The 52,622-nt window shown below is 32.6% G+C and overlaps 3 protein-coding genes across 9 annotated transcripts; 1 reads left to right on the top strand and 2 right to left on the bottom strand.

Annotated features, from left to right (window-relative positions):
- The first annotated feature begins 8,641 nt into the window (after positions 1–8,641).
- Positions 8,642–11,611, top strand: LOC110809178 (Ribosomal protein S16 family protein). Of its 4 annotated transcripts, none has more exons than XM_022034925.2 (5): positions 8,642–8,799; positions 8,985–9,126; positions 9,239–9,284; positions 10,394–10,618; positions 10,954–11,611. In XM_022034925.2, the coding sequence occupies exons 2-5, from the start codon at positions 8,994–8,996 to the stop codon at positions 11,018–11,020; spliced, it is 471 nt and encodes a 156-aa protein (XP_021890617.1). In that variant the 5' UTR covers positions 8,642–8,799; positions 8,985–8,993; the 3' UTR covers positions 11,021–11,611. The 4 variants fall into 4 exon arrangements, with proteins under 4 accessions (XP_021890617.1, XP_021890619.1, XP_021890614.1 ...); XM_022034927.2 differs by having other exon boundaries at positions 8,918–9,126; positions 10,959–11,611; XM_022034922.2 differs by having other exon boundaries at positions 8,918–9,126.
- A 334-nt stretch (positions 11,612–11,945) lies between these two features.
- LOC110809179 (uncharacterized) lies at positions 11,946–15,187 on the bottom strand. Of its 2 annotated transcripts, none has more exons than XM_088212594.1 (8): positions 14,958–15,187; positions 14,659–14,756; positions 14,486–14,521; positions 14,232–14,369; positions 13,675–13,761; positions 12,613–12,660; positions 12,461–12,537; positions 11,946–12,307 (listed from the first exon to the last, which is right to left on the bottom strand). In XM_088212594.1, the coding sequence occupies exons 2-8, from the start codon at positions 14,731–14,733 to the stop codon at positions 12,166–12,168; spliced, it is 603 nt and encodes a 200-aa protein (XP_088068720.1). In that variant the 5' UTR covers positions 14,734–14,756; positions 14,958–15,187; the 3' UTR covers positions 11,946–12,165. The 2 variants fall into 2 exon arrangements, with proteins under 2 accessions (XP_088068720.1, XP_088068721.1); XM_088212595.1 differs by having other exon boundaries at positions 14,924–15,184.
- A 991-nt stretch (positions 15,188–16,178) lies between these two features.
- On the bottom strand, positions 16,179–51,422 carry LOC148268658 (uncharacterized). Of its 3 annotated transcripts, none has more exons than XM_088212596.1 (8): positions 50,574–51,422; positions 50,399–50,486; positions 46,106–46,237; positions 45,506–45,592; positions 18,727–18,794; positions 17,941–18,061; positions 17,718–17,777; positions 16,179–17,549 (listed from the first exon to the last, which is right to left on the bottom strand). In XM_088212596.1, exons 2-6 carry the CDS (start codon positions 50,468–50,470, stop codon positions 18,055–18,057), a joined length of 366 nt encoding a protein of 121 aa, XP_088068722.1. In that variant the 5' UTR covers positions 50,471–50,486; positions 50,574–51,422; the 3' UTR covers positions 16,179–17,549; positions 17,718–17,777; positions 17,941–18,054. The 3 variants fall into 3 exon arrangements, with proteins under 3 accessions (XP_088068722.1, XP_088068723.1, XP_088068724.1); XM_088212597.1 differs by having other exon boundaries at positions 18,727–18,791; XM_088212598.1 differs by lacking the exon at positions 18,727–18,794 and having other exon boundaries at positions 50,574–51,421.
- Between the last annotated feature and the right edge of the window lie 1,200 nt (positions 51,423–52,622).

The raw sequence follows: 52,622 nt of genomic DNA, 5'->3' as shown, positions 1-52,622 counted from the left end.
CACAATTTAAGAAAAATGTGCCAATAGGACCGCTCGATCAGCAATCCCAACGAAGCGGACGCCTCGCGTGGCAAAACACGCTGACTCGGTGCCACGTGGGAAGCCATGCTGACAATCCGTGTGCCCACAATCAAACGGTCCGGATTTGTTCTCGCGCACGTGGACGGTCCAGATTCATTCCCTCTTCAGATGCAATCGGACGATTGCGATTAAACGCGATGAACGATATAGATTTATTTCCTATTTAAACATGATCATACGATTTAGGTCATATCGCGATGAACGGTTTACATTCATTTCTTCTTTAAACGCGATCAGACGGTTGAAATCAAACGCGATGAATGACCCAGATTAAAGAGAGACGAGTGTAAATATTTCACTTCACACCGAACCCTAGCCCTAATTACCATCCCCCCACTGGAGAAGAAAAAGCAGTCCCCGAAGTAGGAAGCCGACCGTCACCCGCCGCCGTGTCGAAGCCACATTCGACCGCTAAAAAAAATTTTATTTGCTCGAAATTTAATTTTGAACACCCCCATGGCCAAATTAGAGTAAAAAGACCGACGAACGAGTCGGAAACTGCTGGTAAAGCCCAACACCGTTGCCGAGGGACAAATTAAATATCGTCTCTGATGAGCCCCTTCCCGATTCCCGTTTCGTACGATTTTCCTACCATTATATTCATCATTTTATTTTCTATAGGTTGACCAAAGAAAAATGCTCAACCGCGAAGGTGAGTCGGCGGAACCGTCGCATCAGAAAATTCCGCCGCAGATGAGTTTTTATTTTTTGACTTTTTTGGGCCAACTGAAGTCTCTTAAAATATTTTCTCGCATAGATAAATATAAAACCAACTGAAATTAGCCAAAATTGGTCGAAAACAGCCAATATGAGGCAAATTACCATCGCCGGAGTACGACGATGCCGCCATGCCGGAATTTCAAAATTGACTAGAAAAAATTTTTAACACCGATTTTAGATTTTTGGAGGTATTTCTAGATACCTGAAGCGTGTTTTAATTTCTGAAAAAAAATTCAAGGAACCCGGGGATTACCAGTAGGTGCAGCTGAAAGTTTAGTATTTCGGACATCGATTCAGGTAAGAATCTCTCACCTTATTTTTTGTTATGGAATTGAAATTTAATTATAAATAATACAATATTTTGCGTAATTTAAAAAAGTTCGACAATTAATTATAAGCTACTAATAGAAGGAACATGTTATTTATTATTGTTGTCCTGTTTTAATTGATTGATTGATTTTACAGTTTTAAATGCATAATAATACAGTAGAGTTGGTAAGATAATTTAGTTGTATTTTCTTGATGCATGTATTGCTTGTTTTGCGTGATTTATAGTTAAATTATGAAATTAAAAATTAAATATAAATGAAAAATTGTTTGATTAAGTGAATGAATGAATGGTAGCCTTATTATATATCTTGAGAGATAGTGGACGGATCGGGTACATAGGGAACCCTATCGTGAACATTGCCTCATATTGGACGGTGTATCGAGAATTGATATTTTGGCGCTCATACCAGACAGGGTATGAGGATGACCCGTTTCATCCTCATACCGGACGGGGTATTGAAGGATGATATTTTTTACACTTATACCGGATGAAATATGGCGATGACCAGTTAGTTGATAATGTTGAATAAAGGTTCACAGGTAGTGGGGACATCCTTGTGGACTCTCATGGATACCAGTAGGCAGATAATAAGGAAAAATTATTGTTCTAGCTAATTGAAAATGAGATTATGATATTATTTGTGTTATTGCTTCTATATGTCATTTTGAAAATCTCATTATAATAAGTATGTAATAAATGATTTTATTTATAATAAATGAATTTACTTAAGTTAAGAGCTCAATTAGTTGTTTTTATGATTTTTACCAACCTTCATTTATATATCGGTGAGTAGTGTGACATTCTTACTGGGGTAGTGTAACTCATTCTTTCATTAACTATTTCAGATCAAGAGGAGTAAGATCCAGATCATGATCTATAAGAGGGTTGCGAATAGGATGCCTAAAATACAATAAGTTCTCCTCCTTCTCAATTTGAGAAAATCCATTATACTTCCATATTATTTAGCTCATCGTCTTATTCTAAATGTTTCATTTTATATTTACAATTTTTTTTTGTTCAAATTCATTCTTAATTCTTATTCTAAAAAAAAAGGGTAGGTTGCATCAACAAAGAAAGAGAAAAAAAAAAAAGGAGAGTGGAACAAAAGAAGAAAACTTAAAGAAAGATAACAAAAGCTATAACAAAGGACGAATAGTTACTTTCAAATAAGATATATAATTCAATAAATTATCAAAAGTTTATAGTTTAGATATGCATTCGGAGTTCTTCTAATCAATTCAGTTTAGAATTAAAACAAAATTTTTTAAGCAAATCGAACTATCTGAACCTAATTTTAAACATAAAAGAGAAAATGAACAACACTTATAATTAAATTTACATTTACAAAAATTAATCTTAGTGGTTGATACCCAAATTATAAAAAAAAAAATTGAATGAATGCATCATCCAATAAGATAGAAATAGTCTTTAGCCATTTATGTTGTGAAAATTGAAAGAAGAAAAGGAGGAATGACAGTTTGGCATGCAGAAGAAGCAGTAAACAAAAGAGAGAAAAAGAAATTTGTCAGGCTGCAACTCTTTTTAAAGCTGATAAACCACCACTCTCCGTACACTCTAACTTATAACCTAATCATTTACAGTGTGCATATTGGTGATAGTTTTCTCCCCTTCACACACACACGCACTATACATATATATATATATATATATAATATTTTCATAGCTAATTAGTGAAATAAATTAACCAATTATATATATATATATATATGATACATAATATCTGAGAAAAAAGATATATATATTTTTTAATTATGTTATTTTTTTTACCTTTGATCGTAATGGGCAGTTCATATTTCGCTGTATGAACTTAATTGACTTTGATCCATCTATTCTCAGCATATCAAATCTATATATGTATGTGTGTATATATATATATATATATATATGTGTGTCGGCAGTCTATACAAAACTAATCCATTCAATTAAAAAATCTCAAGATTTCAAAATGTTTAATTTACTTCTTCAGAACTTCTTGTTATAATAATATTGTAATGAATCCGCCTGAATAAATAAAAATTTTAACCCCAAGTATATTTTCATGCGAACATAAACTTTTCCATGCACGTGGGTGTGTGTGTATATATATATATATATATATATATTTCGAGCAAAGGCATGGTGAATTATATACGTAGTAAAATTAGAATTAGAATAGTTGTTAATGTGGGGATGAATTTAGATGCATATTATATATATATATATATATATATATATATATGTTAAGAAGGAGCCAAAAGATTGACGATCTTTTTGTTTGATTTCGTTATCTTGAATAATGAGGAGAGAATTGAAACATTGGACAAACAGAAAATGGTAGTGGAGGCAGTGATGGAGACTTTGCACACAAAATTAGCCAGGCCTTTATCCACCCCAACGCCCTATCACATGCCTACAATAAATCTCTCTCTCATATCTATATATATATATATACATGTATATATGTATATAACAAGAGGTTAATATTAAAGAGCAATCAAATTCAAAAACAATAATTAATGTGTAGAAAATCAAAATATAACACAAGATTATACTTACATAGTAAAATCTTTAACCAAGTATGTGTTTAACAATCAAAAACCAAAAAAATTGACGACTATTATGGAGGTGACATTGATTATTGTTTTTAATACGTCTATCAGCTTTTACCTGTGATTCTATAAGTTCTTCAATTTCTTAGCACAAAAATCTCACAAACTTCATTCTCTCTACTCTTCTCTTTCTTTATATATATATTTTTTTGTTGGACTCGATCTCGCACTAACTTTCTTTTCAACTTTCTCTTTACTAAGACTAGAAACTTCACCCCATGCTCACTTAAATCTTGAATTTACTTACCCAACTTGAAAAATAATTTTCTCCCATCTCCCTTTTCATCCTCTATTTACCCTAAATTTCTCTTCCTTTCTTTAGCTTAGTCGTATTCTGTTTGTTCTCTCTCACTAAAGTTCTATTTTTTATTTCTAAAGACTAAAAGAAAGAATCATCCATAACCCACTTTTTCCTCTCCTTCAAAGCCTCAATCTCTTCACTCTTTGTCTTTACCTCCGATTTTTTTTTTTTTTTTATTGTTTCTCTTTTTTCTCGTAAGTGTCAAACATTTTATTGTTCATTATCAATCAATCACCACAAAATCAATTCAGCAAATACCTACTCTTCATTCTATTTTCTTTGTGTTTGGAAGAGAACCCTTACAGAGACTCATATTCATCATTATTCATCTACTCATTAAGGATCAAGATTAATGACACCTATAATACATTGCCATTTGGTGCCTTTATTGGGCGTGGGCTAGATTTTTCAATTTGAGCCAAGACAATTCAAGTTGTAGTACTTTTTTTTTTTTTTTATATCAAAGTTAGATGTTGGCTATATTGGGGAGTCAATTTTGAGTTTGGTTGATTTCGAGGGGTTCATAAGATTCTGGTGAATAAAAATTGGGCATAAGACATTAATGTTGGTGTCAAAATGAGTTTTATTTATATCATCCATAATAATTAATTTTAAGAATAAATGATTGTTCTCAAAATTTGTATAAGGTAAAGGCAAAAATTGAGTCAGAAAAAAACTAAGGTAATAAAGATGGTGATATAATAGGGACATATAGTTGTGACAATAGTGAGTAAGAGTGATTCTGGCAAAAAGTGAAGTGACAACATGAGTGGTGAAGGTATAAATTATGATGTTATTGTTACGGGATAAAGAAGGAGGGAAAAAAAATAAATATGATATTTTAGTCCATTTAAAATATTATCCAAGTGAATGTATTGTTTATTTATTTCTCATATAAGAAAAAACATTATTTATAATAGTATGAGTACTATTTTATATTACCCTTAAGAAATTTCTCTCCCAAACATTAACAAGATAAGAATAAGGAACTTTTCTCACTTTTTACCCTACTCTACATATTGTACCAAATGTATGATTATGTTTAGCATCTAAATATAGTTGTGAGTTGGGTAAGATGAGTGTTATTAGGAACGATAGGCAAATTATCTATCGGTAAAGTTCTTTTCCTACAATTTGTTTGGGATTATTTAGTAAGAAAATGAACATAATAGTATAGAAGACCATATTATTATTTTTTTAAAAAAATTAAATTATCAATGATAGCAATAGTGGCAGTTATGGGATAAGAATCAATGACATGATGTTAGTGATAATGATAACATATAGTAACGGTAGTGACAACAATAACAATAGTGATAATAATAATGATAAGAGTAAAGAGATAACAATGATAATGCTGGTAAAAATGACAACAATAACAGTAATGAAGTAGTGGTGGTAGAAATACGATAAGATTTAATAATTGAGGCAACAATAATGATGATGATAGTGGTGACAGTAGCAATGAAGATGATGGTAGCGAGCAGAGACAATAAAGACAAAGAGAGGGATGATGATTTCACCAATAATGTGGTGTTAGAGACAATGATGTAAGTGATAAAGACTTCAAATATGATTATAATGACAATAATAACAATAACAACGATAATAATAACCGATATAAGTAATAAGAGTGACAATGGTAAAAAAAGTATGAGTTATAGTAGTATATCTTGGTAGTAATGCTAGAAATGACAGTAACAATGATAGTAATGATAGTTGTAGTATTTTTTTTTTTCAAGAGATGATGGTCTTAGACTTTTAAAACCACATCCAAATAATATAATATTTTACCTATTTTATTCATACTACAGAAAAGTACACTTACTTTTTGATACCAATGTTTTTTTTAATAATTTAATAATACTATGAATCAATTTATATAAATTTCAACAAATCAAGAAATAGATTATAGAAAAATAATTCTCATAACTATTCTAGTCCAGTATACAGTTTACTTTCTTTTTACTATTAAATTTTGGATTAGATATTTTTGTTTAGTAGATTTTAGTCTTTAGTAGTAAATGTTTTTGGATTCTAATCATCCGTACCAAAACAAGTCATGTCGTGTCTTGTTAATATGCTATTAAGCAAAGTAAATCAATATAAACTATGAAACATCATTTATATATATAAATATAAATTTAGGGTTAGGGATGGAAGATTAAGAAACATGATTTTGTCTTCTAATAGAATACTAATTCAAATTAAACATTATAAAAAAGTATAATTAAATTGTGGGGTAATGTAAAGTCAGTTTTCATGATCATAATTACTAAGATTGCCCACAAAAATTTCAACATTATTATTAGTTGGCATCATATATGTGAAAACATATACTTAATTACACAAAATGGACCCCTCACCATCCTTAATTTCAAAGTAGATGCTTGTCACGTGATTGACTATTCAATTATTTCTGTGGGGTCTTTTTAAACTTGGGTCTGTACTTATTACAAACAAATATTATCACTTCCAAAAATTATTCAAATAGTATTACAGTAATTTAAGTATAAATATATGTAAATAAAATTTTTTGGAATCCGAATCAATTTAGCGTACCCATTAGGTGGTTGGTCCATTCGACTAAATAGTTTGCACAAATCTTGTCCTTTTAGTGAATGGAAGAAATCTTCGAATATCTCAACACAATTGAAAATGACTTAAATTTAAGTTTTAATAAGTTAGTACGATAAGTCTAAATTATGGAAAAATAAAAAAAGTTCTTTATTTATGATTTACATGGTACTTTTTAGTTCTTATCAAAGACAAAATTTGATCAGTAAATCAAATTATACTATCTTTTATTATTAAAAATAGAACTTAAAAGAGAGTAAAAAAATAAATAAATACTAATATATATATATTTTATATGAATTTGTAGTTAACTGACTGACTCATCTTTAAATGAACAAATTATAGTAAAAAAAAAAATAAGTATAATCTCCATAAATAACCTTCGAACATTTATCGTCTTTTTATATAATAGGTAAAATCTTTATAGATGAAATTTATCACTCATCAACTTCGTAAGTATACTATATAATATTCAAATAATATACCTAACATATGGTACAGAATTTAGTACAAGGATGATTGAAGAATCAAATTGGATTAGTTGAATGTAATTTTCAAAGCCTGACATTTGTATTAGAAATCCACATGATTGAAGAAATACCACTTTGCCAATCTAAATTACACAATTAATGCCACATTCTATTCTTGACACAAACATAAAATCATTGATTTGAGATGTCCCTTTTTTTCTTTTCTTTTTTTATTTTTAAAATTTTTAATTTTAATTTTTTTCAACCCATAAAATGAATTAATAAAATTAAACAATTGGGTTTTTTTTTTTTTTTGGGGTAAAAAATCCATATATGTAATGAATTTGTTAATAATTTGTATAGGGTTAATTAGTTTGTTGGTTAAGTAAAAGCTGGCTGGGTGGGTGGGTGGGTGGGTTCAGCTTTTAAGGGGCATTACAAGCCAAAAGCTGAAATGGGACATGCATGATGCTTACACAAAAGAAACACATGTGTGTATAAAGATGGCACTTGGGCCACCATATAATATGTGAAATATCTGATACATTCAGCCTTCTCCAAGGAATCATTATGTCCTTTCAATTCCTTTCATTTTAACCCTCCAACACTGGATTTTGCATACATATATACATACACACACATATACATATACATACATATATATAATATTAAAATCACTAGGATGTTAACCATGATAGTGGAGTTTATAATATTTCAACATAAAATCTTGGTGTTCTTCAAATATTATTATCTTTTTTTTAAGTTAAATATTTAATTATTAGATTGAATTATATTTTAAGACTTTGTTTATAATAAATTTAAAAATTTTGTAGTAAATTTCTTTTTTTTTTTTCAAAAAAACCAATATGAGAATAAAAACAAAGTTATTACTATCTTAATTGAAGTATAAAACCCTAGCTAAAAAATAAAATTTTTCGCTCGATTAAATTCTCACTCGACTACCTCAATCAGACATATATGTCGTTCAAATAAATATATTTGACACTTTATTCGTGTACCATAGTTATAATTATTTCATACTAATGCCCACACGTAGCATCAATGAACATTTTTTTTTTCAAAGTTTAAATAAATAACTTCATCAATATGATCAATATTGATTAAGTTATAAAATACAAAGGTACTAAATTTATTTTAAAAGTTATATATATATATAATTTAATATCATAATTTTTGAATAAATTTATTTTATAAAAATAAAATACATCATAATCATATAAAAAATTAAAGAAAAAAATAAAAATACGTTAACATATCATCGAAAACCTTGATAATAATAATTAATGTTCCGTGATTGTTTCTTTATCGCCCAACGATAATGAGATTTGATATTAGTATTAAAATTACATGATTTTTTAAAATATGTTTATGGTAAAAATTATTTTTTAAATAAATAAAATTTAATAAAAAATTACTTCCAAGTTTCTTTTTTTTTTTGAATGAAATTAATTTAAAACTTTTGTAACCTCTTTAGTTCATTATATGTGGGGTTAAAATACCGAAAATACCCCTAAAGAATTTACATTGGTAAATAATCAAAATCCCGATACAAACTTCCATTATTCCCCAAATCGTCTTCTGCCTCAGCTCTGCTTCTCACTCTGCCTCCGCAGCCAGCCACCAACGGCCTCCTTAGTCTCTCTCGTCAGCAATTTCTATTGGCCTTCAGCTTGAGCTTGAAATCTCCAGGTTATTTCTTTAATCTCGATTTCTCTTACAGCTTAGAGTTCGCAAATATGCTGTATGTAAATTAGGGATTTATTCTAAGAGATTATGGTTTGCTTTTGCTTTCCTTTGGTATGCATAGTTGCTCAGATAACTGACTCGGTAGAATTTCCGGCTGTTCTGTTGGGTTCACCTGAAAAAAACCATAGTTGAGAAAAATGGTAGTGAGGATCCGATTGTCGCGATTTGGATGCAAAAACAAACCGTTTTATCGTGTCATGGCTGCCGATAGCAGAAGTCCCAGAGACGGAAAACATCTCGAGGTGTTAGGTTATTATAATCCATTGCCAGGTATTACTCTCTCTTCCCCTCATTTAATACACAAGAGCACATACATTATCTGCTTACGCAAATGGTTATTGACTTGCAAGTTATCAATTCATCTTAATATCTGTTTTTACAGGTCAAGATGGAGGTAAACGAATGGGTCTTAACTTTGATAGAGTGAAGTAAGCTGTTATTTCCGGCTAAATTTGACTGCATATCCTCAAATTATTAGTCGCTTGTGCCATATTAGGGTATTCTGATTTAATTGTTGGGATAACTCAAAGGTGCCAATTTTAGTTTTCTCAAGGAACAAAGAAACATGTTTATCTGATCCCAGGATTCTGACCATGTTGTATAGCTAGTTGTTTATTTTTCTCGCATTTAATGGTGGAGGGATAGTCCTTCATTCTTCCTCTCTTCTTTGTAAACGTGGGAAGATTTTGGAATGATCCGAAGACAATGACCTCATTGCTTCTGGGTTTTTTTTTTTTTTTTTCGTTTATGTTTTGATGTGTCTGTTTATTCCTGAAAGTCAATCTGCACTGAAATGAACATGAAATATGTTCATGGCATTATCATTATATGTGAGAGAATGATAAATCATCTTTTCCACATCTTCTACGGAGCAACAAGTATCCCAAGGCCATGGATTTTATAGTTTACTGCTTTATTCTTTGTTATGTTTTGGAGTCTCAGTAACAATGTCCTTTATTACTAGTCCACCACCTGATTGGAGCAGCTCGAGAGCTTTAAGTTTCTGAGCCTTCTTGCAGGAATATTCATTATATGCTTTCATCTAATTGAGCAGCTTCAAAGCTTTATTATTGTTGACTTGATTTATGTCTTTGGCAGTACATAAAGGATCTTCCTCATAGTCTTTTCTTCTTCTTTGGCGTGCCCTTTTCCCTGCAAATTAGTTATTTACCTGAGACGACTTTCTAATATCCTTGTAGAAGGGGGCTAGGTTCCCCCTTCTGCTTTCTTGTTCCAATTTTTAGCTCTCTGGCTGCATTAGGAGTAGTTTTGATGCAGAAATTTGAACTCAGTTTTTCTAGACATAGCACCATATATTTTTAACAAGTGGATGTGAAGACTGCCAGTCCATACAGGTGTATTTGAATAGGACCCCAGCTGCTAATTCATCACTTTAACAAGATGTTGAATTACGAAGCCTTAGTTCGTAGGCTTTCTAATAACTGCCATAGTTAAGTTTTCTGAGTTTCTAGAACCAAAACAACTTATTGCTTTGCTTTATCCCAATAAAGTTTTCATTTTCCATTGCTTCGTGCAGGTACTGGTTGTCAGTTGGTGCTCAGCCTTCGGAGCCTGTCCAACGCCTTCTTTTTAGATCTGGATTACTGCCGCCTCCGCCAATGGTGGCAATGGGACGTAAAGGTGGACCACGGGACACTCGTCCTGTTCACCCTATGACAGGGTGTATCTTGGACACAGCGATTCCAGCTAACCATAAGGAGCCGGAAGGTCAGGCAGATGATGATGCAAACACAGGAACAAGGTGAACCTGATGATTCCCCTTGTTTTAAGATCTTTTTAAGGTTTCTCTTTGTCCTACTTTTGAAAGCGAAAAGATCTGGATGTATGGGATGGCATTCACGATGTCTGATCCTTTTGAGAGGCTATTTGGTGTTGTTTTTTCATAAATAACCATTTTTTTGGTAGACAATGGCAACTCTAGTGGAAAAATTAGTTATCACCTAGTATGGGATACTGGAAAAGAGTTTTGTTTCTGGAACGACTCCAGGTATTGTATGTGTTTATAGTCACATGCTGGGAGCTCAAATCAGGTGACAGTTATGCTGATAGTTGTGTTGTGTTCTCTTCCTTTCTTAGCTCAGAACCAAATTCACAGAAGGCATGGCCTAGAATTAATCTTGGAGCAAGTTTGACACAAAAGTAAACATCCACCGTCAGACTAAAACTTTGAGTTGTAGCTGATCTTATGGGCCTTCCAAAAAATAGCTTGACTTATAACAATAGACATCTCTTTCTGAGGCCGAGTTGATCGAATCGGGTTGAATTGAAGATCAGATGATTGAAGATTGGACTGAAATGGACTATTCTGTTTTAATTTATCAATTCGAAATTAAGAAAAAAGAAGATAAAATCAAGATTAAAAATTATTTTTTGTTGTATTTTTGGTCCAAATTGGTCTGAAATGGACTGATTTTTTTAGTCCGGTCCTTGATCGAATGCAGTCCAGTCCGGTATTTTTTTTGTCTGGAACGAGAAATGCGCACTCCTGTTCATCGGCTGACTCCATCATCACTCTCATGCTGCATCCATCCCTCTTTCAGTGTTGTTTCTTCCAAAACTGCGCATAATTCCGGGTCATTGTTTTTGCTATAAGTGTGATCTTCAGATTGTTGAAGTTTCCTAATTAAGCAGAAGTTATCACCTATAAGTTCAACTAGTGAACTATTATACTGCTGTAAACCTACATTTCATATCCTGGAAGTAAGAATTCCTAAAACCATAAGGATGCTGTAAATGCTTCCAAACCAACTTATATACCAAAATATTTTAAGAACACAAATAATCTAAAACATGAAATTAGCTACAGAAGTCTGCTGACCAGTTGTTTCTTTTTTTTTTTTTTTTCATGTATATAAATATTTTTTCTCTTTTCGTATTAGAGAAAAAAAAAAGCAATTTTTAGTTTGGAACGTAATAAATTTATTAACGATTTAAATTATTTATATTTTAAAAGTTTTACAGTAATCAAAATCCTACACTGAAACTAAAAGAAAACACTCCAAAAGAGGCTCAGCAACACAAACTCCACAGCAGCAAAAGGTTGCATTAAGTTAATAAATACTAAACGATTGATATAATTTTGAATAAATTCTATTATTTCTTCCTATTTCAATGTTTGTATAATGTTAATTAAATTCATAATAATTTTATATGTATACAAAACATTAGTACGCATAAATATAGGAAGTGAAGATTAAGGAAGATGAGCTTATGGCGAAGATGATGAAGATAGCAGTCTGTGCGAGCTTCACAAAGTGATATATAATCCATAATTCTTATCGACACAGCTCAAGCACCGAAAAGACTCCAGTCATTAACTTTGAAGCTAGAGACTGCAAGTTTGAATACCTCTCCCATTGCCATACATCCAGATTGTGCCGCAGGCACAGCTAGACCAGCGCCAACTGCTGTAGCACTTTCACTCAAAGGGCTGCAGCAAACCAGAGTGAAGCAAATGCGAACGTGTCAGACTCGAAGAAACATTCAAATTCTATAATAATTTGGCCATTGTTGGAGCTAAAGAATTTTTAGGATGGATTGTATGTAACATAATGCCACGAAGCAACTTCCGAGTACCACTTACTTTATCAAGATTGGCTCATGAGCAACTATTAAAACATCTGTACCAACTGCTTTAAGTCGTAAATTTGCCAAATAAACCTGCAATATAGTTAATAAGCTTCCTTTAATATTTCAAAACCACTTGGTGATGAAGAAGAAGACATAAACAGATACCGTTAAAAGATTTTGTGCTTCTCTGCCTTGCCTTCCTTTGGAAATTGCCTGTTAAAATAATTGATAAGAAACAATCAACAAAAGAAGAGAGAAAAAGATAATCCTTGAGGAAAGTAAGAGAAAAAGGAGGGGGAGAGAAGTTATGAAACTTGAAATTTTCAGCAAAATTACCCTATATGTGTATCAGTCAAAGAGATCGAGAAAGAGAGACGATGGAAGGGGAGCAAGGAGACTTGATAAAGTTAATCACGAATATAAAAATATGAGAACCATTAAGGGTAAAAAGAGAGAAAAATAATCAGATATTCTCATTACTTTCTTGCAAAAATCATTCCTAAAAAAATGCTTGACGGTGCTCTCCTACTTAGTAAAATTGCTAGCAGTCAATTGCTACTCTACTAAACTAATACGGAAGAAAATTAACCAAGCATCAGCACAGATAGAGAGAGATTCTGCCACCTTGACAAAGAAGAAAACTATATGAGAAGAGAAATTGGAGAACAATTTAACCTGAGATTCATACACATCTAAGGATCCTGCCGTAACACAAACTTGAACCAGACGTCAAAATACAGAAAAGTAAAGACTTCAATCTATAACTAAAGTTGTCGGAGAAAAGAAATTTGAGAATGTATCTACTGGCTATAACCAAATATTTATAGTATATCCACAACATTGGTCATAAACACATATACCAAAAGGCCTGCCTTACAAACAGCAAGAAACAAACTATTCAGCCACACCAAATGTCTAAGCTAAGCTACAAAGTCCGGCAAGAAAAAAATCTTGAGTTATACTTGAAGCAACCAAAAATTTGCAAATTTCAGAGGCTCATAATAAGCACATAGTTGTGGATGATTTGCGCAGGAGGGATAATAAACCGTAGACCAAGAAATTTTCCACGAACAAGAATGGAAATACTATTAGTGATAAATATTTTTTAAAAAAAGAAAAGTGACCATTAATAATAAATATATAGCTGATATAAAGCACAACAGAATGCCCAGTGTCAAATTCTAGTAACGTAAAGGAAACTTTTGCTACAGGGAATAATGTTGATACCATTTGGCCAACAGCAGTTGTAATAACAGCAGGGACATCTCTGTAACATAGTCCAGGGACCTCAATTACACCAGTCTGCTCAATCAACTAAAATACAGCAAACAGTCAATTACAACCCATTCAATTTACAAAACAACTAAAGCAAATATCAGAACAACACATCTAATCATTCTCTCCTTTCTTCGTGCATGCATAGAGCATATGTGAGAAAGAGAAGAAGACTCAAAAGACTTGAATTAGTAATAACCAACGCCGGAAAATAATAAATTCTAACCGTGTGACCTAGTACTAAAAGATAAGGTAAGTCACACTGGTCTACATTATAAAACATGATGTCCCCATTTCTTAGTATAGCCCAAATGCTAAAAACTGTTGCTAATAAGCGAAACACACAATATAGGGGCAAGAACGGATGAATGGGAAAAGAAAAAAAATGCAAGACAAGCATACAAGCCAGTCTATTAAGAATGTGAAATTTAACACAAAAGAGAAATGTAAGAAGCTAAGAATCAAGCCTAATCAATAATCAGAACGACAAAAGGCATTTAAAGGATTACCGTGCATCCTTCAGCATCTTGCTCAGTGGCAAGGTCTTGAAGAAACCAGGTGGCACTTCCATTATCCCCAACATCATGCTTGAGATCTAATAGCTCAAAGATCAAGCTCTCATCACGTGCAGGATCCACGAATACCTCCTAAAGCCCATAAACACAAAATCAATCATTCAACAATTGTTGACAAATACTTAAAAAGAAAGTTTCTTCTTAAGGGGCAGAAAATAGAATAAAAGAGAGCATAAACCAGGAGTAACCTGATGATCAGGAACTTGCCGAATGTCACTCACATCCTACAATCAAGAAGCCACGAACCAATCAACGGAATTAACCATATCGATCAACACCGATGACAAAAAAGAAAAAGAAAAAGAAAGAAGCACACCATCTAAACTATGAAAACATTTTGCAAGCAAAAACTTAATCTAACCTGAAACCGAAGAGGGAAGGTACTGGAAATTGCACCACCAAACAGAGGCCTCTCTGAATAGAAATCTCCAGACATTTTTGCAATTAATAACAATTTCCCTTCACAAATTAAACATTCGAAAATGTCAAAAAAACAGTAATCTTAACACAAATAAAACGAGAAACTGAATTAGCTGGATATGAAAAAACTGAACATGAAAAAACAACTTGAAATGCCCAGCATTCATATGAACAAACCCAATTAGGATATGGAAAATGAAATTAACTTCGACATTCACGGAATTAACGGAAGAAGAGTACCCAGATCATCCGGAAGCAGAGAGTGAGAGAGAAGTGCGGGTTTAGCTGTAGACGTTTCTAAAAGTTTCACCGTTTTATAGGTGAACTGAGATGCGTCTATTTGACGCCACCCCCGCTTGATAAGTACGCGAAACAGGAGGGGAAGAAAACGAAAACCAGAGACGGTGCCGGTGGAGATGAGGAACGGCGAAAGAAGAGAAAACTCAGTACTGAAATTTCCGGTAAAATAATTATTAATTAAAGGTATTTTCAGTTAAAAATTATTTAATATTTGTGAATCATATTTTATTTTAAAAATATAAAAAATTTTAATTTGACGAAATTCGTTTTCAACAGTAAATATTTAATAAGAATTAAATATTTTTTTAAATTTTATTTTTGTTTGTTGTAAAAAAAACATTTTATATTTTACTTATTTAATAATAATAGTAAAAAAAAAATGGGGCTTCGATTACAATATTATTTTTTTAATAATTTTTATTTTTTGAAAAATTTATTTATAATTTTTCAATTGTTAACTCTCTTCCTTTATATGTTAAAAGAAAATAAATTTTCGACACATAATCACCACATTAAATCATATTATTAAAAATTGATTAAAATATGCGTAGATATATATCCATCAAATGTACAAAAGAATTTTGAATGAAACTATATATTAAATTCTCAAACTCTATTATAATTTTTATAAGGAGAAACAAGTGATGGGCCGAAGTTGGGCCTTTTTCGGGTTAATAGAAATGGACTCGGGCTTGGGCCAAGAAATGTTAATTTTGGGCTTATGCATTTCTCTCTTTCTTTTTGGGTTTAGCGACTATGGGTTTTGTATATGGCTTCAATAGATTGTATTTTGGATTTGTGTAATGCAAAGGGGGGGTAGATTTTGGATAAAACTAAAGGGGTTAAAATGGAATGAGATTTAGGAAATGGGTTTGATAGAATGGTTAAATAAATTACATATAAGTCTTTGGAAAAATGAAAATTAATCAAAGATTTAAATTAATGGACTAGATCCTTACATATATAACTATATTTTCTTTCTTAATGATTTTCATTTTTGTGATTTATTTAAAGTTACGTAAAACTTAAAACTAACAAAATTAAAGTATGATATGATTGAGTTCGATGAATACATAGAGAAAACCTTCTTTAAGAACTAAATATTTACAAAAAAAATTTAACATTAATCACCGCACTTGACAAAATCAACTCGCGTTAAAATTATTATAAAAACACCGTAAAAGATAGAACTTAGTTATTTTTAATGTTTAAGTTTAGAGAAACTAATTGAATTATTACTTTCTCTAACTCAGCCATGAAAATCATTACAATAATACCGATACACTATTATATACTAACTAATAGTTTGGGAAATCTTTCGCCCATAAATGAATGATGTCTTGACCGATGGTACAGCCAACGAAATAACTTAGCATAAGCATACTCAAATGTATGCAAGTACAATTCTTGAAGTAAAAAAATTAAGTCATCATATTGATTTATATCTTTAAAACGAGATACCACATGATGTTTTGGGTATTAACCTCAAATTAATCTTCTCTCAAATGTTCTCTCACAGGACATTGAATAATCTAAAGATCAGAGCTAACCATTTTTAAAAATGTTGACATCCACAAACATCATACATATTATGCAACATATACGAGACAAACATTTGAAAGAAAATAGTATTATAATTCAAAACAAATTTCATCATGTCATGCAACATCTTAATTCCCTTATTTACATGCAGGAACAAAAATTATTATTGTAAAATTAAAAACATGAATTATATAAAATCTAAAAATTATGATTAAATATTATATATAAAAAAATTAGTGTTTAAAAATAAAATATGAATAGAATGACTACAAAAAAAAATTGTTTATATTTATATTTTCAACAATATTATAATTTTTTTTAAAATGACCGAATAATAATTTTTTAAAAAACTAAGACATCAATAATAAAAATTAAATATTATTTGAAAATTTATAATACCCATTAATAAAAAAATAAAAAATTAAAAAAAAAAACAAGGAAGGAAGCTTTTAAAAATAAGTACCATGTACTATATCACCTATTGAACACCATTCCAAAACCACCAGAGGGGGGCCAACTTGGGTGGCATTTGCTTCTTTGATTACCTGTTCCTTTCTTTTCCATCAAAAAATCCAATTCCCTATTTTTAATTTTAGTGTATCTTTCTGTTTTCCCAATCTCTACTTTCCTTTTTGATTTTCTCTAACAAGACTCATTCGATTTCGAACCCTAGCCCGGCTTACCGGTTTCTGGTTTTCAATATCATTGTCAAATGAGTAATCAAAAGAAGAGGAATTTCCAGATAGAGGCGTTCAAGCACCAGGTCGTGATCCAAAATATGCCAACAAGACATGGAACTATCTGGAGCATGCAATCCATGAGATTTATGATTATAATGCTACAGCCCTCTTTTTCTTCAACATATTCTTGAAATAAGCCCCTTTTCAAGACTCCCACAGAACCTGCTGTCTCACCGTTTTGCCAAACTACCAGTAGAGTATCTACTAAAGATGCTTTCTGCACCACGTTCTAAAGATTATTTCAAGGTTCCTGAGAAACTACTTACTTTATCAAGATTGGCTTATGTGGAATCATTAAAACATCTGTACCAACTTCTTTCAGTTGTAGATTTGCCAAATAAATGTGCAGTATTAGTTAATAAGTTTCCTTTAACAATTCAAAACAACATTTAGATAAGAAAAAAGCATAAACATATACCTTCAAAAGATTTTCTGCTTCTCTGACTCACCTTCCCTTAGAAATAGCCTGTTAAAATAACTGAGGAAAAGAGAGAGAAGGGTGAGGAGAGAAGTAGGAATCTTGAAATTTTCAGAAAAATTACCCACTTCAGGTATCAGTCAAGATGAGGTAGAAAGAGAAAGAATGGGAGCGGAGCAAGGAGATTTGATAAATTTAATCACAAATAGAAGAATATACGAACCATGAAGGGGAAAAGAGACGAAATAATCAGAGATATATTCTCATTACTTTCTTTCAAATGTCATTGCTTGAAAATGCTTGATGCTGCTCTCCTACTCGGTAAAATTGCTAGCAATCAATCGCTTCAAAGTAGAACAGAAAGACAAAATTCAGAAGCTAAACTAATATAGCAGCAAATTAATCAAGTATCGGCACAGAAAGAGAGAAATTCTGCCACCTTGACAAAGAAGAAAACTGTCAGAGAAGGGAAATTGGAGAACAACTGACTTGAACCAACTTGAACAAACTTGAACCAAACATCAAAATACAGAAAAGTAAATACCCCAATTAAGTAGAGTTGTCCAAGAAAGAAATTTGAGAGCATATCTACTAGCTATAACCAAAATATTTACAGTATGCCCACAACATTTTTCATAAGCATATACACCAAAAGACTACCTCACAATCGGCAACAAGCAAACTTTTCAGCCACACCAAATGCATAACTTATGCTACAGAGTCTGGAAGGACAAAAATCTTGATTCATATCGAAGGCAAACAAAAAGTTCCAAATCTCAAAGACGGATAATAAGCACATAGTTGGAGATGACTTGCACAGAAGGGATAATAAACCATCACTCAAAAAGTTACTTGAGAACAAGAATGCAAATACCATTAATAATATTTTTCTAAAAAAGAAAAGTGACCATTAATAATAAAAATATAACTGATATAAAACACAGCAGAATATCAAGTGCCGAATTCCAGCAACATAAAGGAAGCTTTTGGTACAGGGAAAAAGAGATACCATTTGGCCAACAGCAGTTGTACTAACAGAAGGGACATCTCTGCAGCAGACTGGCTATACTCAGTCTGCTAAATCAAATGAAATGCAGCAGACGGTCAATTATAACCCATTCAAGTTATAAAACAACTAAGCAAATAGCAGAACAACACATCTAACCATTCTCCCACTTTTTAGTGCATGCATAGAGCATACTTGAGAAAGAGAAAGAGAATCCAAAGATTCGAATTATCATAGGAAAAATAACAAATTCTAAACGTGTCGCTTAGTACTAGAAGATAAGGTAAGTCACACTAGTCTACGTTATAAAACATGATGTCCCCCTTCTTGGTATAGCCAAATGCTAAAAACTGTTGCTAGTAAGGGAAACACACCATGTAGTGGCAAGAACAAATGAATCAGAAAAGAAAAGAAATTGCAAGACAGGCATATAAGGCAATCTATTAAGAGTGTGAAATTTAACACAAAAGAGACATGTAAGAAGCTAATCACGACTTGCATCATGAAGCTTTGCATAAGGAATCAAAAACCATACAACTCATAAATATTGTACAACTGATATAAAATACTAGACTTTAAAATTTTTCATTTTCTAACACCACAAATCATAACAGTATGGTAATCTCAATTATTGAGACTAACTTCACAATTCCTCTTCTGTATCACTTACTACTCTGTAGTGAAACCCTCACTATCTCAAAAATAATAGGGGAGTGAGATTCACAATCTTAGCATGCAGATATCATGACATACCAAGAAGGGGGAGTGAGATTCACAATTCTAGTCACCCGTCTTTTTTTTTCATCTCTCTTTCTCTTTCTTCTTTCTCTCTCTACTCTTGCTTTCTCTCAAATTCCAGAATGTTTTTCCCTTCTTCCCACACCCCTATTTATAGAGGAGGGACGTCCATGCAAGTGGATAGGCAAGGGAGAGGCAAGAAATGTTTTGACTCTTGGCCTATTTAAGGTTTACCTAAGGCTCCAAAGGTCCAAACCGCAAGAAAAGTTGAGTCCATGCCTATGCCCTTACTTCAAAACTCCATAACTTGCTCAATTCTTAATCTTCTTGGGCAAACTTGTGCTTCACGTGTTTCTCAAACAGACAGCCATCACATGGTTTTGGGCTTCATCTAGGTCCCCTTGACCCACTTATGGCCCAAACAAGCTTAAAAAGGTCAAAACTGTCCTTCATGTGCATGCCTCTCAGGTCAAGCCTCATTTTTTCCAAAATTTTCTTCTACGTATATTTTTCTTTCTCCACAAAATTTCTTGACTAGTCATCAGCCAAATTTGAGACTTAAATTTCAAATATTTTAGTCTCGGGACACTAAATCAAGCTAAAAGGGTTAAATTAGAGTTTTCGCGGAAACTATCGCGCTAAGGCTTCGGTTTCTTCCATTTTTCTCTCAAATTTTCTTCTATGCAAGTCTTTCTTTTCTTACAGCTTTCTTTCCCCATATGTTATCTAATGTCTCTTCAAATATTTTAGTCTCGAGACACTAAATCAAGCTAAAAGGGTTAAATTAGAGTTTTCTCGGAAACTATTGCGCTAAGGATTCGGTTCCTTCCATTTTTCTCTCAAATTTTCTTCTATGCAAGTCTTTCTTTTCTTACAGCTTTCTTTCCCCACATGTTATCGAATGTCTCTTCAAATCTCATCTCCAAATCCCATTAATCTTGGGCTCAAGAAGTGTTTCAACCACTAAAGGCCACTTTATGTTACTTAGGGGATTTTTCTCCCTCTCCCAGAGGATTTCTCTCTTGATTCTTAATCTAATTACTCCCTCATGTTCCCTATGCATCTTCATACCTTCTAGGATGTTGTTATAGTCTCGAAAAACGTTCCTACCTCTAGAAAACACAATTTTCTCCTTGAGAGAAAATTCTCTTTTTTGTGGGGTTCCGTTTACCCTAATTTCACCGTTTTCGCTCTGTTTTACTCAAAACTTGATTCTTAACTTTACTATATCCCCTTTAAACATATACACACTTAACCATAATAAACATGAGAAATCCAACCGGTGAATTCTAGGTTATTACATCCTCCTCTCCCCCCCCCCCCCCCCCCCTCTCCCAGAAAAGGAAAAGGAATTTGGTCTTCCAAATTCGACATACAAAGAATCTATTATTTTGACTTACCATGAGGGACCTCTTTTCTTCATATCGTATGGTTATGGCAAAAAAAACATCACATCCTTTAGTTTACCTCAAGCAATTCATTCATCTCCACGGATTAAAATCATGACTTTTTGTATGTCTTTGTGACTTCAAGTCACTTCAAATCTAAGGGTCGTAAGTACTCCATAGTTGGTTATTTCTTTTCTAACTCCCAAAGGTAAAGTGCATTCATGAGGAATGAATTTGTCTCTAAATCTCATCGAATTATTTCACCTTACATAACTTTTCTTAAGAGTCTATACTACTATCCTCAAATTTAGTTATATCCAAGTGGTCTCTAAATAACAACTCGATAATTGATCAAGTACTCATAGAGTCTTTAACTTTTAAATAATCAATTACGGAACTCCTTAAAACGAAGTTGTAGACTTTACAGCGTCTTATTTGCTTCTACGTGGCCTCAACATCATGACTATCTTTGTATTCTTCTAAAACAATTCAACACTAAAAATCAAGTGTAGGTGTTTTTAGATTCTCAAGAATCAATTTAGTGTAAAATGTTTCAGGCAAATGACATACAAAGAAGATTTTCTACTTGTTATGTTCTTTGGCGAATTTAGGCAATTGTCCTTCCGTAGAGTTATTCGGTATTTCAAGGACTTCCACTAGGGTTTTGCTTAGCCTTTACGCCATTCTTTAGTCTTGCTATAGTGGAGACTATGCGTTCCATTCATCATCCTTGCTTGGCTTCGAAGTGAAGCTATACCTTCCTTGACTCTAGTTTGTCACAGGCTTGTCCATTGTAAGTTCTTTCTTTGTGACTTTGGGCTGTTTAGGTCCTTCCTTCTATTGTTATCCTTCCCTTTATCTCCATAGACGTTTTAGATGAAGTTTTAAAACGCCTCCTAAATTCTATATATTCCCATGGTAGGGCAATTACACCTCACAATTATCTTTCATCTTTCTATTATCCAAACATGTTTACAAGGATTTATCTTTCTTACGGGGTTAGCATAATGACTAAAGATATCTTCTTCTGGTTTTAAGACTGCCACCATATTCAACTCAATTCTCAATTGGCATACACTTCCTTCTGTTGGGTCAGTGCATGACATATTTGGTTATGTTCTCCAATAATACTTGTCTATTCTTATCTTGAAGGTTCAAGGGTATCATTTCACTTTATTGGGAAAACTATTTTAGGAATATGGTTTGCTTATAATTCTCAAATGGGTGATAATATGTCTCATCTTGGGTTCTCGACTTATTCCCTACTTGAATGGGAGGACAATCCTTAAAGTGGTATTACACATTTTCGTAGTTTGAACTAGTCCTTAATAAAGGATAACAACTTCCTTTCTTAATATTATTGTATTCATGTATGCGAATTTCTCTCCAAATCTCATCAAACTACGTCACTTTACATAATTTCTCATAAGGCTATATATTACTATCCTCAAATGTTGTTACGTTCAGGTAGTCTTTAAATAATAACTCATTAATTGATCAAGTGCTCAGAGAGTTTTTAACTTTTAAATAATAAAATACGGAACTTCTCATAATGATATATAGGAGATTTTATGGCGCTTAATTGCTTCTATGTGGTCTCAACATCATGTCTACATTTATATTCTTCTAAAACAATTGAACACCAAAAATCAAAGGTATGTATTTTTTGACTCCCGAGAATCAATCTTGTGTAAAATGGTTTAGATCTTCTTGAATCTAAGACATTTTCTCCTTATTAAGCAATTTACTCTATCTAGCTAAACCATTTGGATCCTCAACTTATCAAGGTCTCTTATTGCAATATAAGTCCCTTAAGATTTCATCATGACTCTTTGATCTCTTTTGAAACCTCATACTCAGGTTTACCGTTTTCTAAGGCTCCTACAAACTTAAAAAATGGTGTATCTCTTTTCTAACTTCCAACACTAAAGACGGATTTATTTGGAATTCATCCAATTAGTTATCACAATATATATTAACCTTAAAGATAACAATCACTTATCTCCAAAATAGAATCATGACCCCTCGAACGTTCCATTTTATGCTAATATTTTCCTGTGCTTCATAAGTACTCCCAAGTTGGTTTCTTTTCTTCCAAATACTACCAAAAAAAGCTTTATTTGAACTTGTCTTCCAATCTCGTATATGAAAAACTTAAATGGTCTGATTATAACAAAATCCGAAACTCTTTATTTCACTTTACATAGATCTTCAACAAGATATACTACTAATTAGAAAACTTATCGATGTATGGATGTCTCCCAAAATTACAATAATTGATCTGGTTCTTCTAAGTCTTGAAGTATGAAATTTCTTTATTTCCTTCTATTGTTATCCTTTCATTTATTTTTATAGATGTTCCAGAGAAAGTTCTAAAATGTCTCCTGAATTCTATATATTCCCATAGTAGGGCAGTTACACCTGACAATTATCTTTTATTATTCTATTATCCAAACATATTTCCAAGAGTTTATCTTTCTTACGGGGTTAACATAATGGTTAAAGATTTCTTCTTCCAGTTATAAGGGTGTCATCTTATTCAACTCAATTCTCAATTGGCATATACTTTTTTCTGTTGGGTCATTGCATGACGTTTGGTCATGTTCTTTATTAATACTTGTCCATTCTTATCCTGAAAGTTCAAGAATATTATTTCACTTTATTTGGGAAACTCTTATAATCCTCTAACAGGTGATAACATACCACCTCTTGGGTTCTTGATTTATTCCCTACTTGAATCGGGGGCAATCCTTACAGTGGGGTTGTACACTTTCGTAGTTTGAACTAGTCTTTAGTAAGGGGTAACAACCTTCTTTCCTAATATTATTGTACTCTCATATAGGAATTTGTCTTCAAATCTCACTGAATTACCTCACTGTACATAACTTCTCATAAGGATCTATACTACTATCCTCAAACATAGTGATATCCAAATGGTCTCAAGATAATAACTCGATAATTGATCAAGTGCTCATAGAGTCTTTAACTTTTGAATAATAAAAAAAGGAACTCCTTACAACGATTACTCTCCATTTCACTTTACATAACTCTTCAACAAGGTGTACTATTAATCTCAAACTTATTAATGTTTGGGTAACTTACAAAATCTAAATAATTGATTGGGTTCTTCTAAGGTCTTTAAGTATAAAATTCCATATTATAGAGACTTATTAGGATCTTTCAGTAATGGGGTACACTAGTGGCTTATTTAGATCGATCTTATTTACAAAACTTCTCATAAGGGTTTATACAATTATCCTCAAATGAAGTGACATCCAAGTGGTCTCTAAATAATAACTCGATAATTTATCAAGTGTTCAGAGAATCCTAACTTTTAAATAATCAAATACAGGATTCCTCACAACGATATAGGGGACTTTATGGCACTTAATTGCCTCTATATGACCTTAACATCATTTATGGTTGTATTATTCTAAAACAATTGTATGTGTTTTCTAACTCCCGAGAATTAATCTTGTGGAAAATGGTTTAGATCTTCTTGAATCAAGACATTTTCTCCTTATTTAGCAATTTACTCTTTCTAGCTAAGTCATTTAGATCATCAACTTATCAAGGTCTATCATCTCAATCTAAGTCTCTTAAGATTTCATCATGACTCCTTGATCTCTTCTGAAACATCATCCTCAGCCTTACAATTTTCTAAGGCTTCTACATACTTTAGAAATGGTACATCACTTTTTTAACTTCCAACACTAAAGATTAATTTATTTGGAATTCGTCCGATTCGTTATCACCACATACTATTAACCTCAAAAATAAAAATCACTTATCTCCAAAAAAAAATCTTGACTTCTTGAAAGTCTCATTTCATGCTTATATTCTCCTGTGCTTCATAAGTACTCACAAGCTGATTACTTCTCTTCCAATTACTACCAAAATAAGCTTTATTTGTTAATAACTTGTCTTCCAATCTCACATATGCAAAGCTTAAATGGTCTACAAGTAACAAAATCCTGAACCCTCTATTTCACTTCACATTGTTCTTTAGTAAGGTGTCAAATTAATCTCGAACTTATCAATGTATGGGTAACTCCCAAAATCGCAATAATTGATAAGGTTCTCCCGAGGTCTTTGGGTACACAATTTCTTATCATAGAGACTTATTAGGATCTTTTGGTAATTGGGTCCACTAATGGTCTTATTTACATTGGTTTGTCACAATCTTGTTCATGGTAGGTTCTTTCTTTATGACTTTGAAATGCTTGAGGCCTTCCTTCTATTGTTATCCTTTCCTTTATTTTTATAGATGTTTTAGAGGAAGGTCTAAAACGTCTCCTAAATTCTATATATTTCCCTACTAGGGGGATTAAACCTGACAGTTATCCTTTATCTATCTATTATCCAAACATGTGTCCCAAGGTTTATCTTCCTTATCAGGTTGACATAATGGCTAAAGATTTGTGTTTTTCGATTTTGAGGGTGCCATCTTATTCAATGCAATTCTCAATTAGCATACACATCCTTCTGTTGGGTTACGAGATGACATCATTGGTCATATTCTTCAATAATACTTGTGTATTCCTATCCTAAAGGTTCAAGAGTATCATTTCACTTTATTTGGGAAACTATTTTACGAATATGATTTGTTTATAATCCTCAAATAGGTGATAGTATACCTCGAGTTCTTGATTTATTCCCTACTTGAAAGGGTGGCCAATCCTTATAGTAGTGTTGTACGCTTTTGTAATTTCAACAGTATATGTTACTTTCTTCCCTAATATTATTTAACTCTCACATAGGAAGTTGTCTCCAGATCCCATCGAATTACATCACTTTACATAGCTTCTCATAAGGGTATATACTACCATCCACAAATGTAGTGACGTCCAAGTGGTCTCTAAATAATAACTCGATAATTTATTAAGTGTTCAAAGAGTCTTTAAATTTTAAGTAATCTGTTGATTTTTAAAGAAAAAATACATAATTCTATTTCTCATCCTATAAGTTGTTACACTTAAAGTATTTTTAAAATCTCTAAACTAATAATAAGAAAATTCTTATTCTACTAGAATTCTAATAATATGAGATTATTATTCTCATAAAATTCTAATTACACAATATTGAATAATTAAATAATAAAATTTGGTATTCAACACCCCCCCCTCAAGTTGGTGCAGAGATATCGCACATACTCAACTTACAAACCAAGTTCTGAAGAGCCATCATGTCATCTACCAAAGGCGTAAGCGCACTTGACTCGGTTCAAACAGCTTGACCCGGCTCAAAACAACTCGACCCAACTCAAAAGAGCTCAACTCGGCTCAAAACAACTCGTCTCGGCTCAAAACAACTCGTCTCAGCTCGACTCTACTCTAAAGCGGCCCGAGTTTGGCTCTAAAACGGCTTGGGTTTTGCTGTAAAACGGCTCAAACTCGATTCTAAAACGGCTCAAAGTCAGCTCAAAAAAATAGCTCGAAGTCGGCTTGACTCGTATTCTTCTGACAGATCTCTGAACATGCGCAGAAAAACAGAATGGCGTGGCCTTTTTTATCGACACCTGCTTGTGTGGCTGTAACTTTTTACTAGTACTTATGGATGTGCAACTACAGTTTTTTACTGACGCCTACAAACAACTTTTTACCAGCGCTTGCGAATGTACAACTACACTTTTTTACCGACACCTGTAAATTTGCTGTTGTAGCTTTTTACCGACATCTCCAAAGTACTGTTGCACCTTTTTACCAACGTTTGTGGTTGTGCGGCTGCACCTTTTTACCGACGCTTGTGGATGTGCGGCTGCACTTTTTTACCGGCGCCTGTAGAATGCGGCTGCAATTTTTACCAGCACCTCCACTGCCATTGAAAATTGCCGTAAACACCATAGAACATATTAATGGGTTCAAATATGTTTTAAGTAGTGATAAGAGTAGATCTGGATAAAAGGACACCAACCCAGCATATTGTACTATTTTAGGGTTTGGAAAGAACCCTAAAATTAGAACACTAAAATAATTATATTTGGCTTTGATACCATATTGATTTTTGAAAAATAAATAAATAATTTTATTTCTCACCCTTTAAATTGTTACACTTAGAGTATTTATAAAATCTCTAACCTATTAAGAAAAAAATTCTTATTCTACTAGAATTCTAATATTATGAGATTATTATTTTCATAAAATTCTAATTACATAATATTAAATAATAAAATATGGTATTCAACATAATCAAATACAGGATTCCTCACAACGACATAGGGGACTTTATGGCACTTAATTGCCTCTACGTGACCTCAACATCATTATGGTTGCATTTTTCTAAAACAATGGAGCACCAAAAATCAATTGTATGTGTTTTATGACTCTAGAGAATCAATCTTGTGGAAAATGGTTTAGATCTTCTTGAATCAAGACATTTTCTCCATATTCAACAATTTATCTTTCTAGTTAAGTTATTTAGATCCTTAATTTATCAAGATCTATCATCTCAATCTAAGTCTCTTAAGATTTCATCACAACTCCTTGATATCTTCTGAAACCTCGTACTCAGTCTTACAAGTTTCTAAGGCTCCGAAATACTTCATAAATGGTACACCCCTTTTCTAACTTCCAACACTAAAGACAAATTTATTTGGAATTTGTCCAACTCGTTATCACAATATACTATTAACCTCAAAAATAATAATTACTTATCGCCAAAATAGAATCACAACGCTTTGAAAGTCCCATTTCGTGCGTATATTCTCCTGTGCTTCATAAGTACTCCCAAGTTGGTTACTTCTCTTCCAATCATAATCAAAATAAGCTTTATTCGTTAAGAACATCTCTTCCAATCTCATAGATGCAAAACATAAGTGGTTTGCTAGTAACAAAATCTAAAACCCTCTATTTCACTCTACATAGCTCTTCGACAAACTGTACATTTAATCTCAAACTTATCACTGTCTGAGTGACTTCAAAAATCTCAATAATTGATCGGGCTCTCCTGAGGTCTTTTAGTTTGCAATTTCTTATCATAGAGACTACTTAGGATCTTTCAATAATGGGGTCCACTAATGGTCTTATTTACATTGGTTTGTCAAAGTCTTGTTCATATTAGGTTCTTTCTTTATGACTTTGAAATGCTTGGGGCCTCTCTTCTATTGTTATCATTTCCTTTATTTTTATAGATGTTTTAGAGGAAGATTTAAAACGTCTCATAAATTCTATATATTCCCATGCAAGGGTAATTACACTTGACAATTATCCTTTATCTATCTATTATCCAAACATGTTTCCCAAGGTTCATCTTTTCTATTAGATTGACATAATAGCTAAAGATCTGTTATTTCAGTTTTAAGATTGCCATCTTCTTCAACGCAATTCTCAACTGGCATACACATTCTTTTGTCGGGTCAGTGCATGACATCTTTAGTCATATTCTCCAATAATACTTGTCTATTTCTATCATGAAGGTTCAAGGGTACCATTTCACTTTATTTTGAAAACTATTTTAGGAATATGGTTTACTTATAATCCTCACATGGGTGATAATATACCTCCTCTTGAATTCTTGATTTATTCCCTACTTGAATGGGTGGGCAATCCTTATAGTGGTGTTGTACACTTTCGTAATTTAAATTTGTCCTAAGGGGTAACAACCTTCTTTCCTAATATTATTTTACTCTCATATAGGAACTTGTCTCCAAATCTCATCGAATTACTTCACTTTACATAGCTTCTCACAAGGGTATATACTACTATTCTCAAATGTAGTGACGTCAAGATGGTCTGTAAATAATAACTCGATAATTGATCAAGGGCACATAGAGTCTTTAACTTTTAAATAATCAAAAACATGACTCCTCACAACGATAGAGGGGAGTTTATGACGCTTAATTGCTTCTACGTGACCTCGACATCATTTATGTTCGCATTCTTTTAAAACAATGGAGCACCAAAAATTAATTGTATGTGTTTTCTTACTCCTATCATCTCAATCTAAGTCTCTTAAGATTTCATCATGACTCCTTTATCTCTTCTAGAACCTCGTTCTCAGCTTTACAATTTTCTAAAACTCTTACATACTTCATAAATGGTACAACTCTTTTCTAACTTCCAACACTAAAGATGGATTTATTTGGAATTCACCCAACTCGTTATCACAGTATATTATTAATCTAAAAAATAACAATCACTTATCTCCAAAATAGAATCATGAATTCTTGAAAGTCTTAGTTCATTCTTATATTTTCCTGTGCGTCATAAGTACTCCCAAGTTGGTTACTTCTCTTCTAGATACTACCAAAATAAGGTTTATTCGTTAAGAACTTCGTCTTCCAATCTCATAGATGCAAAACTTAAGTTGGCTGTCAGTAACAAAATCCAGAACCCTCTATTTCACTTTACATAGCTCTTCGGCATGGTATCCTATTAATATCATACTTATCAATGTCTGAGTGACTCCCAAAATCTCAATAATTGATTGGATTCTCCTGAGATCATTGAGTACGCAATTTCTTATCATAGAGACTTATTAGGATCTTTCGGTAATGGGCTCCATTAATGGTTTTATTTACAGTGGTTTGTCACAGTATTGTTCTTTTTAGGTTCTTTCTTTATGACTTTGAAATGCTTGGGGCCTTCCTTCTATTGTTATCATTTCCTTTGTTTTTATAGACATTTCAAACAAAGATCTAAAACATCTCATAAATTTTATATATTTCCATGCTAGGACAATTATACCTAACAGTTATCCTTTATCTATCTATTATCCAAACATGTTTCCCAAGATTTATCTATTCTTATAAGGTTGACATAATAGCTAAAGATCTGTTATTTCGGTTTTAAGGGTACCATCTTATTCAACGTAATTCTCAATTGGCATACATATCCTTCAGTTGGGTCAGTGCATGACACTTTGGTCATATTCTACAATAATACTTGTCTATTCTTATCATGAAGGTTCAAGAGTATCATTTCACTTTATTTGGAAAACTATTTTAGAAATATGGTTTGCTTATAATCCTCAAATGGGTGATAATATACCTCCTCTTGAGTTCTTGATTTATTCCCTACTTGAATGGGTGGGCAATCCTTATAATGGTGTTGTACACTTTTGTAATTTCAATTAGTCCTTAGTAAGGGGTAATAACCTTCTTTCTTAATATTATTTTACTCTCATATAGTAACTTGTCTCCAAATCTCATCGAATTACTTCACTTTATATAGCTTCTCACAAGGGTATATACTACTATTCTCAAATGTAGTGACGTCTAAGCAGTCTCTAAATAATAACTCAATAATTGATCAAGTACTCATAGAGTCTTTAACTTTAAATAATCAAATACAAGACTCCTCACAACGATATAGGGGACTTTATGGCGCTTAATTGCTTCAATGAGACCTCAACATCATTTATGTTTGTATTCTTCTAAAACAATGGAGCACCAAAAATTAATAGTATGTGTTTTTTTATTCCCGAGAATTAATCTTGTGGAAAATGGTTTAGATCTTCTTGAATCAAGACCTTTTTCCCTTATTCAGCAATTTATCTTTCTAATTAAGTCATTTGAATCCTCAACTTATCAAGATCTCTCATCTCAATCTAAGTCTCTTAAGATTTCATCATGACTCCTTGATCTCTTTTGAAACCTCACACTCAGCCTTACAGTTTTCTAAGGCTCCTACATACTTCATAAATGGTACACCTCTTTTCTAACTTACAACACTAAAGATGGATTTATTTGAAATTCGACCAACTTGTTATCCCAGTATACTATTAAACTCAAAAATAACAATTACTTATCTCCAAAATAGAATCGTGACTGCTTGAAAGTCCCATTTCATGCTTATATTCTCCTGTGCTTCATAAGTACTCTCAAGTTGGTTACATCTCTTCCAATTACTCTCCAAATAACTTTTATTCGGTAAAAACTTGTCTTCCAATCTCATAGATGCAAAACTTAAGTGGTCTGCCAGTAACAAAATTCAGAACCCTTTATTTCACTTTATATAACTCTTTGACAAGGTGTCCATTTAATCTTAAACTTATCAATGTCTGGGTGACTCCCAAAATCTCAATAATTGATCTGGTTCTCCTGAGATCTTTGAGTATGCAATTTCTTCTCATAAAGACTTATTAGGATCTTTTGGTAATGGAGTCCACTAATGGTCTTATTTACATTGGTTTGTCACAATCTGGTTCATTGTAGGTTCTTTCTTTATAAGTTTGAAATGCTTGGGGCCTTACTTCTATTGTTATCATTTCCTTTATTTTTAATGACGTTTCAAAGGAAGATCTAAATCGTCTCCTAAATTCAATATATTCCCATACTACGAAAATTACACCTAACAGTTATCTTTTATCTATCTATTATCCAAACATGTTTCCCAGAGTTTATCTTTCTTATCAGGTTGACATAATGGCTAAAGATTTGTTCTTTCGGTTTTGACGGTGCCATCTTATTCAATGAAATTCTCAATTGGCATACACATCCTTCTATTGGGTCAGTGCAAGACATCTTTGGTCATATTCTCCAATAATACTTGTCTATTCCTATCCTGATGGTTCAAGGGCATCATTTCACTTTATTTGGGAAACTATTTTAGGAATATGGAAATCAAGAAATTAGGAGTTAAATGATATAACTAAGTTAATAGTAAAAATAAATAATTACTTTTTTTATTAAGCAAGATTTTTAGAAAGATATGATAAAATCCAATTAGAATTACTTATTACAATAATTTATATATATATCAAGAATAGACTAAAGATTTACACTACAAAAAAGTACTTGATATGACTCATAATTATAGGATAGACAAAGACGTTACCCAAGAAAATCAAAACTAGTTATTTTGTTTATTCAGAATCATTAACTAGTTCATTGTGGTTTGCTTATAATCCTCAAATGGGTGATAATATACCTTCTCTTGAGTTCATGATTTATTCCTACTTGAATGGGTGGGCAATCCTTATAGTGGTGTTGTACATTTTTGTAATTTCAGTAAGACCGTAATAAAGGGTAACAACCTTCTTTTCTAATATTATTTTACTCTCATACAAGTAGATGTCTATAAATCTCATCGAATTACTTCACTTTACATAGCTTCTCATAAGGGTATATACTACTATACTAAACTGTAGTGACGTCCAGGTGATCTCTAAATAATAACTCGATAATAGATCAAGCGCTTAAAGAATCTTTAACTTTTAAATAATCAAATATACGACTCCTCACAACGATATAGGGGACTTAATGGCGGGCGCTTAATTGCTTCTACGTGACCTCGACATCATTTATGTTTATATTCTTCTAAAACAATGGAGCACCAAAAAGCAATAGTATAAGTTTTTTGACTTCCGAGAATCAATGTTGGGAAAATGGTTTAGATCTTCTTGAATCAAGATCATCTCTCCTTATTTAGCAATTTACTCTTTTTAACTAAGTCATTTGGATCCTCAACTTATCAAGATCGATCACCTCAATCTAAATCTCTTAAGATTTCATCATGACTCCTTTATCTCCTCTGAAATCTTAAACTCAGCTCTACAGTTTTCTAAGATTCCTACATACTTCATAAACGGTACACCTCTTTTCTAACTTCCAACTTTGAAGATAGATTTATTTAGAATTTGTCCAACTCATTATCACAGTATACTATTAACCTCAAAAATAATAATCACTTATCTCCAAAATAGAATCATGACTCTTTGAAAATTTCATTTCATTCTTATATTCTCGTGTACTTCATAAGTACTCCAGAGTTAGTTACTTCTCTTCCAATTACTATCAAAATAAGTTATATTCGTTAACAACTTGTCTTTCTATCTAATAGATGCAAAACTTAAGCGGTTTGACAGTAACAAAATCTAGAACCCTCTATTTCATGATACATAGCTCTTCAGCAAGGTGTCCTATAAATCTAAAACTTATCAATGTCTGAATGCCTTCCAAAATCTTAATAATTGATCGGTTCTCCTGAGGTCTTTTAGTTTGCAATTTCTTATCATAGAGACTTTTAGGATCTTTCGATAATGGGGTCCACTAATTGTCTTATTTACATTGGTTTGTCACAGTCTTGTTCATGGTAGGTTCTTTCTCTATGACTTTGAAATGCTTGGGACCTTCCTTCTATTGTTATCATTTCCTTTATTTTTATAGATGTTTCAGAGGAAGATCTAAAACGTCTACTAAATTCTATATATTGCCATGCTACGGCAATTACACCTAATAGTTATCCTTTATCTATCTGTTATCCAAACATTTGTCCCAGGGTTTACCTTTCTTATCAGGTTGACATAATGGCTAATGATTTGTTCTTTCAGTTTTGAGGGTGTCATCTTATTTAACGCAATTCTCAACTGGCATACACATCCTTTTATTGGGTCAGTGCATGACATCTTTGGTCATATTTTCCAATAATACTTGTCTATTTCTATCATGAAGGTTCAAGGGTACCATTTCACTTTATTTTAGAAACTATTTTAGGAATATGGTTTGCTTATAATCCTCAAATGGGTGATAATATACCTCCTCTTGAGTTCTTAATTTATTCCCTACTTGAATGGGTGAGCAATCCTTATAGTGGTGTTGTACACTTTCGTAATTTCAATTAGTCCTTAATAAGGCGTAACAACCTTCTTTCCTAATATTATTTTACCCTCATATGGGAAGTTGTCTCCAAATCTCATCGAATTACTTCACTTTATATACCTTTCCACAAGGGTATATACTACTATTCTCAAATGTAGTGACGTCTAAATAGTCTCTAAATAATAACTCAATAATTGATCAAGTACTCATAGAGTCTTTAACTTTCAAATAATCAAATACAAGACTCCTCACAACGATATAGGGGACTTTATGGCGCTTAATTGCTTTAACGAGACCTTGACATCATTTATGTTTGTATTCTTCTAAAACAATGGAGCACCAAAAATTAAGAGTATGTGTTTTTTTATTCTGAGAATTAGTCTTGTGAAAAATGGTTTAGATCTTCTTGAATCAAAGACCTTTTTCCCTTATTCAGCAATTTATCTTTCTAGTTAACTCATTTGGATCCTCAACTTATCAAGATCTATCATCTCAATCGAAGTCTCTTAAGATTTCATCGTGACTCCTTAATCTCTTTTGAAACCTCACACGCAGCCTTCCAGTTTTCTAAGGCTCCTACATACTTCATAAATGGTACACCTCTTTTCTAACTTCCAACACTAGAAATAGATTTATCCGGAATTCGACCAACTCATTATCCCAGTATACTATTAAACTCAAAAATAACAATTACTTATCTCCAAAATAGAATCGAGACTGCTTGAAAGTCCCATTTCATGCTTATATTCTCCTGTGCTTCATAAGTACTCTCAAGTTGGTTACATCTCTTCCAATTACTCTCCAAATAACCTTTATTCGATAAAAACTTGTCTTCCAATATCATAGATGCAAAACTTAAGTGGTCTGCCAGTAACAAAATCTAGAACCTTTTATTTCACTTTACATAACTCTTCGACAAGGTGTCCATTTAATCTCAAACTTATCAATGTCTGGGTGACTCCCAAAATCTCAATAATTGATCTGGTTCTCCTGAGATTTTTGAGTTTACAATTTTTTATCATAGAGACTTATTAGGATCCTTCGGTAATGAGTCCACTAATGGTTTTATTTACATCGGTTTGTCATAGTTTTGTTCATGGTAGGTTCTTTCTTTATGACTTTTAAATGCTTGGGGCCTTTCTTCTATTGTTATCCTTTCCTTTATTTTTATAGATGTTTCTTAGGAAGATCTAAAACGTCTCCTAAATTATGTATATTCCCATGTTAGGGCAATTACACCTGACAATTATCCTTTATCTATCTATTATCCAAACATGTGTCCCAGAGTTTATCTTTCCTATTAGGTTGACATAATGGCTAAAGAATTGTTCTTTTGGTTTTAAGGGTGCCATCTAATTCAACGCAATTATCAATTGGCATACACATCCTTCAGTTAGATCAATGCATGACATCTTTGGTCATATTCTTCAATAATACTTGTCTATTCCTACACTGAAGATTCAAGGATATCATTTCACTTTATTTGGGAAACTATTTTAGGAATATAGTTTACTTATAATCCTCAAATGGTTGACCTCTTGAGTTCTTGACATATTCCCTACTTGAATGAGTGGACAATCCTTATAATGGTGTTATACACTTCGTATTTTCAATTAGCCATTAGTAAGGGGCAACAATCTTCATTCCTAATATTATTTTACTCTCACACAGAAAGTTGTCTCCAAATCTCATCGAATTACTTCACTTTACATAACTTCTCATAAGAATATATACTACTATCCTCAAATGTAGTGATGTCCAGGTGGTCTCTAAATAATAATTCGATAATTGATCAAGTGCTTATAAAGTGTTTAACTTTTAAATAATCAAATACAGGACACCTCACAACGATATAGAGGACATTATGGCGCTTAATTGCTTCTACGTGACCTCGACATCATTTATGTTTGTATTCTTCTGATACAATGAAGCTAGAAAAATCAATTATATGTGTTTTCTGACTCCCGAAAATCAATCTTGTGGAAAATGGTTTAGATCTTCTTGAATCCAAACATTGTCTCCTTACTCAACAATTTATCTTTCTAACTAAATCATTTGGATCGTCAACTTATCAAGATCTATCATCTCAATCTAATTCTCTTAAGATTTTATCATCACTATTCGATCTCTTCTGAAACCTTGTACTCAGACTTACAGTTTTCTGAGGCTCCTACATACTTCAAAAGTAGTAAATTTCTTTTCTAACTTCCAACACTAAAAATGGATTTATTTGGAATTCATCCAACTCGTATATTATTAACCTCAAAAATAACAATCACATATCTCTAAAATAGAATCATGACTCCTTCAAAGTCCCGTTTCATGCTTATATTATCTTGTGATTCATAAGTACTCCCAAGTTGATTACTTCTCTTTCAAGTACTCCCAAAATAAGGTTTATTCGTTAAAAAATTGGCTTCTAATCTCATAGATGCAAAACTTAAGTGTTCTACTGTAATATAATCCAGAACTCTCTTTTCACTTTACATAGCTCTTCGGCAAGGTGTACTATCAATCTCAAACTTATCAATGTTTGGGTGACTTCCAAAATCTCAATAATTGATTGGGTTCTTATAAGGTCTTTACATATGGAATTTGTTATTATCAAGACTTATTAGGAACTTTGAGTAATGGGATCCACTAATGGTCTTACTTAGATTGATTATACTCTATAATTTTTTTCCATCACTCCAAGGTTAAGTAGTATGAACTCCCAAGGATTTCAAATGATCCCTACAATTTTTTTCCGCCTCTCCAACGTTAACGTTAAGTAGTATGAACTCCCAAGGATTTCAAATGATCACTCTTAGAAAAACCTCGCACTTTTAATGGACAACAATAACAGAAAAGGTAGAAAGAAAAACCTAATCAAGCATTAATGCTTGATGCTGCTCTCCTACACAGTAAAATTGCTAGCAATCAATTGCTTTAAAGTAGAACAGAAAGACAAAGTTCAGAAGCTAAACTAATATGGCAGAAAAATAACAAAAGCATCAGCATAGAAAGAGATAAATTTGGCCACCTTGACAAAGAATAAAACTGTTAGAGAAGGGAAATTGGAGAACAACTGCACTCGAGATTTATACAAATCTAAGGATCCCGCTATAGTACAAACTTGAACCAAACATCAAAATACAGAAAAGAGAAAACTAAAATCTTTCACTAGAGTTGTCAAAGAAAGAAATTTGAAACCTTATCTACTTGCTATAACCAAATTACGATATACCAACAACATTTTTCATAAACATATACACCAAAAGGCTACCTTACATACCGCAACAAACAAACTTTTCAGCCACACCAAATGCATAACCCTAAGGTACAAAGTCTCAGAGGACAAAAATCTCAAGTTATACCTACGGCAACCAAAAATATTTGTCTATTCTTATCCCAAAAGTTCAAGGGTATCATTTCACTTTATTGGGAAAACTATTTTAGGAATATGGTTTGCTTATAATTCTCAAATGGGTGATAATATGCCTCTTCTTGGGTTCTTGACTTATTCCCTACTTGAATGGGAGGCTAATCCCTAAAGTGGTATTACGCATTTTCGCAGTTTGAACTAGTCCTTAATAAGGGATAACAACTTTTTTTCCTAATATTATTGTATTCATGCATGCGAATTTCTCTCCAAATCTTATCGAATTACTTCACTTTACATAACTTCTCATAAGGCTATATACTACTATCCTCAAATGTAGTTATGTTCAGGTGGTCTTTAAATAATAACTCATTAATTGATCAAGTGTTCATAGAGTTTTTAACTTTTAAATAATTAAATATGAAACTTCTCATAATGATATAGGAGATTTTATGGTGCTTAATTGCTTCTATGTGGCCTCAACGTCATGTCTATGTTGTTTATATTCTTCTAAAACAATTGAGCACCAAAAATCAAATGTATGTTTTTTGACTCTCGAGAATCAATCTTGTGTAAAATGGTTTAGATCTTCTTGAATCAAGACCTTTTCTCCTTATTAAGCAATTTACTCTTTCTAGCTAAGCCATTTGGATCCTCAACTTATCAAAGATCTTTCATTGCAATCTAAGTCCCTTAAGATTTCGTCATGACTCCTTGATCTCTTCTGAAACCTCATACTCAGCCTTACAGTTTTCTAAGGCTCTTACAAACTTCAAAAAATGGAGTATCTCTTTTCTAACTTCCAACACTAAAGACGGACTTATTTGGAATTCTCCAACTAGTTATCACAATGTATATTAACCTTAAAGATAACAATTATTTATCCCCAAAATAGAACCATGACCCCTCGAACATTCCATTTTACACTTATATTTTCCTGTGCATCATAAGTACTCCTAAGTTGGTTACTTCTCTTCCAAATACTACCAAAATAAACTTTATTTGAACTTGCCTTCCACTATCATAGATGCAAAACTTAAGTGGTTTGACTGTAACAAAATCCAGAACTCTTTATTTCAATTTACAAAGATCTTCAACAAAGTGTACTACTAATCAGAAAACTTATCAATGTATAGATGACTCCCCAAATCTCAATAATTGGTCTAGTTCTTCTAAGTCTTTAAGTATGAAATTTCTTATTATAGAGACTTATTAGGATCTTGCAATAATAGGGACCACTAATGGTCTTATTTAGACCGGTTTGTCATAATCTTTTTCATTATAGGTTCTTCCTTTATGACTTTGGGATGCTTCAATCCTTCCTTCTATTGATATCCTTTCATTTATTTTTATAGACGTTCCAGCGGAAGTTCTAAAATGTATCCTAAATTCTATATATTCCCATGATAGGGCAGTTACACCTGACAGTTATCTATTATCTTTCTATCATCCAAACATATTCCCAAGGGTTTATCTTTCCTACAGGGTTAACATAATGGCTAAAGATTTCTCCTTCCGATTATAAAGGTGCCGTCTTGTTCAACTCAATTCTCATTTGGCATATAGTGTTTTCTATTGGGTCAGTGCATGACGTTTGGTCATGTTCTCTAATAATACTGGTCTATTCTTATCCTGAAAGTTCAAGAGTATTATTTCACTTTATTCGGTAAACTCTTATAATCCTCTAATAGGTGATAACATACTTCCTCTTGGGTTCTTGATTTATTCCCTACTTGAATGGGGGGCAATCCTTAAAGTGGTGTTGTACACTTTCTTAGTTTGAACTAGTCCTTAGTAAGGGGTAACAACCTTCTTTCCTAATATTATTGTACTCTTATATAGGAATTTCTCTTCAAATCTCACTGAATTACCTCACCATACATAACTTCTCATAAGGATCTATACCACTATCCACAAACATAGTGATATCCAAGTGGTCTCAAGATAATAACTCGATAATTGATCAAGTGCTCATAGAGTCTTTAACTTTTTCAAATCAAAAAAGGAACTCGTTACAACGATTACTCTCTATTTCACTTTACATAACTCTTCAACAAGGTGTACTATTAATCTCAAAGTTATTAATGTCTAGGTAACTCACAAAATCTAAATAATTGATCGGGTTCTTCTAAAGTCTTTAAATATAAAATTCCTTATTATTGAGACTTATTAAGATCTTTCAGTAATGGGGTACACTGGTGGCTCATTTAGATTGGTCTTATTTACAAAACTTCTCATAAGGGTTTATACAATTATCCTCAAATGAAATGACGTCCAGGTGGCCTCTAAATAATAACTCGATAATTGATCAAGTGCTCAAAGAGTGTCTAACTTTTAAATAACCAAATACAGGATTCCTCATAATGATATAGGGGACTTTATGGCGCTTAATTGCCTCTACGTGACCTCAACATCATTTATGGTTATATTCTTCAATACAAATGGGGCACCAAAAATCAATTGTATGTATTTTCTGACTCCCTAGAATTAATCTGGTGGAAAATAGTTTAGATCTTCTTGAATCAAGACCTTCTCTCCGTATTTAACAATTTACTCTTTCTACCTAAGTTATTTGGATCCTCAACTTATTAAAGTCTATTATCTCAATCTAAGTCTCTTAAGAATTCATAATGACTCCTTGATCTCTTCTGAAACATCATACTCAGCCTTACAATTTTCTAAGGCTCCTATACATACTTCAGAAATGGTACATCACTTTTCTAACTTCCAACACTAAAGATAGATTTATTTGGAATTCATCCAACTCGTTATCACTGAATACTATTAACCTCAAAAATAACAATCACTTATCTCCAATAAAGAATCTTGACTCCTTGAAAGTCTCATTTCATCCTTATATTCTCTTGTGCTTCATAAGTACTCCCAAGTTAATTAGTTCTCTTCCAATAACTTTTCTTCCAATCTCATAGATGCAAAGCTTAAGTGGTCTACAAGTAACAAAATCCAAAACCCTGTATTTCACTTCACATAATTCTTCGGTAAGGTGTTCAATTAATCTCGAACTTATCAATGTCTGGGTGACTCCAAAAATCTCAATATTGATCATATTCTTCCGAGATCTTTGAGTGCGCAATTTATTATCATAGAGACTTATTAGGATCTATCGGTAATAGGGTCCACTAATGGTCTTATTTACATTGGTTCATGATAGGTTTTTTCTTTATGACTTTGAAATGCTTAGAGCCTTCCTCTATTGTTATCCTTTCTTTTATTTTTATAGATGTTTCAGAGGAAAATCTAAAACGTATCCCAAATTATATATATTCCCATGCTAGGGGAATTAAACCTGACAGTTATCTTTTATCTATCTATTATCCAAACATGAGTCCGAGGGTTTATCTTTCTTATCAGGTTGACATAATGGCTAAAGATTTGTTCTTTCGGTTTTGAGGGTGCCATCTTATTCAACGTAATTCTCAATTGGTATACACATCCTTTTGTTGGGTCAGTGCATGACATCATTGGTCATATTCTCCAATAATACTTGTCTATTCCAATCCTGAATGTTCAAAGGTATCATTTCACTTTATTTGGGAAACTATTTTAGAAACATGATTTGTTTATAATCCTTAAATGGATGATAATATACCTCTTGAGTTCTTGATTTATTTCCTCCTTGAAAGGGTGGGCAATCATTATAGTGGTGTTGTACACTTTCATAATTTAAATTAGTTCTTGATAAGGGGTAACAACTTTCTTTCCTAATATTATTTTACTCTCATATAGGAAGTTGTCTCCAAATCCCATCGAATTACATCACTTTTCACAGCTTCTCATAAGGGTATATACTACTATCCACAAACGTAGCGACGTCCAAGTGATCTCTAAATAATAACTCGATAATTGATCAAGTGCTCAAAGAGTCTTTAATTTTTAAATAATCAAATACAAGATTCCTCACAACGATATAGGGGACTTTATAGCGCTTAATTGCCTCTACGTGACCTCAACATCATTTATGATTGTATTCTTCTAAAACAATGGAGCACCAAAAATCAATTGTATATGTTTTATGACTCTCGAGAATAAAACTTGTGGAAAATGGTTTAGATCTTCTTGAATCAAGACCTTTTCTCCATATTTAATAATTTATCTTTCTAGTTAAGTCATTTGGATCTTCAACTTATCAAGATCTATCATCTCAATCAAAGTCTCTTAAGATTTCATCATGACTCCTTGATCTCTTCTAAATCCTCACACTCAGCCTTACAGTTTTCTAAGGCTCCTACATACTTCATAAATGGTACACCTCTTTTCTAACTTCCAACACTAAAGATGGATTTATTTGGAATTCGTCCAACTTGTTATCATAGTAAACTATTAACCTCAAAAATAACAATTACTTATCTCCAAAATAGAATCATGATTCCTTGAAAGTCCCATTTAATGCTTACATTCTTCTGTGCTTCATAAGTACTCCCAAGTTGGTTACTTCTTTTCCAATTACTATCAAAATAAGCTTTATTCGTTAAGAACTTCTCTTCAAATCTCACAGATGCAAAACTTAAGTGGTCTGCCAATAACAAAAACCAGAACCCTCTATTTCACTTTACATAGCTCTTTGACAAGGTGTCCATTTAATCTCAACCTTATCAATGTCTGGGTGACTACCAAAATCTCAGTAATTGATCGGGTTCTCCTGAGGTCTTTGAGTATACAATTTCTTATCATAGAGACTTATTAGGATCTTTCGGTAATGGAGTCTGTTAATGGTCTTATTTACATTGGTTTATCACAGTCTTCTTCATTGTAGGTTCTTTCTTTATGACTTTGAAAAGTTCAGGGCCTTCCTTCTATTATTCCTTTATTTTCATAGACGTTTCAGAGGAAGATCTAAAACGTCTCCTAAATTCTATATATTCCCATGCTACGGCAATTACACCTAATAGTTATCATTTATCTATCTATTATCCAAACATGTTTCCCAAGATTTATCTTTCGTATCAAGTTGGCATAATGGCTAAAGATTTGTTCTTTTGATTTTGAGGGTGCTATCTTATTCAACGCAATTCTCAATTGGCATATACATCCTTCTGTTGGGTCATTGCATGATATCTTTGGTCATATTTTTCAATAACACTTGTCTATTCCTATCCTAAAGGTTCAAGGGTATCATTTCACTTTATTTGGGAAACTATTTTAGGAAAATGGTTTGCTTATAATCCTCAAATGGGTGATAATATACCTCCTCTTGAGTTCTCGATTTATTCCCTACTTGAATGGGTGGGTAATCCTTATAGTGGTGTTGCACACTTTCGTAATTTCCGTTAGTCCTTAGTAAGGGGTAATAACCTTCTTTCCTAATATTATTTTACTCTCATATAGGAAGTTGTCTCCAAAACTCATCGAATTACTTCACTTTACATAGCTTCTCACAAGGGTATATACTACTATCCTCAAATATAGTGACATCTACGTGGTCTCTAAATAATAACTCGATAATTGATCAAGTACTCATAGAGTTTTTAACTTTTAAATAATCAAATCTAGAACTCTTCACAACGATATAGGGGACTTTATGGCGCTTAATTGCTTCTATGTGACATCGACATCATTTATGTTTGTATTCTTCTAAAACAATAGAGCACCAAAAATCAATTGTATATGTTTTCTGACTCCCGAGAATCAATCTTATTGAAAATGGTTTAGATCTACTTGAATTGAGACCTTCTCTCCTTATTCAACAATTTATCTTTCTAGTTAAGTCATTTTGATCCTCAACTTATCAAGATCTATCATCTCAATCTAAGTCTCTTAAGATTTCATCATGGCTCCTTGATCTCTTTTGGAACCTCGTACTCAGTCTTACAGTTTTCTAAGACTCCTACATACTTCATAAATGGTATATCACTTTTCTAACTTCCAACATTAAAGATGGATTTATTTGGAATTCATCTAACTTATTATCACAATATACCATTAATCTCAAAAATAACAATCATTTATCTCCAAAATAGAATCATGACTCCTTGAAAGTCCCATTTCATACTTATATTCTCCTGTGCTTCATAAGTACTCCCAAGTTGGTTACTTCTCTTCCAATTACTACCAAAATAAGCTTTATTTGTTAACAACTTGTCTTCCAATCTCATAGATGCAAAACTTAAGTGGTCTGTCAGTAACAAAATCCAAAACCCTCTATTTCACTTTACATAACTCTTCAGCTGCGTCCTATTAATCTCAAACTTATCAATGTTTAAGTGACTTTCAAAATCTCATTAATTGATCGGGTTCTCCTGAGGTCTTTGAGTATGCAATTTCTTATCATAAAGACTTATTAAGATCTTTTTGTAATGGGATCCACTAATGGTCTTATTTACAGACAAAAGATTCCCTTTTTATGTGGAAAAGACCCGTATCAATAATTATGATTTTACGTATGGACAATTCCTCAATATCTTGTTCATTCGCAACAAAATATTTTCTTTGTGCGGTGGTAAAAAAAAAACATGCTTTAACCGATGACCATCGCATTACAAATGCGATACTCTGACAAGCCAAGGTCCCGAAAGGATCACTAATGAAATACCGCATCTAGAAGGCCATTTACTGCGCAATTTAGACAAAAATGGAATTGTGGTTTGTCACAGTCTTATTCATTGTAGGTTCTTTCTTTATGACTTTGAAATGCTTGGGGCTTTCCTTTTATTGTTATCTATTACTTTATTTTTATATACGTTTCAGAGGAAGTTCTAAAATGTCTCTTGAATTCTATATATTCCCATGCTAGGGCAATAACGCCTAACAGTTATCTTTTATCTATCTATTATCCAAACATGTTTCTCAGAGTCTATCTTTCTTATCAAGTTGACATAATGGCTAAAGATTTGTTCTTTCGGTTTTAAGTGTGTCATCTTATTCAACGCAATTCTCAATTGGCATACACATTCTTCTGTTGGGTCAGTGCATGACATCTTTGGTTATATTCTCCAATAACACTTGTCTATTCTTATCCTGAAAGTTCAAGGATATCATTTGACTTTATTTGGGAAACTATTTTAGGAATATGGTTTGCTTATAATCGTCAAATGGGTCTTTATGACGCTTAATTGCTTCTATATAGCCTTAATATCATGTCTATGTTTATATTCTTCTAAAATAATTGAGCACCAAACATTTAGTGTACGTGTTTTCTGACTTTCGAGAATCAATCATGTGGAAAATGGTTTAGATCTTCTTGAATCAAGACCTTTTCTCCTTATTCAACAATTTATCTTTCTAGTTAAGTCATTTGGATCCTCAACTTATGAAGGTCTATCATCTCAATCTAAATCTCTAAAGATTTTATCATGACTCCTCGATCTCTTCTAATACCTCATACTCAGGCTTATAGTTTTCTAAGACTCCTACATACTTCAGAAGTAGTGTATTTCATTTCTAACTTCCAACACTAAAAATGGATTTATTTGGAAATCGTCCAATTTATTATCACAACATACCATTAACCTCAAGAATAGCAATCACTTATCTCCAAAATAGAATTATGACTCCTTGAAAGTCCTATTTCATGCTTGTATTCTCTTGTGATTCATAAGTACTCCCAAGTTAGTTACTTCTCTTCCAAGTACTCCCAAAATAAGGTTTATTCGTTAAGAACTTGGCTTTCGATCTCACAGATGCAAAACTTAAGTGGTCTGACTATAACATAATTCAAAACTCCCTTTTTCACTTTACATAGATAGCTCTTTGGCAAGGTGTACTATTAATCTCAAACTTATCAATGATTGGATGACACCCAAAATCTCAATAATTGATCGGGTTCTTATAAGATCTTTACATATGGAATCTATTATTATCAAGACTTATTATGATCTTTCAGTAATGGAATCCACTAGTGATCTTACTTAGATTGGTTATACTCTATAATTTTTCCATCTCTCCAAGGTTAAGAAGTATGAACTCCCAAGGATTTCAAATGATCACTCTTAGAAAAACCTCGCACTTTTAATGGACAACAATAACATAAGGGATAGAAAGAAAAACCTGATCAGGCATTAATGCTTGATGCTGCTCTCCTACTTCGTAAAATTGCTAGCAATCAATTGTTTTAAAGTAGAACAGAAAGACAAAGTTAAAAAGCTAAATTAATATGGCAGAAAAATAACCAAGCATCAGCATAAAGAGAGATAAATTCTGCCACCTTGACAAACAAGAAAACTGTTAGAGAAGGGGAATCGGCGAACAACTGCACCCGAGATTTATACAAATCTAAGGATCCTGCTTTAACACAAACTTGAACCAAACATCAAAATACAGAAAAGTAAAAACTAAAATCAATAACTATAGTTGTCAGAGAAAGAAAATTGAAACCATATCTACTGGCCATAACCAAATATTTACGGTATAGCCACAACATTTTTCATAAACATATACACCAAAAGGCTACCTTATAGACCGCAACAAACAAACTTTTCAGCCACACCAAATGCATAACCTAAGCTACAAAGTCTGGGAAGACAAAAATCTCGAGTTATACCTAAGGAAACCAAAAAGTTCCGAATCTCAAAGACTGATAATAAGCACATACTTGGGGATGACTTGCACAGAAGGGATAATAAACCATCACTCAAAAAGCTTTGCAAGAACAAGAATGAAAATACCATTAATAATAATTTTTAAAAAAAAGAAAAATGACCATTAATAATAAAAATATAATTGATATAAAGCACAGCAGAACACCAAGTGCTAAATTCCTGCAACATAAAGGAAGCTGTTGATATAGGGAATAAGACATACCATTTGGCCAACAACAGTTGTAATAACAAAAGGGACATCTCTGTAACATAATCCAGGGGCCTCAACTACTCCGGTCTGCTCAATCAACTGAAATGCAACAGACTGTCAACTACAATCCATTGAAGTTATAAAACAACTAGAACACATATCAGAACAACACATCTAACCATTCTCCCGTTTCCAGTGCATGCGTAGAGCATATGTGAGAAAGAGAAAAAGACTCAAAAGATTCAAATTACTGATAACCAATGCAAGAAAATAACAGATTCTAAACTTGCCGCCTAGTACTAGAAGATAAGTAAGTCACACTAGTCTACATTATAAAACATGATGTTCCCCTTCTTGGTATAGCTAAATGCTAAAAACTGTTGTGAGTAAGCAAAACACACAATGTAGTGGCAAGAACAGATGAATCAGAAAGGAAAAGAAAATGAAAGACAAGCGTACAAGCGAATCTATTAAGAATGTGAAATTTTACACAAAAGAGAAATGAAAGAAGCTCATCAAGACTTGCATCATGAATCTTTGCATGAGGAACCAAGCCTACTCAATAATCAGAACCTCACAAATCAAGGGCAGCTACAAAAGACAGTTGGTTACTGTGCATCCTTCAACATCTTGCTCAATGGCAAGGTCTTGAAGAAACCGGGTGGCACCTCCATTATCCCCAACATCATGCTTGAGATCTAATAGCCCAAATGTCAAGCTCTCGTCACGTGCTTCCACGAATACCTACTAAAATCCATAAACACAAAATCAATCATTCACAATTGTTGGTAAGTATGCAAAAAAAGGTTTCTTCTTGAGGGACAGAAAAGAAAACAAAAGAGGGATAAAGATAGCATAAACCACGAGCAACCTAATGATCAGCAACTTGGCAAATCCTACTCACATCCTACAATTAAGACAACAAGAAACCAATCAACGAAATTTAACCATATCAATCAACTAGGATGACAAAAAAAGGAGCATACTATCTAAACTATGAAAACATTTTGCAAGCAAACACTTAACCTAACCTCAAACCTAAGAGGGAAAGTACTAAAGATTGCACAACCAAACAGAGCCTCTCTGAACAGAAATCTCCATACATTTTTACGTTTAATAACAATTTCCCTTCACAAATAAACCAATTGAAAATATCGAAAACAAGAATCTCAACAAACAAAACTATAAACTAAATTAACTGGATATGAAAAAATTGAACATGGAAAACAACTTGAAACGCCCATCATTCATATGAAAAAACCCAATTAGGGTATGGAAAATGAAAGTAACATTGAGATTCAAGGAATTAATGGAAGAAGAGTGCCCAGAACATCTGGAAGCAGAGAATACGAGAGAAGTGCAGGTTTAGCAGTATTAGTTTCTAAAAGTTTCACCTCTTTATAGGTGAACTGAGGTGCGTCTATGTGATCCATTTGTGCTTTATAAATACGACAACAGAAGGGGTGGAAAACAAAAACTATAAATGGTACCATAGCAAGGTATAACATATAAGGCAGAAATAAACTTGTTTACACTGTATACATTAACTAGGAGACTACCCAGCAACACTGCAGATTACTTTCTCTAATAAAAAGTGTGAATCATAGTATTTATTATTTTGTGTCATCAATATGGGTTTATTTAAAGTGAAAAATTAAATGAAAAAAAGTTATATTATTCAAATTCGTACTTATTACTAAGTTCACAAACAATAAATTCCACAACACATTGCGTCGTAAAGAAGCACAAAGGCATATGTACATACGTGGAAAATAAGACATAAAAATTTGAACTGGTTTGTGTTGCAAGGACTACTGGTTGAAACCAAAATCTGAGCTCCAATACTTTCTGCTTTATTACTTTTTACTCTCTTTGCTTCTACTTTGATGGTTCTTGAACATCATCATTGTGAACTCACCCATGTTCCCTGATGACCCAACTGTCTCACTACCTTCAATCTCTACTTTAATATCATTATCATCCTCCATTTGTCACTTAACAAATTCCATACATATGAAAAATTCCATCTCTAAATTCCATCAAAGGTAGCTAACAAATTCAATCTCTAAATTCTATATACATAAAAAGTAAATACTTAAGAATAAAATATGAATAGAAAAAATATGAAAAAATGTTTGTATTTATATTTTTAGCAAGAATATAATTCAAAAGAAAAAATTTGACTGAATATTAATTAAAAAAATATTATTTTGAAAGTTCGTAATACAAAATGATAAAAAAAAAAGAACAATCAATTAAAAGAAAGAAGGAAGCTTTTAGATGTAAATAGCACGAATGCTCCTCTATCAAACGCCATCCAAAAACTACTAGAGTGGGTCAAGTCGAGCTGCCTTTGCTTTCTTGATTACCTTTTCTTTCTTTTTGATCAAAGATTTCGTCCCCCTATTTTTAATTTTAGAGAATCCTTCTGTTTTCCCCAATCTCTACCTCCCTTTTCAGGTACTAGAAATTGCACCACCAAACAGAGACATCTCTAAATAGAAATCTCCAGACATTTTTACAATTAATAAAAATTTCCCTTCACAAATAAAACACACAAAAATATCAAAAACAGTAATTTATACAAACAAAACCATAAACTGAATTAACCGGATATGAAAAAACTGAACATGAAAAACAACTTGAAACATCCAGCATTTGTAGCCAATTAGGACATGGAAAATTAAATTAACTTTGAGATTCAAGGAATTAATGGAAGAAGAGTACCCAGAATATCTGGAAGCAGAGAGTAAGAGAGAAGTGCGGGTTTAGCTGTAGAAGTTTCTAAAACTTTCACTGTTTCATAGGCAACTTGAGATGGGTCTATTTGACACCACCTCCGCTTGATAAATATAATGACAGAAAGGGTGGAAAAGAAAAACTAAAAATGTTACAGATTACTAGCAGACTGCCCGGCAAAAAACTTTGAATAAATATTTTAATTTATTTTTAAAAAGTGTGAATATTATATTTACTTTTTTGTGTTATCAATATAGTTTCATTTGAAGTAAAAAATTAAAATAGTTACTCTCAGAAAAAGAATACAAGAAAATTAAGAAACAAAAACATGATGAAGGATAAAAGAGAAAACCGATTAGACAATCCTTTTGACAGAAACCTACCTCCAATAACGTATGAACCAATTTTATCCTTTCACAATCATCTTTAGTTTATAGAATTTTGCGAAGAATACTGTTTTGTAACATTGAAAACAAGAAGTTTGTACAGACAATACAAGAGAAAGATAAGATCGACTTGGTTAAGATGGTTATGTACGAGTGCTCATATACATGTGAGCTTAAAAGGGGTTCCCAACAAGATAAGCTCAAGCTAGGTAGAGTTCTTGTTGAGAAGTTTCTTGACTGATTCTGAGGGTGAGTATCATGATTCTCTTACATAGTTCACAACATATAACTGTATCCTCAAAATGTTTTAACTGGAAAGCAAATGTGCAGTGGCAAGTTATCGCAACTCATGCTTCCCTAGTTAAATACCAAAATTGATAGTTTCTACTAATCCAAGGCTTTGGGTTATCTAGGGATTCATTTAATCAATCACGATATTGTTTTGCAAAGGCAGACCCAATTGCAAAGTTATGAATAAATTGCAGTCATTAGCTCCAAGAGCGTACCCACCACAGCCGCATCTATATCAGCTCCCACAGCAAATACCGAGTACTGCAAAACATAATTGCATTCATACTCATTCCCAAAACAAGTACGATGCACACCACCACCAATAATCTTTCCCGTCCACGTGAAAGGGTTCATCTCGACCACATTGACCGAACCTCGGCCACAAACATACACATCCCTCATTGATAATTGGTTGTACGGTGTACCCCTTTCATCACATCACATAGCAATCAACTCATACTTCACATAACATATACATATGGTTTTATATATACATATACACTACACATTTATATATACAATTACATACCCATAAACGGTGTACCCCTTTCATCACATCACATAGCAATCAACTCATACTTCACATAACATACACATATGGTTTTATATATACATATGCACTACATATTTATATATACAATTACATACCCATAAACACATAAACAACAATATAATGCCGAGATTTATGCATATACACCCACACATATAAGCATTCCCACATCTACTGACATATACATATGGTTTTACATGTACATATACACGAAACATTTAGATATACAATTACACACATAAATACTGCATATATTTATATATGTATACATATATAGATATGCAAACTCGCATACATTCCTAATACATATATATACCAATATGCATTCGTATATATATATCCTGCATGTATATATATATACACACCTCTTCACTTACATATATAGGTATATACTCTCTCAGATGTTATAAACATACACACACTGACTTATACATACATATACACAATTATGCAGCCAGATTTATAGATATACACATATTTTCTACACGAATACACACCTATAAATAAACATATTTTCATATGCATATATATTTATATACACCCACATTTGCACACCAATTCACATATATATATATATATGTATACACCCATGTAGATTGTATAAAAATATACACACACAGATAAATATATGCATATACACAAATCTGCAACACCAATTTCTACACACATATCTTCAATATATACACATACATGCAGATTAACATCTATGTATACATTCAGACATACATTATCATTTTTAAACAATCACAACAGATCCCCAAAATACCAAACTGCAACAGAAACACATATCCGTCTTAGTAACAGAAGCATCTAAAAACATACATAAATTTTCCGGGTTTGAATATGTATAAATGTTCTTTAGTAGCATAACACTCGATTAGCTTATTAACTAAAGGATTTGAAGGACTAATTCTAGAAAAATAACCCATTACTTCTTACCCAATTTGTGAACTGAAAATATACTGTTGGTGAAGCCAACGATTTAAGTTCCATTGGTTTCCCTTTTTGCATTCATCTCTGCCCTTGTCTAGATTGTGAATGCACTAAGTTAATCCCAATTCAAATTTGAACAGGTTAAAATGCTGAGGAAGGCTCGAGTTTTCAGGTGGCTTACCGGTGCCTCTCGATTTCCAGTTCCCTTTGGTTTCCGGTGGGTTAGGGATCCCAACACTCGGTTTGAATCGCAAGATCGATAGCCCACTTCATGCCAGCTATTTACAGAGTTCCCGTTCTGCTAGCCAACCACCCATCTTCCTTCACCCGAGCGCGCAGGCCTCTCTTCCAGCCTCTTACCCCGCGATTCGCCTCTCACGTCACCTCTCCTTTCTCCTAGGGTTTCTTTCTGTTTTCTTTTTTGAGAAGATGAGAGAGGAAGTTCATATATGGTTTTCATCACAAAATTCATCCCCCATTTTTAGTTTCAGTGAATCCTTCTGTTTTCTCCAATCTCTACCTCCCTTTTCCAATTTCTCTACAAGACTCCTTCGATTTCAAACCCTAGCCCGCATTTTCGTATACATGTTTCTCCGACTGGATACCGGTTTCTGGTTTTCAATACCATCGGCAAAAACTAAAAGATTATGCATCTTCCGATTACCTAGTTCCTGAATTAAATTTGGTTAGAAGATCGGAGTTTCTTTTCGGGCGGGAGCAGAACAAATGAGTAATCAAAAGAAGAGAAAAACGCGTTCAAGCACCGGGTCGTGATCGATCCAAAATCCGCCGATAAGACATGGAATATTCTGGAGCATGCAGTCCATGAGATCCAAAATACCTCCGGTTGATAAATACAATAACAGAATGGGTAGAAAAGGAAGCGACATTAGTAATCGACATTAGTAAGAGAGCAAGCGAGAGTAATAGAGCAGGAAGAAAGAAAGAGAGTAAATCTCGCGACAGAGAGAGCGTCAGATAGTAAGCGAGGACCCGGGCAGATAGAATAAGAGAGCAGGCTGTCGCAGACAGAAAGTCGGTCGGTTTTATAGAGGAGCGGAGGTGCGTCTTTGTGACGCCACCTCCGCTTGATAAATACGCTAAACATAAGGGGTAAAAAAGGAAAATAATAAACGACGTCGTTGAAGGTGAAGAACGGCAGAAAAAAAAAAAAAAAAAAGAAACATTTCCGTTTATACAGGTTAATGAGTTTTTGGTGGGTTTTTGTGCTCTCTAAATTTATAATGTTAAAATAATTATTAATTAAAATATTTTCAATAAAAAAATTATTTAATATTTAATAAAAATAATTTTAAAAAATATTTTTATTTAAAAAAAGTAATAATTTTATATTTGATAAAAATAATTCTTAAAATTTTTGTTCTTTCTATTTAACATTTCTCAAGCAAGCAATTCATCCTTGACAGCTCCAACTGTAACAATATCAGAAATTCTAAAGAAAATAAATTATAAATTAAGTGCGGAAGTAGAATAAATAATTAAAATTTACATTCTTTACACAATAACTTAAAATACTAAATAGTGTTATGAAAATTACCCTTTTAAAAAAAATACAAAAAAATAAGGAAATAAATGAAAATTAAATAAAACTAGCATCCTATTAGCAACCCTCTTGTGAATCGGGTTCTGCATCCTTATCCTCTTGATCTGAAATAGTTAAATAAGAAATGAGCTATATTATCTCAGTAAAAATATAACGTCAACTCACCGACATAGGTTGGTAGAAAATCAAAACAACTAATGGATCACTTAATTAAACAAATGCATTTATTAATAATAAAACTATTTACTGTCCACTTATCGTAGCGATATTTATAAAAATAACCTATAGAGACAATGAAATAGCACTTATCATGATTTTATATGCAATCGGTAATATGCACACATTATAAATCCATATTCAATAAATCAAACAACAACTGTCACTTTTCATCAGCCTGCTGATATCCATGAGGGTTCATAGGGATGTCTCTGTTATGCGCAAACTATTTCGTTTAACATTCTCAATTACGGCCCGTCCTCATACCCCGTCTGATATGAGCGCTAAATTACCAAGTCTCGATACCTCATATGGTATGAGACAACGTTCACGGTAGGGTTCTTTATTGTACCTGGTCTGTCCACTATCTCCTAAAATATCTAGTAAGGCTGTCATTTTATCAATTTACTTAATCACACAATTTTCTATTTTTTTCTAGTTTCCACTTTC

The sequence above is a fragment of the Carica papaya genome, chromosome 2, assembly GCF_054855325.1.
Source record: "Carica papaya isolate Zhongbai chromosome 2, ASM5485532v1, whole genome shotgun sequence".
Taxonomy (NCBI): Eukaryota; Viridiplantae; Streptophyta; class Magnoliopsida; order Brassicales; family Caricaceae; genus Carica; species Carica papaya.
Note: the sequence above shows the minus strand (reverse complement) of the source record. Positions and strands in the feature narration are given on the sequence as shown.

What these genes read in the sequence shown, in the direction of transcription:
- LOC110809178 (XM_022034925.2), top strand. Translation starts at nt 8,994, where the DNA reads ATGGTAGTGAGGATCCGATTGTCGCGATTTGGATGCAAAAACAAACCG. An exon ending in TTATTATAATCCATTGCCAG is followed by an intron (nt 9,127 to 9,238) that starts GTATTACTCTCT and finishes CTGTTTTTACAG; the next exon opens with GTCAAGATGGAGGTAAACGA. An exon ending in CTTAACTTTGATAGAGTGAA is followed by an intron (nt 9,285 to 10,393) that starts GTAAGCTGTTAT and finishes TGCTTCGTGCAG; the next exon opens with GTACTGGTTGTCAGTTGGTG.
- LOC110809179 (XM_088212594.1), bottom strand. Translation starts at nt 14,733, where the DNA reads ATGTCTGGAGATTTCTATTCAGAGAGGCCTCTGTTTGGTGGTGCAATT. An exon ending in AAGATGCTGAAGGATGCACG is followed by an intron (nt 13,762 to 14,231) that starts GTAATCCTTTAA and finishes GCTGTATTTTAG; the next exon opens with TTGATTGAGCAGACTGGTGT. An exon ending in CATGAGCCAATCTTGATAAA is followed by an intron (nt 12,308 to 12,460) that starts GTAAGTGGTACT and finishes GGTTTGCTGCAG; the next exon opens with CCCTTTGAGTGAAAGTGCTA.
- LOC148268658 (XM_088212596.1), bottom strand. Translation starts at nt 50,470, where the DNA reads ATGCAAAAAGGGAAACCAATGGAACTTAAATCGTTGGCTTCACCAACA. An exon ending in AAGATGTTGAAGGATGCACA is followed by an intron (nt 45,593 to 46,105) that starts GTAACCAACTGT and finishes GTTGCATTTCAG; the next exon opens with TTGATTGAGCAGACCGGAGT. An exon ending in CAACTGTTGTTGGCCAAATG is followed by an intron (nt 18,795 to 45,505) that starts GTATGTCTTATT and finishes CATTTGATTTAG; the next exon opens with CAGACTGAGTATAGCCAGTC.